A 71,246-nucleotide genomic window follows, 5' to 3' on the forward strand; every position below is an offset into this window, starting at 1 on the left:
CAGCGTGCGTAAACGAGAAGGGCAGGACGTGTACGTTTTTTCCGACCCGCTCACGTCAACCCTTCCGGCCTCTATATTACGTGACTTTTTTAAAAAAATTTTTTTAAATCTTTTTTTTATTTATTCTATTTATTTTATTCTTTATTTTTATTTTTTTATTCTGATTTACTTTATCCTAATTATTATCTTATTACATCAATACTACTACTTTATCTTTTTTTTTTTTTTTTACGTTACAATTTTTCTTTATCTCCTACTTAACCACATAACTATAATTAACTATGGTTCTATTTTTTTACATACACCGACCTCCTCCACATAACTATAAATAACTATGGTTCTATTTTTTTACATACACCGACCTCCTCCACATAGCTATGGTTCTATTTTGTTTAATTTACTCTACACAATTTATTATAGATAAAATGATTTTACTTGAAACGGCCTGTGAAACATAGTCTAACAAATGGAGACAAAGAGTCAAACTATAAAACAAAAGAACGGAATGCTTTCTATCATTTTTACCTTTTAGCACTTTTTATAACATACGTTTTTTAATTGTAAAACTATTTTAATGTCTTATACAAAAATATTATATATATACATATATATGTATATACATACATATACACATATACACACACACACATACACATATTACGTGACTTTATCCAAAGGGTTTATTATGGCGCGCGAGCATGGCCCTATGTGTAATATGATAATAAGAAATCCTCACTAATAGGTCTACTAGATTGTATAAAAAACATGTTTACTCTCTATTTCGGCAATAAATGACGTCAAACGAAGTTTTTACAATAACTTACAAATTTTTAGCGGTCTGATTTCCAATTTTTATCATCAACAAGGGCACAGATAGAGGAAACTGACGTCAACGAGCGTGCACTCTTTCCGTTGGTTGCTTTGATCACTAAAAACGAAAAGTTTTTATCGGTTTTGATTTTGTTTGTGTTATTGTAAAGCAAAAAACTTTTTCAGTTTTTTATGTGTGTCCTCTTATTAACACCTCGTGGATCCACATCCACAATGGGATGACACAATTTATCGTCAATAAGAGGACAGACACTAAAAAAAATTGATGTCTATTTGTTATGCGGACAGCAATGAATGAGGCTGCAGTAAGACAATTCCTTAATTACTGTGGCGAGTTTTCAAGTGCCTCTATGATCTCTGCCATGGAGGGATGTTCTTCTGGGTTCTGCTCTAAACATCTTCTTATCAGTTTCCTGAAAAAACTGTTGGTCACCATGTCAACTTGTTCGTTTCTGTGGTCCACGTCAGGCATTTCACGAACGTTCATCTCGCACAGCAGAACTCCAAAGCTGTACACATCAAGCTGTAGAAAATAAGAGAAATTATATATATCATTTACTTTAATGTGGTTCAAGTGTATATCGGCACAGCTCGACATGCAGGTTCTACCTTATGTGATTGTCTGGACGTCTGTGCCTCAGGAGCAGAGTAAATCACAGCACCAGGACTAACCGTCATGGACTGCTGCAGGAAGTTGGCCGTACCATAATCAGAGACTTTGGCTCGCCAAATTGTGACGTGTTTCCATAACAACACATTAGCACTGCTGATGTCTCGATGAATGATTGGAGCAGGGTGGCTGAGATGTAAGTAATTTAACCCTTTAGCAACATCCTGTGCAATCGTCGTGATCTCCGAAGGTTCCAGTGGGCGTTCATGTAAAACTGCTCTTAGACTCGTGTCCAGTAGTTCAGTCACAAATAGAGGACTTTGGTCATCGTTGGTTGCACCAATGAATTGAAGAAGACAAGGATGACGACATCTTGAAGCCACATTCATCTCCCGTTCAAACAGCCTTCTGTTGTGATCAGATAGAATAAGCTGATGAATGTTTTTCACAGCAACTTTACATCCACGAAATGTTCCTTCTTTCACCTCGCCCCATGCACCGATACCAATTACTTTATCAGACAGTATTACTTCATCCCGACGTAAGACCCAATCCCGTGTCGACTCTCTTGATCTGCGGTAGGCTTCATAGGTTTGTCGTAATGTGGTAAGCGTAGTTTCAAGTTCTTGTGATCTTTCCTCGCTGCTTTGGAGGTGACTTTCTGTTTCTTGGTGTGCTTGTGTTTCTTCAACTAAAAATGTCTCAAGTTCTTCTAATCTCTGCTGATTTAAACGAAGGCATCTCACAGTTTCCTCGTGTGCTTCTCTTTCTGTAGCCAAGGATGTCTCTAATTCATGTGATGTCTGCTCTAAGCTACAAAAGCGTCTCTCTGTTTCTTGATGTGCTTGTGTTTTTTGATCTAAAGATGTCTCAGATTCTTCTAATCTCTGCTCGCTGCTGCGAAGGCGTCTCTTTGTTTCCTCGTGTGCTTGTCTTTCCGTATCCAAGGACGTCTCCAATTCATGTAATGTCTGCTCGTTGCTGCGAAGGCGTTTCTTTGTTTCCTCGTGTGCTTGTCTCTCTGTAGCCAAGGATGTCTCCAATTCATGTGATCTCTGCTCTAAGCTACGAAGGCGTGTCTCTGTTTCTACTTTTTCTCGTCTTTCTGTAGCCAAAGACAACTCGAGTTCATGTGATCTTTGCTCGCTGCCATGAATGCGCCTCTCTGCTTCTTCGCGTATCTTTCTTTCTTCATCTAAAGTTTTCGCCGTTTCAGCAGACTTCCCATCGCTTTTCTGACCACTATATTCTTCTGCTTGGACAAAAAATAAAACTAGCTTAGTTAATACAATACAATACAATACGATACAGTGAAATTTATTTAAAGAGGGTGACGTGTAAACCCATTGATTTATCTAACTTTCGACCCTCACTGTAATCATCACACCACGAAGTTCCCATGAAGTTCAATGTCTCATTTGGCGACTAGCATTTCAACGACCATCAATCAAACAACTGTAGAAAAAACAATATCTTGAGGGAAATTTTGGACTGAATTCGTAAAGATTTTAGAGGAGGAGTGGAGGACTAAGATCTTTAATTCACTCTAAAATCTCCCTCAAGATATAGCTTTTTTTATTTCAGTTCTTGATTGACGGTCGTTGAAATGCTAGTCAACCCGCAATGAGACATTGAACTTCGTGGTTTGCACTTCAATACGATAATGTTAGTTATAGTTCTAAAACATCTTACTATATATATGATATAGACGCTATATATAAATGAAACAGTACTATTTAACAATTAGATTACGAGTTTTCTATGAGTCAATAGATAGTTGATGAAGCGCGTAGCTCCGAATCGACTATTTGACTCATAGAAAACGAGAACGAGTAGTATAATTGTTTTAGTATAAACCTACTAACTAATAATATAGTATTGAAAACAAAAAAATGACATTGAAAACTTTACTGTACAAAGCGATGGTCAACCGGCGGCACTGTTTTCATTCTTTTGCGAACTCGACTAGAAGTATTAACGTAAAGCTTAAACTTGCTCTATTTTATAGCTTTTTGTTTCGGCCCTCAGGCCGAAATGCTACTAAGATCAGTTTGGGTAACCCATAATATTCTGTGAAGCTGTCAATCAGCTGTCATTATTTTCTATCGTATCCAATCACATTCGGCATTCTTATCACTTCATAAATAACGAATGCGGATATGTTGACAATACTTAACAGTAATCTTTTCACCTATCGTCAGCAACAAGTGTTTTTATGACGTCCTGTATACCTTTTGTTTTATTTATAGGTCTATACATGATCCGTGATTCGCTAAGTTCATATGCTCTATATCTCAATTATTGTTTTCTTTAAATAACAATTTATTGTTTGACATCCTTGTCGAAGCGTATGTATTTAAAAAGACTCGTGTGTGTGTGTGTTTGCACTCCAACGAACAATGCGAGATATATATTTCATTTGCGACCAACAATGTAGAGTAAAGGATTTGGACATTGTCTTACTCAAGTACCTGCCATTTCTTCAAGTGAATAAAGAAAAAAATACAGATGCAGATAAAACTTGTGGTTTCACGAACGAGAGGTCCTTGAAACTTCTACTAGTAGAACTAGTAAAACTCAGGAACTCGACCACGTATAGTTCGAGGCTTAAATGACAAAAAACTTCCTCAACAATTCACTAATAATCACTCTATTTTTACTTCGAGGTTCTTTCTTATGGAGATTTTTTATATTTATACAATAAGCAATCTATATCATATTTTTAGGTGCCATCCATTTATGAGTTCATTATTTCCCATGAAGAAAGCTAAAAATAGAACTCCTAAACATTACTCACTGTATGGCTGTCGTGATTGGATTGCGCTAAAAGTAAAACAAAGCCACTTGACACAAAAAATGAAAACCGCACACACCTCAAACTAGGCTTAGCGGGCCGAAACATCATTGCTCTAAGAGCAATATAGTCTTGTTGTCTCTATTATTACTGTCAAAACATTCTTTCCAATATTTTTTATCTTATCAGTTCTTAGGATCCTTTTTTTAAGTTATAGTACACTCAACAAAATTACTAGACTCCGATTGGTCGAGAGGCGTACAATTATAGCATTAATTGTATTCCGTAGGAGAACCGAATTAAGTCGCTATGGCAACACGGCCAAAACAATGTCAAAACAATTATTTTCTATCATTTTGTACTAAAAAACATATAAATAAAATTTTAAAGCCGTAAGAACTAATCTTTTTTATGCATTTCAGTTGGGCGATGGACAGAAAATCGTCCGCCAAATAGACAAAGATGAACGGCGTCTCTTCGCATTTTTCACTGAAATTTTGTTGAATGAACTATAAACAAAAAATCGCACGATCTTCTCGTACAATTTGGAATTAATAGACACTTGTAATGTTTTGAAAGTTATTTAATTGCACTTGCCTAAAGGCTCGTGCAATTACAAGAACTTTCAAAACATTACTCGTGTCTATTAATTTCCAAATTGTACTCGAGATCGTGCGATTTCCTATACTAATAAGTGATAAAGAGAAATAATTTATTTACAAATACTTTGTTGTCAGATTATTCAAAGCCGTGCCATGTTTACGATATATAAGATCCTTGTCAGTTAACTTGCACTTCCTTTATTGCTTCGTCTGTTCTAGCCTCCTTCGCAGCCGTTCTTAAGATCGTTGCGTGACGACCCTAAGAGCGGCTGCGAAGGAGGCTACGTCTGTTCTTACCGTTTAAAATTCTTCTTTATAAAATAACTGTTATAAATGTCGCGCTCTGATTGGTTGAGAGCGCGTGCTTTGTGAGAGCACACAGCACGCTCGCGCACTTCCAGTTTCGTCGTTCCTGTAATTTGTATTTTATAAAAGAAATAAAAAACTTGTTTGCTGTGCTGTGTGGAGTTATAAAGCACTTGGGGATTGACAGAACCCTCGAAAAGTGTCAAGAAGCACTCCGATACGCGTCGTGCTTCTCCTAACACTTCTCTTGTGTTCTGCCAACCCCCGCGTGCTTTATAACTGCACACAGCACGCGCTTGCGTTTTCTGTTTCTTCACGAGTAAATGTGAATAAGTTGTCTTTTGAATTTTTTCGTTATTTGAGGGAATCCTTTTAAAATGCCTTCATTATCTCAGTAGTCAGTCGATTGTCCGTCACAAACACATGAAAATCTCTTACTTATATGTACCTTTAAAAACCTCAATTCGTTTCTTTGATACAATGTTGTCTCCTGTGATAGATAGTAAGTACGTTAGCCAATCAGATTGCAGAATTCGTGATAGTATGCTAGTAGGTTTGTGCCAAATGCAATTAGCACTGTGTTGAATATTAGTGAGCATTTTACCATATGAATATACTAGTATACATGAATATACTGGGTTTATCTTTCATTTTCCAATAGGCCACTTGCATAATAGTTCATTTACTACATTTTTGTTCAGTAATTAGCACCAATTGTCTTACTATTCTCATGAGGGAATACAAATCTAAATAAGAAAGAAAATTCGCGAAGCTCTTTGGTATTGGTAGTACTTGTAAAATGACGCCATCATGCAAAGGGCATATAAGCAATAATCTGTACTTCACTGAACATCGGATGAAACAATATATCAAACAATAAATATTGAGCTAATTTGTGCTATTTTGTGCAAAACAACCTTAGTACTATTGCACTGATTAAGTGAGAGCCCTCTAGTAAAATGATTTTAACCAGCGCAAACATTTTCGTTATTGAAAATGATTGAAAACAGGTTGCCTAAATCTCCCCCTCGCCCCCAGCTCCATTGCCCGGATTCGGTACTTTCAACATGTCAAGTAAGGGTATAACTTTTGATTTCACGAGTGTCAACGTTCTCTGTGACATAGGGACCGTATCTTCCAGATTTACTAGGCAAACAAGATGCTGTAAACGTTTGGTGAAAATGCACTATCGAGCTCATTAAACGCGCACATTAAACGCTAATAACTGCTAGTGATAGGACGTCGACGAACAGATTTGGACAGCGCAACCATCAAATGAGACAGAATGCATTAACTTCTAATCCTTTCACGGGTACTCAGAGTAAAAAGGATTGTTTCATTCGAAAACACTGACGATAGAAATCAATTAATTTCAAGGCCGGAACGTTTTATACTAGTTTACTGTGTTTGTGGCTGAAGTAAACGTACCGGTATTTCCTATAGATGAACGAAGGCCATCTGTTTCACTTGACGAGGTTTCTTGAGAACTCTCTGTTCTTGCACCATCAAAATCCTCCTCAGAGATGACAGAAGTCACCGGTATAAACAATGCATACCCTTCTTTACAAACAAATCGTTGTCTTCCTTTGAACACTCCAGTTCCCTTTCCTTTTTTACGATCCTTTATCAAAACAATAAAAACAATATCAAGCAAGGCCGGTGAAAGCTTTGAGTAGGATACGTATTATTTTATTATTGTTCAAATCAAACTAAAATGATCATGAGTAAAATCACACTTACGAGTTCTATTCCAACAGGACAATCACCATGGCTGTCTAGTCGTTCAGATATGTACCGCACTTTACCCCTCAGTGGCACTTTATCATCATCATTCTCTGGAAATACGACAACTCTCTGGTCAATTTTTAACTTATTTCCTTTTGCCAATTTTCTAATCGCAGAAGTATCTTTGTTTGAATATGATTGTATCATATCCTTTTTAGTAGATAATATTGTTGTTTCTTTCTGAGAAGACTTATCTTGTTTTTGCCGAGGACGTAGTGCATCTATTGCAACAAAAACACCACGGTCTGCCGGGCAAGCGAAATATCCTTGGTTTTCAAATATACCATCACATGTGCCCTGTCCTTCAGATTCCTAAGAGATACGAACAGTTAAAAGAAATTATTTAAGAGATATAGTTGATGTGGTTTGAAGAGGAGTAAACATACGATACATCTCTAAGATCTTTATTTGTTACAATGTGCGTTAGGGATTGAATTAAAAAAAAAACATCCAGAACTCTTTTGTTCTCGTTCCTTTGTGGAATAGAAGCGACAGTGCCTCAAAATTCGTGCGTTATGTGCAGGGTTTCGATCGTGCAAGCGCTAAATATAGTTGGAGACTTCAAAAAATTACACTGGGATTTTGTTATATAGAGTTTTTTAAATATTCTCCTTCAAATCCAGCGGCGTAAGACACTTAATTTATTGGGTAAGTTTTACAGCTCTGTCGTTTGAAGGACTGTTTAGGAACCTTTCTTTTTTTAATTGATAGCAGTTTTTTGTAGCCATAGGTTTCACCACTTTTAAAACTCTGTTGGCTTAGGGAAAATGTAGGGACTTCATCTAGCTTTTTGTAGTATATTTTCTCCTGATTTTTACTGTCATACGTCTTTTTAGAACACCATTCTAGTTGAAAATTGAAAGTTTTTATTCATAACAAAATGTTCACTTGTTTGTAAATATTGACCAAAACATTACACGGCATGATATGTAGCAGGTCCTGCTTTACTTCGGCCAAAATTTCTTTCAAAAGAAAGCCAAATTTCACTCATTATTTCAAACTGATTATTGAAAATTCCTCTTCAATAAAGGAAAGTGAATATTTCTTCTTTGTCATCTTTAATTATAGTTTGCTCTTTAAGAGTAAAGTTATATAGCACAAGTAAACTGCATGACACAACATCCTAAATGACCCTGTAAATCTTCTGTTCTTCGCGAACTACTGTACTAGCGTGTTTTCGAGGCTACGAAACCTAAGAAACCATAAGAGACGAATGTATAGGCCAACAGATAGTATGAGCTTATAAAATCAGCAAAAATACGGTTCTAAATTTTAACAAATGCCTATGAATTATATACCAAAATGTCCAGGAAAGCCCGGGGTTTTCAAATCCACTTCTGTTTTGTTTGACAGGTTGTGTTTTAATTTAAGGAGAGACGATTTTCTAGCTTGACCCCGGTTATGTCATGCATTTTCTCTTGTAAATACATCCAAAAGCGTACATTCAACTCAAAACAAGTACGGTGAGTTTTTTCAATAGAATTCAACCTAAACCATATAATACAGTCCGTGAATGGTTTCTAAATCGACATAACAGTGGAGATATCGGCTTCTAGATTTACCTCACATTCTAAACCTGTTTACAAAGGCTCATAATATCTATACATATGTGAGTCGTTTGATAAACGTTGAAATAATTCCCAGGTTTTACTATATATAAAGAAAAAGTATAAATCAGGGTTCATTTTGATACCAAGATCTTTTACAAACCATGAATAGTTTATTTTATTTCATTTTATTTTTTCTAGCGCCACCAAGTGCTTGAACGGTGTCGTAACCAGGTAACCACGGACCCAAAACATCCCCTTCCCCCCCCCCGGGCAAAATTGTATCCATTTCGTATTTAGGACTCCAAACCAAGTTTATATACCAAATTTGAGCAAAACCTGTGAGGTAGCTTGGCCAGACTATGTTTGACTCTTACAGAGTATGACTCTTAAAAACACTCCATACATTGCCTTATAAATATGTGAGATGCATAGCTTGGGCTACCTGTGGTCTTATTATTCACCATTTTCCATACATTGGTTCACTGGTCAAACACAAAGCATTCAGTCGAGGTTGCAAAGTACCCTGGCGCCTCGCTTGAGCGCTTTGTGTTTGACCAGTGAACCAATGTATGGAAAATGGTGAATCAGTGAACAGGAATGAGAATCTACGAGTAAAAATGAATTAAAACTCCGTTAAAGCCTGCTACGGGGAATTGAAGGTCCCCAACTTTATTATTTAAACACGGAAGAACCCCGAGTAAGCTGCACTGCGGGCGTCTAGTTGTAAATAATATTACGGCCGGTGTATTTTCGATCACATAATGTCTTACCTTTCCCAACAGCTCTACACCAAACCAAGTACCTTTATGTCCAGGTAAATATCCCTTGTACCAAATAATTCCAGGAAGTTCTGTAGTGCCTCTTCGGACAAAAACTTTACGACAAATATCTAATAACTTGGATTTCTGTAGACGATTCCTCTCTCGATAAACACGAAACCTTTCCTCTAATGAAGAGACAGAAAGAAGCAAGTCAGCTTCGCTGTCTGTTAGCTTTGAAACATCCAGCAAAGGGCATTCTAGTTCGATTTTAAAGGCTGTTATGCAACTTAGAGCGATCTTTTCAGGGTCTTTTGGTTGCTTTGATTTAGGTAAACACTCCAATATTTCACCTCGAAGAAGTTGAGTAGGTTTTGTTTCCTTCGAACCAAACCAGCCTTTTTCCACGTGCTCTCCAAATCTGTCATTCAATAATATATATTTCTGTAGGCCGGTCTCCATATTTCATATATAATGAGACTACTCACTAAATGGACTTGGTAGCCTGTGAGTACAAGTAATGGCAGAAGTAAACAAGCATCGATTCTGTTATTCACCACAGGAGGCCCAGTTTAACTTATAAACTTAGTCCAAAGTTTTAAAATAGTGATGAAATTAAATATAATTGCATGGTTATGAGCTCGAGAAAACAGGCTAGTGAAGGAATGGTTCACAGCTCCGACAAAGACTAGGAAACACAACGTATTGAAGAAACTGTTATGTATTTTCCAGTACTGCAAGCCTGGCGAGCAGGGATACTAACCTTGACAAGTTTCTGTGTGGGATCCCTATGTGGTAGATGCCAGAATATCTCGATATGTGTTTGTCTTTCACAATGATTTTGGGAACCTGCAGTGTGTGTATGTCCAGCGGGAATCACTTACGTTCAATCGACGTTTCTGTTCGATAGACTGTTTATATATCTCCTCAAGCAAGCAAGCAGAGTCTTCATTTTCACAATCATATCAAGCTTAATTTATCATTAGAAATATTCACAAATAACAACCACAAATAATCAAATGCTGTTAACTATGCCTTCTCGCATCACTTATTATGTAGCAACAACATATAGTATAATAATCCACATCTGATGATTACTCAGAAGATTTTTCAGCATTGACTTATATTGGGGAGGGGAGCATATTAGAAAATTCATTTTTTTTAGCAAGAAGTGTGTAGACTCAACTGAATGGGAACCATGTTTGATGTGCTATGTTGCCCATTTAAAGTTCCCAGAAATATGATCTTGTAAATACTGCTGAAGGACAAATGTTTTTAATGAGGTCTCTATTTTAGTTTTTACAATGTCATGATATAACTGATAAGAGTGATTTTGCTTAACGCATGAAGCAAAAGTTACTAGTCAATGTCTAATATAAAAATCGGCACAAAAGAAAACAATAACTATGGCACATTAACTAATTCACGGGTAAAGTAGCACTACCCCAACACAATTGAATGTTACAGAAACCCATTTGGGAATCAAATTTTAAGATGTCTATTAATATTGAATATGGAAAATTTCAATCTATTGGTGCAATAAACAAAAGTCAAGGTGTCTTGTTGTGCACTAGTCAATGGACTACTTCGATGATACGACGCCATCTTGCTAGGGGGCAAATCAAAATGAAAATGACGGAAAATATATAAAGTTTTGTATGTTTGTCTTTCTTTTATGGCTAGGGTGATTGATGTGCCGTCTTAAATTATCTTTTCTGTTAATATCAATCGACGCCATTACTGTAACAAGGCTTTAATTCCCCCGGACGCCCCATAATAATATGAGAACTAAGTTGGCCGCCTTATCGTCGAAGTAGTCCATTGAAACCCCCTCACCCAGACCCCCGGGACAGGGCTGGGAATTGAACATTCATGTAGTATTGGATTTTCAGCACTTTTCCCGGGTCCCCGGGGAAAGATTTACTGTTCAAATTATTGAAGTTGTTTTTCTGTTAAAATTGTTAGAGTGCTGAACGCTTATACCCTGTACACCCGTGCATTAACTTTATTAGTAAATGTGCGTTAAATCCCCGGTCTCGCCAAGTTAATTCCCCACCCTCTCCCGGGGATCGGGGTTTTTAATTGAATAGTGCATTGCACTATTAAAAATAAAAACAAAAAATTATAATTTAAAATCGAGCGCACGCAGTACTAACAAGGTACCCACATTTCTGATCACTTGCAAGGTCAATGATTAATAGTAAAGACTTCAAGCGTTTATTGGAACAGCGGTTTTCAAGGCAAACGCGCTACAAGGCTAATCTCGAGACACGAGGGAAACCATGGTGACGATGATGAAGGATTTACGTGAGCATCTATTATTTTGTCGAGCATGCGCAGTAAGAATCAGGATAGGGCTCTTGGGTCCAGAGTGCTTGTTACACTTGAAAATATTTCAGCATGGTCGAACATTGTCACTTGTTATGCTATTGTGGTCATGGTGTTTTGTCTCATTACTTCAAATGCAGTGGAATATATATACAATCACATGACTTGTTAGATCATATATTGCAGACCTATTTCTAGTGACAGTTCTGACACTTTGGGTGACATTTCTTGCCTCCTACTCTGCATTTACAGCCTCCAGAGATATCGCCAACACCCTGTAAGTCAATACCAACATGATAGTTTGATTGATTATGAATACCTTAATACTGATTACGATAAGTTGCTAATGATGACCAAGATAATAACGATTTAGATGCATTCTCACTAGGTTAACAAAATGTCTTTATTTATCCCTATCGATATTTCTAATACACCATAATTCGTCCCGACCATGCCTTATATTGTAAATCGCATTCGCACTTGAACGTAAACGTCAACCAATCGTTTTGTCTTTGGAGACACGAAAGATGCCAAACTTGTCAGTTTTAATGTTTGCCCCAGGTTTGACCGAGTACAATTTGGGATTTCATTGTATTCCTCTTGTCCAATCAGAATCGAGTAATTTCGTAGAGTGTATTATAATGATAAAAAATAACCGAGTGCGAATGCACCTTGTAGACATAATAGAACAAACTTTTAAAGATCTAATTTCAACATGAAGTTCCTAATCCATTACGTTTTATAGTTTTGCTTTACTAATTATTGTTCAATGAGAATAATAAGTTATGTGTTACCTGTGGACCCCATCGAGATCCCCGCGTCGCCCAACAAATCTCCAATCTACACATGCTACACCTCATCCAATCACAGCCATCCTTCTTCAGAAGAATAATCTCGCATTGCGGACATTTCATGGCATCACCTTTAGTAATCATGTTCTAGAATTAACAACAAGCAAAAGTTAGATACTAAGATGCTATTTCTTGAAGCATAAAAATACAGGAGGTGGGGGAGGGGGACGAGGGTTGCTGCTTGAGTGAAGAACAAAACAAGTTGGCGTTGTCAATGAAGATAACTAGTTGTTATAGCTTTACGTAGGTAAAATGTAAAGTGCGCTGAATTGAACATCATAAATGGCCATAATAGACCTTTTTCGAGATCCGAATTACCGCTGTGTTCATTGACTATAGACTCATTTACTCAGGGTTAGCCTCGTATTAGTGTCTAAATATTCATAAGTTCAACTGAGTAAAGTAAAGAATAATGGCTGATACGAGGAGTGATTCAATCAACCAAAAAAGAATCAAACATAAATGGCCATCGTTCATTCACCCTCATGTTCGTTATTGTTGATACAAACATACTTGGCCCAACGAAGTACCTCGTTTTCGAAGGGTGTCCATGCCAATACCTTATTGCTTAACATTACTCACTTCTAAAAACTGTTGTGTTTGTTGTGCTGCTTTGTCATTTTGTGCTCTTCTCTTCAAGTCATCTTGATATTCTTTACAGTTCATTTCAGGAAAATGTTGTGCTTTACAAGTCAGGCAGTTTTGTTTACCACAGACAGGACAGTGAAAGATGTTCAAGTTGTCTTCATAGATACACCATCCGGGACAATTAGGTGTTTTGCAGTGGAAGCTGTTTGCAGCTTGACTTTCTGCTGTTGCTAGGCTACGGTTGAGAAATTTATCGAAGTCTTCAGGAGATAAAAGCTAAGGGGAAAAAATATATTAAAAGTTTTGATTTAACAATGTGTAACTTAAGGAGATCAATAAATGGTACATGGATCTTTACAAGGTAAGGAAAAAAAAAAAAAAAAAAAAAAGAATCGGCTGAAGTGCATTATATTTGATTTTTTGGCAAAAGGCAAAAAAAAAAACTATATTTAATGGGCAGAAGATCTATGTTTGTTATGTTTTATAAAGAGTATTCAGTGCTGAATCTGCACTGATTAGACGCGGAAAACCTTATGAGCGAACCGTAGACCTCTAGTTCCGTAAACCGCGATAGCCAACAGAGCTTCGTCTGCTCTTAAATGCGCAATGGGTCGATTAGGTTGTAAAGGCCTTGAAATTAAGCAAGGTAAAATCACTCTAGCTAGCACCGCTTACAACAAATTCAATGGTTAAATAAAATCTCTCTAATACGATTGTCTATTACTTTATTTGATAGTTTAATACTTACAGATTTAATCTCCTGAGCTGTAATAAGAGAGTGGCAAGCAAATCTGTCATCTTGGTATGGACACTGGACCTCTGGATCGGTACAGTTACGTATGTGTTCCCTTAGACATTCCCTAGAGATAAACACAATTATATATTAGACAACCATAACAAATAAAATGAGATACTATTCATTTTCCTTTCCCTTGAAAGGTTTCGAAAGCTCGTCGGAAACGATGCGGCATCTCGATTGAGGGATTCCCGCGGGAAACTTAAAAAAGCAGATTAAAACATCCTGCTGTAAGGGTCTAATAATCTTCTTCAGTCTTTTAATTTGTCACCCTTTAGTTTTCGTGCCTATCTATTCTCACAGGCAAATTGTATTTGTTTATTCGGTCGGTCATTCAGTCCACTGTTCGTTTGTCGGTCGTCGGGTCAGAGACCTTTAGCGCGCAAGTACCGCAAACAGTTCGACATCAGTCGTTTTCCGTCAAATTTTTGGGGATTAGCAAGGCGTCACAACAAAGTTGTTGCTGGAAGAGCCGCCACTGATGGGTTGCAAGCATTCTCAAGAGAGTTAAAAGACAAGAACATGGCGGCCATTGTGGTACCGTTTACAATGGATGCTAATGAGAAATCTTTTGTTAAATGGTACCAACATGGTCGCGATGACGTAACGTGCAAACGAAGAATGAATTTTATTGATGATGAGTGTCTTCCGTGTTTGCGACCTGTTTCTGGGCCTGATCCCTAGCGGTTATCGGTAAACCCGATGATAAAGGTCTCCATTTTATTCTTTCACGGACCAATCACAATGCTCAAAAAGGCGGCCTCGTTTCCCGGTCTAACTAAGGGAAACGAGCCGCTCTGGGTACGAGATTAACAATGAGCCGTTTGAATGATGACGTCATTTTACCAAAAAGGTTCGCGAATTTTCTTTCTTCGAATTTGCATGTATTTCGCTTTTTCATTTAACATTGTAGTTTGTATTTATAGTAAGACAGTTGTTGCTAATTAACTGAACAAAAGAAAGTGTGCAAGGAATTCTGGAATTCGTGTAGTTCATGACACCATAATGCAAATAATCTGATAGAGCGACTTACCTACAAAAACAGTGTAAACATTCTCTAAGTACCACTCCCTCTCCCGGTAACACTGTCGTGAAGCAAATCGCGCAGTCAAACTCCTCGGTATTTTGTATAAGATTTTGTTGCGCTGTTTGTACTAACTGTTGGAAGTTCATCTCACGTGCGACAGCCTGCTCCTGTTCTTGCTGCTGTAAAGCCTATTTGATGCCAATTAGAAAGTTAGTGGCAAACACAGGGACCCCGAGACTGGAGTTTTTTCCAACTTGAGAATGTCCCCAAAATAGCCCAAAAAAGCACTGCAATACCATCTCGTCCCAGTTTTTTCCTTAACCTTGAATGGCTAATAGACAACATCAAGAGGTGATACTTCAAAAATCTTACTAATATCAATGTGCTCTTCTTATTTCAAATACGGTTTGGTCAAATACGCTCGTTTTAAGGAAGGTAGGGTCACGTGACATGTTGGTGCTTGTGCAAGTCCAGCGTCCATTGCAAGCACTAGAGTGTCAGATACCAAAGAAAACAATGGAAATGAGATCTATACTAACCTTTGTTTCACAGGTTAGAGTGCAGGCATTTCACCCGTGAAATAATAAAAGAATACTAGTTGACGTAATAGTCAAACAGGCACAAGAGAAGACTATAGAATTAGGGTTTGCTAATGTGTATAAGTCTAACATCGATATGTATCATGTGCTTAGTGACTTCACTCTCAGTTAAACCAATGTAAGATCTATACTAGAGTGATTTTACTTTAAAACAAAGTTGTATAATTAGTGACTAAAGCTCAGGTCAAACGTCGAATCTCACATGAACCGAACCTAATAGCCTCAAAGAAGACCGCCTTGTTATCCATTGTTTCAATGAGGCTCAGCTTATGAGAAGTTCGAGGTTCCATCTGTGCCTAACAGTCAAAGTCAGAAAACAAAAGAAAACACTCTAAAGTCTATACAATATTTCGACTACTAAACATGTCTTCAGTAGGGAAATAAAATCACTCTAAATAAAAGAATTATAACTCCGTCCAAAAGTATACAGATATTTTTGAATCCGCAACTTAGGGTCGCACCGTCCACACGATAGAGGCTGTTCAAAAAAAAAATCACCATACATGTGTGAATGGGGACTGATTGTAGCTGCAGACAAAACTTTCAACTTTGCTAGAGTTCGGCTTTTCTATTCTAGACTGTCTCGAAAAATAGATAGACGTCTCTAACTAAGGCGCAATGATTTCCCATTTCAGACCATATTTCATTTTCTAGAGTATCATTCATTTGTTTAACGGATATACAAGAGAAGGCACATGAATAGACTCTATAGTTAGTCTTATCATAATACTTCGATAAATAGTCTGTCACAGCAATGCAATAACACCGATCAAAAGAACAAGAAGCCATAAAGTCTTTTGGTTAGTATTATTTTATTTAACTGAATTAAATGTCCCATAACGCATGCTGCGACAGGCTAGCAATAAAATCTATGGAGGCCACTTTAACAAATAATCTTGTTATTTTATATTATATGAAATGGGAAATCTCAATGGCTAATCTAATTGTTTCTAGACAGAGCCCTTCCCTTACCCTGCAAGCAGAGGATTTTCTTCAAAAAAATCCTATGCTCGCAGGGTACCCTTCCCTTTAACGCCACATCAGGATACAATTAGTATTTGGCCAAGTATGATACCAAGGGATCGACTATAGAGCTTTCCCGATTCTCTAGAGTGATCCCGAAACATGGCTTCAAGAACGAGGTAAGACTTGATCTGTTCATATATTTACTGTGTTTTATCAACTGTAATCTCGAGCGAATTCGGGAAATATCTACATCCCGCTACTGTTATTCACAATACTTCTTTAGAAGTGCCAGACGACTGCGACCCGAACAATCGACTTCAAAAGAAACTATCATAAAACCTTTCAAAACGGTTGAGTCTCAACTTCACTTAGTGAATATTAGTGCAGTTTTCGTATGAGTGTGAAAAATTCACGGCACGAACACGGCCATGACACGGCAAGTGATACGCCAGACCAATCACATTGCACGAGAATTTACTCTCCATCCAATCAAAAACCCGGAACACGGCATAAACACGGCGCGGACACGGTCACGCCAAGGTCACGGCAATGCCAGACCAATCACATTGCGCGTGAAAAAATCAGCCAATTAAAATTCTAGAAAGGATTACGGTCACGGCAACTCACGCTTACGGCACTGAGCTTTTCACAGTCATACGAAAACTGCACTAACAGCATCAAAATGTGTAAACCCTGATTTTCAAAGACTGAAGTCATAGACAGGTTTGTTTTGCAGTATTTAGCTCAAATCAATATGCAAGCTAGTGGCAGTGGCAGCTATATTTACTCTTATCAATTTTTTTACGGTCAATGTCAATATTATATAGAGCGCTTCCACTTAATAAAATCTATGTAAAGTATAGTCAAAAACAAACATTTCTCAATTTCTCAAACGAAAATTTCTCAATCTAACAACTGCAGTAAGGTAAATTCAAGCAATGTAAAATTAACTAACGAAGTAATGGCTATTATTAATCAATTAATAATTTCTAATAAATATTAAGTCGGAGACAACCCTTAAAAACCCTGGTTGAAATTTATTGCTTAAAGTTAAATATTGAGTAAGCAATGTCGAATCGACTCAGTAATAGACCCCTTTCGAATTCCAAATTACCGCTGTGTTCCTTGATTACAGACTCACAGGGTTAGCCTCGAGTTTGTGCAGAATATTCACGTGTTCCAGTCAAGGTCCGTCGAGTTTCAAAGTGTTTGTATTGTTGAAGTTGTGTGTTCTTTACTTTACCGTTGGTATTTGTGAATATTTAAACACTGATTCGAAGCTAAGCCTGAGTAAATGAGTCTGTAATCAAGGAACACAGCGGTAATTTGGAATTCGAAAAGGGTCTATTCAAGCAATGTAAAATTAACTAACGAGGTAATGGCTATTATTAATCAATTAATAATTTCTAATAAACATTAAGTCGGAGACAACCCTTAAAAACCCTGGTTGAAATTTGTTGTTTAAAGGTAAATATGAGTAAGCAATGTCGAATTGAGTAGTGTCTTTTGCAGCCGTCATTAGTGTCGCTCCCGATACTAATGACAGATGAGAAGGTACTACTGATTGGGCCAGGCATATACTTTCTTTTTAGAAAGATTGTTAACCACACCCCTCCCTAAATGGTTTCTCCTTTGCTGTTTACTCGGGCTATACAGCTATTTCAAAGAAGGTCGGTGAAGCGGTTTTGTTGCATATTGCATACTGATTACCAAGTTTGCAATAAAATCATATTTTAGTATTTTTACACAAGTGAATATAATAATTCCGGCGCGCTCATTGGTCACAATTTAAGCTGTATGTTGTTTTATTAATCTGCAGGTGAATATACTGCAGTGAAAGCATTTTTGAATGATGGCGTTATCGATAAAACAAAGGTTTTTTTTTGGTAATTTATTAAACTTACTTGGGATAAAAACACTACAACAATTATTCAGTGAATATCAGGGTGAGGGGCGGTGTGGGGGTAGGGGGTGGGGAGGCATTTCGGGCTTGGTATGCAGCATGTAACAAAACCTTAAAACCTTCACCAACTTTTTTTTTGGAATAGCTGTAGTCAACTTCAGGACGGAAAGTTTGAAATAGGGAAAACATTATGGCTCTAGTAAAAATGTCTACTGATTTTGTATCACGCTATTGCAGCCTGCTACAAATAAGTTAAAATGGTTCAATACTGAACAACTACGACTTGATAAAGCAAGGACTGACTAATGTTGGCCAACGGTACAATCACTCCTGTACTTCACGTCCTATATCCCATAATGGAAGGTTTCGACCTTGCAGGATTCCCTAGAGTGAAGATGATTAAAAAACAATGGATCAGAAGGTGAAGAGTACTGCTGCCGGCGTGTTTTAAGCAAAAGTAGCTGCTTAGAGAAAAGAAGAAAATTCAAACAACTACCGGCATATTTGAGGTGCGTTGGTTCTGCAGAGTACAAACGTGTTAAATTGATGAAAAAGTGAAATCTTTGCGCAATAAAGGTAAGAGAAGATCGATGACTTTTTACGAACTCTAGTGCATGGATCGTTTGGCAGGACCTTGGACATGAAAAAAGTTTCTTAACTACGAAAACCAGGTCAAAGGAAACCTAAGGTAATGAAATGTCGTAACTATAACCGAGAGGTAAGTAAAATTAGTTTCCATGACAACTATGCTTTGTTGTCTTGAATACTTCGGGGTTGCACGTTACATAAAGCCAGTCAAGTATGTCCATGGCACAATAGTTGTGCATGGGCCTTCCTTATCGACCACCTGTTTTTACGGCAGCAATATCATTGTTTTTTTTTTGTTTGTTCTGTATTACCACGTGATTGCACTCTGCATAAGGCCCTATTAAGCACAAGGAGAGAGCTGCAGAAGCAAGTGTGGCCAAATACAAATCGAGGAAAGCGTCACATATTCACGGCAACATTAATATGATGGTTTCAGGCAAGAGATGACGACAAGTGATGAAATGCACGTTGCTTATACAGGTAAGTCCTTGCTCTATCAGTCTAATTTTGAGATGCCAAAAACAATAATTCGGCGAGGCCATGTGGGATCTAAAACAACACCGGACATGCTATTCCATACAGACCCCTTGCAGAACTTTGGAATGCAGCTCAATTTGGGGGACAAAACTTTAGGTTCTAATTCTCAGGAGATTGGGATTATTTCGTTTGGTCCCCCTGATGGAGCTTCTTTGACACGTGTCATATGCAAGGGGTCTATAAAACGATAACCTTGACTTTTTGCGAATTCCCTTGAGTGACCACGAAACATGAAACAATGTCTTCAAGTTGAGGTTGGACTTGTTGTGTTCTTACAATTACTGTGTTGTATCTTATCAAGTCCAGCCTCGAGTTGGAAGCATTGCTTCGTGTCTTGTTATCATTCAAGACAATATGGGAAAGGTCTATCTTTTTTATATTTAACATTTAAATGGTCTTTGAGTCAATATTATAGCGTAGGTTGTTAACTTGTAGACCATAATAATAATAATAATAATAATAATAATAATAATAATAATAATAAATAATAATAAATAAATAAAATAATAATAATAATAACAACCACGAAAACAACAAGAACAATAATAATGATAATAATAATAATAATATAATAATAATAATGGAATTAACAGTGGAGTCCACAGATTGGCTCTTCTTCCAATGGATTTCAATTGGAATTTAGAAGTATCACGAATCTCATTTACCAGCCTCAATAGGGCAAACACTGACCTTCATGATCAATCATCATTGTACATTTATTCCTATTGAAAACGTATTCTTATTGAGCTGGTAAAATTTGAATTCCACACGAATCGGAAATGACGTCTACGCATAAGATTTTATAGCCTCGCACTCAAGCGTTTAAGAATGAGTTTCCCGGGGTATGCAAAGCAAAGGTTTATATTATCATTGGATTAGACATGGCTGCTTCGTTGGAAACGTCCATGTGATACACTTTAAAGATAAATACTGTCAACTGCTTACCTGGTCAAAAAGCTCCCGTTGTCTGCGTTCCTCGGCGATTCTGATCCTCTCCTGTTCCATGATCACAATATTGTCCGGTACAACATAATCCTCTGGTCTGTCCCCTCCACAAACCTCACAGCCCGGCCGGGTTGGTGTATTGATGTAAGTACACGCTTTACACGTCCAGCCCGCCGGCGGTAGCTCTTCTGTATCTTCTACAGGAATACTGTGACCCTGGTTTAATACATCATCCTCCATCATAGAAGACATGGCTGCTGCTCTTCGAAGTTCTTCTTGAATTACAGATATATTTGAGGCACCTAGAATCCTTTGCTCTCTACTGTTTAGACTTTCCCCTTGGTTGATAGGATGGCTTTGGTTTAATGATCTCGTAGGCTGTTCAACAGTGACAGAATGAGACGCAAATGCTTCAGTTCTTGGTACTCCTGCGGTATGAAGCATCGGCATACTTGTTGTCCTTGACAACTGTGGTGTGACCGCCCGTAGAGACGTCACGCCAACATTGTCCACTGTGCCATTAGGACTCTGTTGCCCTAGCGCGGAAATAATGTTGTCTTCGTTTCTCTTTACGTACCGTTCAAGTTCTCCTCTTGTAAGGCCTGCACTTTTACCGGAAATTAAATAAAGAAACGCAGTGTGTCCTGCCTTTTTAACGTAGCAATCGGCCAACGTTTGCTTCGGTTGCGCCATCATTTTCCCAATAATCCATTTTTGTACGTTCGGAGGAAAGCCAAACCTCTCGGCGACCTACAAAACAAACAATCAATTCCATTCTTACTATCAACCCCTGACTTTTTGGAGTTGACTGGGGGGCAAACAAGCGGTTGACCGAGGGGCAACTAGCGGATGTTAAGTCAAAAGCTGTCAAAATAAGTCCTCAAACTATTAATTGTATTTGACTATTTCTACGACATCAAACCAGAAAACAAGAGATCAAAACAACCTCCAAAATTCTACAAGCCATTAAGAAGGCAGCTTTTACCGGAAGTGACGTCTATTGATAGCAACCTTTTACCTAACAGTCAGTAATAGATCCCAAGGGTCCGATCAGCCAATGAGCAACCTAACTTTAGCTGAACATAATTTCAGGTAATCAGGCGTTACGATAGTTTCGCCAAATTTGTCAGAAGTATTTGAAAATCAAGTTCAATGAAATTAAGCGACAGGAAAACTTTCTGGAATAAAACTCAAAACGCGCTAAATTTCCAAAGAATAAGGAAATATATCATTGAAGGTTTTGTTGTAACGATGCTGAGCGGTTACCTAGCTTTCAAGATTTTGTAAGCAATATATAAATTAGTCTCCCCCACAGCCGCTTTCAGTGTCGTCACGTAACGCTTTCTCCCCTGAGTCGCTACTCAGGGGAGAAAGCGTTGCGTGACGACACTGAAAGCGGCTGTGGGGGAGACTATATATAAATTTGACTGTGAAAAGCTCAGTGCATTAAGCTTGCCGTGTCGTTACCGTGTGTTTTCTAGAATTTTAATTGGCTGTTTTTATCCCTCGCGCAGTGTGATTAATCTGGCAGTGCCTTGACAATTGCGTGACCTTGTGCGTGCCGTGTTTATTCCGTGTTCCGTATTGGGTAGCATAGGTGGCATTCGCGGCTAACGCGTCGTCTTTCACCGCTGTGAGTCCAACGGGTTGGGTCGCTGGTTCGAGCCCCACACGGCCCTGGCACCCAGGGTAGAGCCCTGCGGTCGCCACATGTGAATTGAGTTTGTTTGATGTGTTGTTCTCTCCTATACTACGAGGGTTTTCTCCGGCTTCTCCGGCTTCTCCGGCTTCCTCCTTCCGAAGAAATCAACATGTGAGTCGAGCGTTGTGTGCATAGATTATTGAATGAAGTGGTAGTGCGTGTGAGCGAAAAAAGTCCCCAAATAGTGCGAAAGAGCACTAATTGGGGACTTTTTTCGCTCACACGCACTACCAATTAGTGCGAAAGCGCTAGAGCGACTAGACAATTAAATAAAAGTGATTTTTTCCGGGTATTTGATTGGATGCAGAGTAAATTCTCGAGCAATATGATTGGCCTAGCGAATATTTTGAGGTGTGAATACCGTGTTCGTGACGTGAGCTTTTCACAGTCATATGAAAATTGTTCTAACTGTCAATGCATGGCATGATCCACATATTTACATGTAGTATACTACATAGAGTGCTTCTCGAACTCCACAATCAAGACAACGTATATCCATTGGTTGTCATACGCTATTTTGCAGATGCAGAATGTCATTAGGATATAATATTTTACTAACCTCTTCTTGGAGTGTTTGTATTGTAGTGCTTGGGAATACTTTCATAACGAATACTCCTCCGGACGTTTCTCTGTCTTCCACTACGACTCTCAACCTACAAACAAAGTGAACAGTTTAGGTGACAAAAATATGACATCACTGACTGATTCAACAAAATCCTTTTCAGTCAATATTTGTCCCGCTGTACGCATACGACGTCATAGCGCCACACTGGTTATAAAGGGAAGCACGTGTGGCATGCGCTGCTAATGCGTCTCCTCTCACTAATGTGGCCCAAGGTGGAGTCCTGCCACCCTCTAATCTAGGAAGCCCTCAGCCCAGAATACTTTGTATGTTGAGTTGGGATATTTGTGTGTGTGTGTGTGGGAGGGGGGTGGGGGGAAAGGGGGGTAGGGGGGAAGTACATAGAAAAAAATCGAAGAGACACAGGAGAAAACCACTAAGGCCCTGGCTAAACGAGGAAACAAGTTTCCAGAAACATGTTTCCCGCTCGCATGTTCCCCGATGATTCCAAGTTTAGCCACATGCGAAACATTGCAACGTGCAACAAATTTTGCTTCCAAGACGCAAAAATGTTTCTGCTGTGCGGCAGAAACATTTCATGCTTCCAAGACGCAGGGAAACAATGCTTCCCAAAGTTTCCTCGTTTAGCCACGAAGGTCAACATTCTAAAAGTTCGTTACTTAGCAACGCTAGCTCTATCTTGAAAGTGCGCATGCGCTAACCGATATTGAATAAACATTTATCCCGATGTTCCCTGACAGTTTCGTCGCCTTTAGAAACATTTAAGAAAACATGTTTCCTCGTTTAGCCAGGACCTAAGGAACTCCGCTCACATATAACAGCAGGGCTTAAAATAAAGGCCTTTCAGTCGGCGGTCATGATGACAGACCCAATTTGCAAGCTTGGATTTAAATAGTGCACTTCCAGTTACGACGGCTTACTTTAGCGCCATTCGACTCGGAAAGCCTCGGACTATTTGGATCCGAGTTTGCAAGGGGGAAAAAATTAGCGAGCGACACTTGGAGCAAGTCTAAGATTCTACTGGACAAGTTCCATTTCTGGACAGACATCATAAAGACCAGCCATCATATCCAGCCCTGTAAAGGTTAGGATTCAACCAAACGACACCGAAGCCATAGACAGCATATGCAAGCAGATTTCGTATGAGCGTGTAAAACTATGGAGGTAGCGTGTAAAACTATGGAGGTACCGTGCCGTGACCGTGACTAAGCCGCGTTCTGTCGTTATTAATGACCTCTTTGATTGGATGAAAGGGTGTCGTCAATTACGCAAGGCGAAAGTGTCCGTGTACCATGCCGTGTCATAGTTATGCAACGACATCTAAACCTACCTTACGGATTCAAATCCCGTTCAAGACTCAGATTTTTTTTTCTGAGTCTTTCATTTTGCATCTGCATAAGTTGCATATATTGCGAGGATCAGCTCAATTTGATACACTACAACCGCAGAAGAAATATATACTTCATATATGTTCTCATACACATATATATATCTCTCCAATCGGGCCGATACACCCACCTAACGGGTTCAAATCCCGTTCAAGACTCAAATTTTTTTCTGAGTTTTTCAATTTGCAGCAGCATAAGTTGCTTTATATCCTGCGAGGATCAGCTCAATTTGATACAACGACATATATTACTAGCTGAGTTGACCTTCAGAATGAACTCAAGGTCAACCAGTCAGAATACTCCATTTTATAGTTCCGTTTAGTGACTGCGAATAATATCTTCAAGTCAAGGCTGGAGTTTCCGCGCATAGAAAAACTATAGTCTCTTGGGGAAGGTTATTTACTGCAGCTTTCAATATCACGTGGACTCAGTAATTGAAAATTATCAGTTGAAAAGTTACTATTTGATTAATTTTGGATGGTGGCAGAGAAAAAACAAATTTCATCATGAATTTTCCAGCTACAGAGTTAACGTAATATTAAAAAATATTCCTTGCAACACAATATTATCTTACTCAATGGTTTCATTTCCATGCTCAACAGCTATGACTTTAGGGTTTTTCATCTTGATGCTCAGCGGTACTCGTTCTTGAGCCATGATTGTAACAATTTCCGATGCTGCATTCACGTCACCCTCACCAATTACACGAGATAGCTGTTCACATAAAGCTTCTGAAATACAGGAAAGAAAAAGATTACAAATGCAACAAGAAATATATAATACCCTGTATGACTCGTGTATTGCACATCTTAAATGGGTTGACAGGATAAAAAAGTAAATGGCAAAGGATGGATGGATGGGTGGATGGATAGAAAAGGTGAAATGAATGGAATCAATCGATCAACCAATCAATGGAATAGGGTTGATGGGTTGATGTACTGAAGGAATGGAATATATGGATGAATGGACATATGAAGAAAATATACTGGATACTGTAGATAATGAATGGGATCAATAGATGATGAATGGGTTGGAAAGATGACTGGCTTGATCAAGATGGATGGTGGATGGATAATGGAACGGGAAGAAAAGTGCGAATATCAAATAATTGAATCAGAATCGACCAAAATACATACCAATTTGAGCTTCAAAATCTGATCTCCTTACAGCTGTAGCTGCCGTATATCTCTGATCTGGTGAATATGTTGGTCTAAGTGCTGATGTATTTAAAGTGCTTATTGTTTGCTGATTCTGTGCAGTTCTTTCCTCACTTAAATTTGGTGTACTTGTTGTTATTGGAGGATTTAGTGGATTTACTAAGTGCCTGCTACTCGCATGCATTGATGCCAAAGGAATTCTATTACCTAGATTACTACTTGTAAGAAGTTGTTCTGATATTGGCTGATGAGGTGAAGGTGGAGCTGCTTCTCCAACCCAAGCCTCTCGTGGTGATAAAGGAGCCTCCTCTGGTCTCATTTCTTGTTTCTCTAAAAGTGTGAGTTATTAATACCTTAAGAGTCTTGTATTGTCACATTGACCTGATTTCTTATTCATCCTTCTAACATTTAGATTACCACCAATCTCATAGTGCCCACTTTAGTAACAGCAAGAGACTGGGATTAGTTTTGAATTATTTATATAAATGTTGGCAAGAAATTTGAGAACGCATTTCATACGAGATTAGTACAAGTTTGAACATGTTCCGCTTAAAATCATCAGAATTACAGCTTAGGGGCAAGTCGCATTACAGTATTTTTTGATCAAACTGTGTCAATAATCCTCTCGACATCTGTCAACGACAGGCCCTTTGTAGTGCGACTCTAAATTTTCCGAATCTCCAAAATTTGGTATTCAGAATTTATAAAGAATGTATGGTATGTAGGGACACATTTTTTTCTTAATCAAATAAAAATTCAAAACTTGCCCCACTCTCTTTCTTGCTGCTAAAATGGCCTATTTTCTGTTTATTCCTAAGATAATGCTACTGTAACTACAACATTGTACTACTCTCCCCTCCCCAAAAATATGCATGTATTGTTGCAAGACCAAAGAAATAGGGCTTATTCACTTATTGGCCACTCTTAGTCCCAATGGGATTAACAAACAATTTGCTTTGAACTAACCCTTTTTTTTTTGTCTTTTGATTGTTTGTTTTTGTTTCCTTGCCTACCTTGTTCTCATTGGTTTCTTTTGTCTTATTCTATCATATAAACACTTCTTTCTACCACCTCTTTCTCTTTTACTCTGATGAAGGACTAGCGTCCGAAACATCAGTAAGTTTTTTCATCTTTTCACGGTGCATAATTTACCCTTTTATCATTACTATTAGTTAAAGTAAACAGCAGTCCTAAAGAACTTACCTCTCAATGTCCGTAAAACATTCTGCAGTAAAAATGAAAATGTTTTGCTGTCGCTATCTGCAGCAATTCTAAATATGTACAATTCTTGAGGACTGATGGTCAGTCTGTAACAATTAGGGTCATCATCTATCATGGAATATTCATTATTTTGTCCCAATGTTACCTTGATTGTCACCTGAAGATTAATTCAGAACAAAAACAAAATTACAGATATTGACGGGGGGATGGGGGGTAACTCCCATAGTGATAAAACAATGGACAAGAATGATTGTCATATCTTCTTTGAGGGTAATTCGATAGCCAACAAAGTTAACCTTACAAAGTTTTTTGTTTCAAAAATGATTAAAAACTAGATAATATACTCAAATTGCTATTTAGTAGTAACGTGTATGTACATATATTAATATGTACATACACATATTTTGATTTAAAAATGTGTTGTATTTACTTGCTATACTTATATGTGTTATTTTCTTGATCATTACCGATCCACACATATCTTTGTTTTTTCTGCTTGAGGTGCGCAAAGGTCTAATGGAAGTGATTATTTTACAGCAAACATGATTCGCAATCCGATTGGCTAATTGATTTCCGTCAGATCACCTGGATGTTTTGAAACGTGGGGATAGGATGGTAAAGTCTAATCATGTGAACGCCTAGTCTTTATAAAATATTTTTGAAGGTTTTAAATTAAGTTTTGCTCATCGCCACTTTTAGTAAGTGACTCCATGCTCAACTATGTCAGTACCTGTTAAATTGAAAGCCTAGCAAATTTTGAAACCTTGCATACTCTACAAACTAATGTCTTAAAAAAGCTCACATTACGTAGCTTTTTACAACTAAATAAAACCCGGAATAAATGTAAATTTAATCTTAGACTTCCTCATAAAAAAAGAGATCAAACCATAGTTCGGCATAGTTTAATTTCAATCGATTCTCGAGCAACATTCGGAGTGTAACTTGTATTTTTAAATTTAGTAAGTAAAACTCGATTCAATACTAGAGTGAATACATTAAACCCGTGAAAAATAGTTAAGATGTAATAGTCAAATAGTACACACAAAAGAAAATAAAGGAAATAAGCGACTACTAACGTGTATTGACTAACATCTATATTTTCACGGGTTAAATGACTTCATTCTATAATGATAATAAATAATATTATAAGGCAAATAGAAAAAAGAAAACTAGTTAAAGACAGTTAGATTTGAAGGTTGGTCTACTCGAAATTGAACAAACTCGTAAAATTACAGGAAAAATATAAGCTTAAAATCTCGCAATAATAAATTATATAATAAAATATGCATTAACAGATACAGAGGCGTACGCGGTTTGTTTATCACAAGCCAACTTCAAACTCACAATCAATTGTGCAACATAATAATTTGTTTCGATATATATAGTTTTTTGAGTTTGTATAAAGGCTTGCTTACCTGTCCCGTAGACTCTAAACGGCCTTCTATCTGATAAACAATAGGTGTCCTTAATAAACATATTTTAGATGTTCCTCCTGTTTCATGCCATTCTTTGGTCTGTCCGTCTAATCTAAACACCAGAGCACGACAAATAGAAAGAATGTCTCCTCCTGGTTGTAGTTCTTTGGAGTTTGCCATCTGATCTGCTAAAATGATGGGATTTTTCTCTTCATTTTTTTCCTTGATTCTCCTTCCGCCTTCGCTTCTAGCAGTGAGCCAATAGTGTATTATGGGATGCGGGGATTCCCCATCACGTGTCAACTTGCATTTTCTAACCTAAACGATTAGTAAACGAAAAAATATGATATATTTGCCGCTTCTATAGATTTACTAATTGTGCTTTACGCTTTACTAAATGAGTCGTGGAGTTAAGATGGTTCAAATTAGTGAAGATAGATGAACGAGGCCGCTCTGGTGGTCAACAACTTGCGGGCTTCCTGTGGAGTTTTCAAAGGACGCCTACTAGGAAAAGCCGAAAACGAAAATAGATCAGTTCTTGGAAATGCTGATGCTAGGGAAAAAACCCAGGAATCCTGAGCTCAGTTCGGCAGTCCATATTAGTACTCATGATAAAGATTGGCACATCATAAAATCACAGGTAGCCCAAGCTTGGTTTCTGTGGTGTCCTGCTTACATTTCCTTATAACAGGACACCACAGAAACCAAGCTTGGGCTACCTGTGATAAAATATGTTTAAAATATTTAAAAATCTGGGTTTCCTGTATCTTAATTGCGCATGGGCAGTTGGTTCTCTAATCCACGTGTGTTTTGATTCCAAGATGGCGGCTTCTTTGCCGTTTGTTGGAACCATCGACTCAGATGAAGAAATAGAACCTTTAGACGAAGACAACGACAGCGAGGAAGAAGAACTAGTAAGAACACTGATCCTTCATTTTATATCTGCCTGTATTTTTCGCAATTATTTTGTTCTAAAGTTTAATTTTGTTGGATTTGTTTTGCCTAACAGCCAAAGAAGAAGAAAAGTAAAAAGATTAAAGATAAGTCGTTGTTTGAGAAAGGGTTCTCGTTTACAGACCCGAACGATTTGGAAGATCAGTCATGGAATCTGGACATGGCAATTAAAGTTGCCAAAAAGAAAGATGAATTGGTAAATATTCGATTGAAAATGCATTCCCCTTCCATGTAGGATACTGAGTTTGATATTTTTGAAGCTGCAAGAGAAAGTTATCTTTATCTTTATATAAATACTTGAATTTTGAAACCCATTTTTATCACTTCAGGCAACCCCAACCACTTCACTGCAAGACAAGATATCCAAGAAAAGAGAATCTAAAAAGGTATGCACAGTATGAGGTCAATATTCAAGTTTATCTGTAGCAAACCAGCTAAACAAAAAATAACAAAAAAATATTAGTTTTTATATTTCCATGTGCAGCTTTTACAGTGCAAATCAAAAAACTTCGGAGACCTAGAAATATTTGAAGAATGTTTATTTTTGACCAATCACGAACAAGTTAAAGTAGCATTGTTTTATATCTTTCTCCAGAAGCAGAAAGCAAAAAGTAGGGAGGAGGAAAACACTGAACAAGAGGAAGAGGAGGAAGTCACTCAATCAAAGGCAACAGAAGGCAGTAAGTACTGTACAAGCTCTGGTAGTTGATACAACAACACTGTATCCCTTGACTTTTTGGGATGTGAGCAAAGTTCTGTTACAACTGTAAAATGGTATGGCTGTGCAGTGCTTTGCCATTACTATTGCCATTCTCATTTTCTCATGTCATTCCACTGTTCATGTGAAAATTGCTTTTTGATTTTTGGAGTCTCACTGTATCATAATAGAAAAAAATAATGTTCTGTAAAATTTGCTTATTTGAAGTAAATAACCATAATATGCTTTAATTTTATAGCCAAATCAAGCACAGAAGACTTGCAGGACAGCTCAGAAGATGAAGATGAGCTTGAAGATAAGGTAATCCTGAGTATTTGAGCAGTCCATTTGTACTTCCACTTCACATGCTCATCAAAATACATAGTAGACCTTTATACTATGAATTAAATTGTAGGAGCTGTTATCATAGGATTGGAAAAAATGGTTCCACACCACTTTCTTGCAATATGCACATTGGTTTAAAATGCTGCAACAATTACTGTAAAATGGTTTTTGTAAAAGTACAGAGTTACGTTTACAGTACTTTTAATTACTTTCATTCTACTCCAACCATCAACACTCAAGTTTATTTTATTTTATTTTTCATTGGTGTAAATATACTTTTATTCTTTCTTTCTCTTTCATCATTTCATCTCCTTGAATACAGTTAGACTTTCAATATATGTACTGTAAAGTCTTTAAAGTGCTTATGAAGCGAAAATGAGCCCCCCTTTTTAAATCATATAATTAATCTTTAGCACTTCCTTAGTAATTCTGTGCAGTTTGAAAGGAATTTGACCAAAGGAACATGTTTTTTTTGCGCTTTGAAATCCGGTAATATGGCTAAAATTGTGCGACAAATTTCGCGCGGCCTAATTAGTATGCGTGACGTCAAGGGGTTTGATGTCTCTACTAACTATACTAAACATGGCGGACGACACTACGAAACTGGTTCGTCGTGGAGGTAAATATTGTGTGGCTGGAGGCCCTGGCAGTGTCAGTTGTACCAATACAACTTACACACCAGGTATCTCGATGCATCGTTTTCCTGTTAGTGAATCTCAAAAAGCGAAGTGGGTGAGATTTGTTCGTAAACATAGGCCCAAGTTCTACCCAACATCGACGTCTGCTTTGTGCTCTGCTCACTTTGAGCCTACTTGTTATGTGAGACGCTTAGACATTTCAGTCGAAGCAAAATCGGATATACCAACATTGAAAAGGCTGGAGAAGGATGCAATACCAACCGTGGATTCTGTTGCTCCTCAAACAACAAAGTTACAAACGCCTCGAGAACGAAGACAAGTAAGTCGACCATATGAAAGCTCGTTGTTATGAACTATGAACACTGCGTTTCGGTGTTTTGGTTTTACTAAAATAAAAAGACTTAAAAAATTATTGATGACTTATTTGTCGAAAGCTTTTTTCTTACCATATCCATTTTTTTCTTCCAATGCTAGGTTCTTCGAAATGCCCATCAACCGCCTGCTCAATCGCCGGAGGTCGATCTCGAAACTGATTCCGAAGCCGCCATTGTGAACACAGATGATGATACGTCAAATTTTGTAACCCCTACCACTTGTACTTCTTCCTACTTACCTCAGACAGCTACCGTTAATGTTGACCCTAACCCTCGAGAGTCATGTGGAAAGTGTATTGAGACGAAAAAGAAATTACACAGAGTTCAAAAGGAGAACAGTCGACTTCGGGGGAAAATCTCTCGTCTACAAACAGAAATTATAACGGTGAGAAAGGCTTCTATGGGCGATCTATTTATTCGTTCAATATTCTCCATTAAAGTTTACTGCCCCTTTCTTATTGATAAAGGTGATTAAAATAATAGAAAATTGATTTTGGCTTATTTGGGCTTTTACAGATGAGAGAGAACCCACGGTTCGATGTTGAGGGAGAGGGTGACACGAATGAAATAGACGAAGGAAAGGAAAGTGATGGCGAGCACCTGCGACAAGAACTAGAAGATCTAGACGATGCCGAGAGCGAAATTGAACCTATGGACACAGAAGATGTTGACTGGGCTGCTATGGAAGAAGATATCAATAATTTAGAGGAAGAAAGCCACAAGACAACCACACAATCAATTGAGTAAGTTCTGTGATGATCATAATAATGATAAAGAGTGGGCATGACAATATTATATTAAGCTTCCTATAATGCTAGTAATATTATATTATTAATAATATTTTATTATTTTTGATATCTTTCAGAGTTGAACCCAACACCAAAAGCCAAAATGAGCCAAAGTTTATAGTCTTCCACTGTATGCTTTTGAAGTTGTTCTCTATGTTTTGCTTCAAGTGTCGAGGTGGGAAACCTTCTGTAGAAATGAGAACAAATGGAACAATGGTAACAGTGAAGCAAGGTTGCAGTGAGTGTAAAGGGTCCTTTCAGTGGGACAGTCAGCCAACATGCTCATTAGGAAAATATCCTATGGGAAATGTATTGCTGAGTTTTTCCATCCTTATGGCTGGTGCTTCTGTCAGTAGGGTTCTACTGGTGCTGAGACATTTTGGTCTTACTGCGTATTCTATTAGGACATATTTTGCGCATCAGAAGAACCTACTATTCCCAACAATTCTTAAACACTGGGAAAATCAAACAACGGGAATTGTCAATCAAGTGAAAAATGTGAAGGACAACTTTTGGAGTGGTGATGGAAGATTTGACTCCATGGGCCATTCTGCAAAGTTTGGGATATATACAATGTTCAACTGTAGTATTTCCGAAGTAGTTCATTTCCAGCTGTTACAGGTAAGTACTTTTATGCATGTTATTGAATTTTGAAGCTATATTCTTTGTTGTCACTTGACATTATTAAAATATCATTAGTGCTGTTGGCTAAAAATGCAAATGAGAAATGCTGATTACATTTAGATTATCTCAAGCGTCAGAGTTTTGAAGTCTCAAATATTTTACAGATGGAAATATTTGAAATTTTTTCTGAATGGTAGAAAGCTTTTTCTTCATTTATAAAATATGTAGTATATTTTATATAAAATGTAAAGTAGTTAATCTGACAAAATTGCTAACTTCTTATTATACTAGTCAAATGAAGTTGGCAGCAGCCAAGCTATGGAGTTGGAGGGAGCTAAGAGATGCTTTGCTTTCATGGATGGCCTTGGACTTACCATTACAAATTTCATATCTGATCGACATCGAGGTATTGCAAAGTGGATCAGGGAATGTCAGCCAAGTACTCAACACTATTATGACATTTGGCATATTGCTCGATCCCTAACAAAGAAAATGCTCAAAGCCAGCAAAGAACATGACTTTGAGAGTATAAAATATTGGATGAAAGCAGTAAGAAACCATTTGTACTGGTGTGCTACGACTACCAAACTCAACTTCCAGGAGTTAATTCTTGCCAAGTGGGAATCCTTTATGAGGCATGTGAGCAACAGACACACTGATCATCCATCTAAATTATTTACAAAGTGTGCACATGAAACATTGCAACCAAGGAAATGGCTGAAAGTTGGTAAGACATGAACAGAGTTTTCGTGTCACTGACACCATTATCTAGTGCATTTGAAGAAAAGTATCTGCATAAACGAAGTACAAAATTGGACCCAAAACAATATTGGATTTTTTTATACGCCCCATACCTGGTTCTTTTTAATATGTGAACCTGGTAGTGATGTTAGTGTCAAAGAAATTTTGTTTGCTTATGCACTTATATTTTTCATGAATTGTAATTTGTTCTTTTTAGCAGGGATTGTGTAAACCTTTTGCCTGATTGCAAAACATGTATTTCTTCTGACAGGTTCAAAGGCCTATGACAAGCTGGAGAGTATTCTCATGAAAAAACAAGTTCTAGCTGATGTCAAAAAAATGTCACCTGAGGCCCAAACAAGCTGCCTAGAGGGGTTCCATTCTACTCTAAATTACTGGCATCCTAAAATGATTTGTTTTTCCTGGCTTGGGACATATTGCAGGTATTTTATGAAACCAATGATAATATTTTATTACATACTGAAGGGCACACTATACAGCCAAGTGATGGTTGTAAAAAAGTAAAGTAAATCTTTTCTGACTAGTTAGGTCCAATGTTTTTTCAGGGCCAAATAAGTGGAAATGAATTGGTTGCTAATGATAATAATGATATAAATATTATTGTCACTATATATTCTTATTACTGTCATTTTACTATCATCTTTGTAGAACAATTTTGGCTAGTCTTCATTTTAATGAAAACCTCCAGCGAACAACCAAGACAACAAAAGATGGCAGACCATATGTCAGAGTTGTGTACCCAAAGTTTAAGCTTGGTGAAGAGATTGTACGTGAAGTTGGAATCCCTCCTACATATGGTAAGAAAGCTACTATAATGATGCTACCCATTGAGCTATTGTAGATTATTTTATTTTATTTTTTATTTTACAGTATATGTTGATGAAATTAGAGAACTTCTTTTCTCCTTGGAATCTGAAAAGCGAATGGAAATGCTCAGAAAATACCAGCCGCAAGCACCAGAAACCCTTACTGAGTCCTTTGCTGATAGAGTAGGAAGAGAAGCAGCAATCCATGTACACCATCAACGTAAAGCATTAAGGATTGAACTTTTTCCTTCAGGTTAGTCATGAGTAAGCTACATAATACTGCCTACATTTTTTTTCAGATAAACTTGAAGTAATCCAATCAACACAAGGAATGATTGAAAATGAAAAAGCGATTGGCCCCCAATAAAAGGCTCCCTTTCAAATGCAATCAGTGAGTAATTTTTTGCCGAAATACATTTACTTTACCATTTTTGTAATTTTTGTTTGTTTGCAGCCCAAGAACAACAAGTTCTAGAAAGTGAACATGCCACAGTCCCTTCTAGTTCTAACCCCAACAGAAAGACTAGAACATGCAAGAAATGTTCTCAGCCAATGAAAGGTCACTCACGCTCCAGATGTCCTATAGCCACAAGTACTAATGAAACACCGGTCACTGCATCTAATTTATGATATTTTTTTAATGATAATAAATAGCAAGCAATACATAATAATAATAAGTAATTAATAAATTTTTCTAGGAAACTCCATGTATGTTGTCAAAGACAATGTCACATGGTTACATTTGCTATTTTACACCATAGTGCTGTGACATTTTTTGTAGTTATGGTTTGTAAACCTTGTATCTCGTTGGCTTTGAAAGTTATGAGTCTTATAGCAAACACGAACAATCTAACAGCTTCTTGAGGCATATTACTAGTCACTCCTTTCTCGTGATCCTGCATATCCATGGCAGTTGGTGCTTGGAAATGTTGTCCTAATATAATGATACAAACATGCTGACAATGGTCTGCTGTTGTCCCATCCAAGGTGGCCACACAACCATCGTATCAGCCACCTGTATGCCACTGCTCTGAGGTATCTACAATGTGAAATAAACATATTGATTCATATGGGATTGTAAGAAACCTGACCATTGTGGAATATTATCATTACTATTTGATGAAAGAAGATTTATTTTCCACTCCTGAAGTCAAACAATTTTTAGTGTAAAGGATTTATGTAAACACAGCACATTGCAGTTCATTTGTCACTGACTTCCATATGAAAAGACATTCCCCATGATATGTCATGCACAAGAATAAAAAAGTTATAATTATAAACTTTTTGTCTTACTCGTTTTCTGATTGATTTCCTTTACGTCGATACATTCTGCCATTTTTTTCTCGAAATAAAGGGCCAGCCTGTTTCAGTACAGTCCTGTTCACAAGTGAAGCAAAGTCTTCATGCTGCGTGATACACGAATGACGCTCGATCGACGCGTCAAATAACATGAGACCAATTGCTGGCCTTACTTTGTGGCAGCATCGAAATTCTCGCGAAACGAGAACATTTTCCACATTGCAATGTCCACATTTGCACCTACAAAAGACAATCCAAGTCAATTGAAAACAAGACACTCGAGTAAGTTTATAGTTTTGATACAGCTGCATGCATAGCAAAGTATGGTGCGACAATCTGCATTGACAGCTGATAACCTGTCTCGCGATTATTTACAATCAAAATCTAAGTTACAACCGATAACATACAATTAAATATTACTAATCTTGCGTGAAAATAAATTGTGATTCAGAAAGTTTAAAGTTTTATTAAACTAAGAAAGGCAAGAAAACGTTAGGTGTGATCTTTGCGTCTTCGAATGCAGACGACGCAACGATGAATGAATGAATGAATCGAACTTGATTTTCAAATTATAAAAAGCAATGTTTACATGCATACTAACATTAAACCAAAACGTGACTATAAAACCTACCAATTGCTTACTGGATCTCTGTTCTCAACTCTGGCTTCTAACGTAGCATAAGGAATCCCATCTTCGTCGTGTTCATCGTTTTCGTCATTTTCGTACTCATCTTGGGACGCCAGAGGTTCGTGTTGGTACGGTTGAAATATATTATCAACAAAGTTTTCGGCTTCACTTTCCACCTCCGATTCCCCACTGGCTCGTGATGAAGCAGAATCATCAGTATCAGACATTGCAAGCGTTGGAACCGGATCAAACCAAACAGCAACAAACCCAACTTGCTAGTGTTTTCAAGTATTTTCACATATGTCACTTGTGCCCTGGTCGCGTTTGTCAACCCCTTGACGTCACTCGACCCAGTCCCTTGTCACACAATTTTAGCCATATTACCGGATTTCAAAGCGCAAAAAAAATATGTTCCCGTGGTCAAATTCCTTTCAAACTGCACAAACTTACTAAGGAAGTGCTAAAGATTGATTAGAGAATTTAAAAAAAGATGCTTCACTTTCACTTCATAAGCACTTTAATGCCTATTGGTAATCTGATCGTTGACAAACTCGAGTGTTCATGATTATAGACTAGAATGACAGAACTGTAAAATACAGTTCAGTACAGCTGCAGACTGCATCAATGAAACTATACTGTATCATTTCCCACTATCTATGTTATTTATAATGCTTATAGCTTATCTATCTCTCTCTTGTTTTTATTTTAGTTGAAGATAAAAAACAGCTTTTTCTTAGAACCACCTCCACAAGTTCAACACCAGAGTTTCACAACAATGAACCTGTCAAGGCCTCTACTCAAGGTAATTCGTCAGAATGATTCATTCTTTTATGGCTTGAGCATATGATACAATTGTTACATGCATTGTTGTTGGGGGTGATATAGTTTTTAACTGATGTGGGAAAACTCAAGAAAATCATGTCCTACAAAAAACCCATTTACAGTCAACTCTCATCTTTCAGACACCTTGCTATTGTGGATAGGAGCAAAATACCTGGCACGAAATAATGACTCTCACTATTGTGGATGCTCCTTATTATATTAATAGACACTTAATACTCTTCCTGGTAGACAGAGGCAGTTGGGATTTTTAATCGCCTTAGTAGCATCTGTTACAGTATGTTAACTGCAAGTATATTTCAAATCAACAAAGGCGATAAAAAATCACAACTGTCTTAGTCTACTTGGAAGAGTACAATGTACAGTAGTAGTGGCATATGGTCCCAATTGTGCCTGCTGTAATGAAAGTTGACTGTATACCCAATGCTGGCCAAAAGTGCAGTCATGGAAATGTTGCATTTTCATTGCCTGAAAACATCAATAATGTAATGCTGCAGAGGTTCACTTAAAGATTCTCTTTAGACTTCACATACATGTAGAGTAGTAGTCACATGCAACATTGGCAGAGACTGTGCATGGGTATACGTACCTGGTTCTTTGTTTATTTATTATTTATTTATTTATTAAACTTTCACTGAGTAAACTGAATAACAATAATCGAAAAAACAACAACAACAAAAAAAGAAAAACTAATTAATAAATAGCAATAATGATAAACAAAAAAATCTCAGCAAGGGACAAACACAACAGAGCAAGCTCCAACAAGATGAAAGCCCATGCCACATGCATACCAGCTACCGCTTAAAAAAGGGCAGCCACACACAGGTCATGATCATTGGCTAACTTTGGTTTAGTTTATCCATACACCATTTCCGGCTTAACATCACTGGTCAAAATGACCAGCAAGGTAAAGATTTGACTGGACAAGTTCCAGTTCTGGCTCGACATTGTCTGGTGGCTGCTGACATTTTAGCCCTTCATACCAAAATATACACATTCTGTCTGATCCACTTTTAACTGGTTGTTTGTCTGTAGGCTGTTACTGAGCTTGGTTTTCTCCACCCAACACCAATTCAAGCATCTACTATCCCTATGGCTTTGATGGGTAAAGATTTGTGTGCCTGTGCTGCTACAGGAACAGGTACGTGTAATACAGTGGAACCCCGTTAATAGGGACACTGTTGGGACTGACAAAACTGTCCTTATTAACAGGGAGTCCCTATTAACCGAGGTGTCAGAAAAACAGCTGAAAACACATTTTTAAACCATTTATTTTTACTGTGCTGTAAACCTTGAAATACAATGTTCAATATGACAGCCTAAACTGAAACAAAACTGCATATCACGGTACAAGCACTACATCATTTCTGTATTATACTGTACTGTGCTGTATAAGTTCATTTAAAGAAATCTGTAAAAAGGCCAAGGCATTGAAACCGAGACTAAATCATGTGAGGTGGCCAGATATAATTATGATTATTGAAACAATGAGTGATAAAATTGTTAACTTGTAGTTGAGTTCTGGGACATAACAGTGCAGTGGTATTGCGGCGGTATTTCATTATGCTGTAATAGCAAACTCTACTGCAATGATCAGTGTGTGGTCCGTTGATATGCAAAAACTGAAAATACAATCCGTATTAAGCTCATTATATCAATAAACAAATACAGTAAAGACGTCTTCAAATTTCAAGTGTCCTTAATGCGGGGTTCATTATGCATGGGAACTGTCATTCAGGTCCTAGAAATGTGTCCTTTGTACTTATTAACGGCTGTCCTTATAAAGCGGGATAATTTAACAGAAAATGTATGGAGCTTTCGTTGGGACTTTGAAACCTGTCCTTAATAACGAGGTGTCCTTATTAAGCGGGTGTCCTTAGAGCGGGGTTCCACTGTATTAAAAATTTATTATCAAAATTCAAATTCGCTTTTGGCTGTTACATGTATTAAAAATTTAATATATATATATACATATACAATTATAATAGATAAACTGAAATACATGTAGCAGTCATTAGCTGCCAGCTACTTGCAAACTGCTATGACACGATGTTTTCAAATTGACCTGGCGTCACATTGATGAGAGGTGAGTGCTCTTTCACCCACAAATATATTTTCCAGTTAATCTGATATAGGGTTATTATCAAAATTCAAATTTGCTTTTGGCTGTTTCATGTATTAAACACCAAAAAAAAAACTTCCTGATTCAACCGTTTTGAAAATATCAGGACGAATGGCATGTTGTGCAGCACTTGGGAATGGGCAGAAGGACTGAGATTCCTGAGAATGTGTGCTTTATAAGGTTTACTGTCATAACACTACCTTGTCATGACGCCCCCAGCCATGACGCCCCCACGTATACAGTGGGAAGCACGGGTGGCGTAGCGGTGTGAGCGCTCGCCTCTCATCAATGCGACCCGAGTTCGAGTCCTGCCGGGTTCGGTGTTGTATATGAGTAGAGTTGTTTGTTGGTTCTCTTCTGTGCTTCGAGGGTTTTCCGGGTTCTCCAGTTTTCCTCCCTCCGCAAAAATCAACTCCTAAATTCCAATTCGATCATGGAATGAGGGCCACAGGTTTGTTAGCCACTGGCTATTAAGTGCTACCCTCGTGAAAAAAGGACGATTTTTTTTTTATACAGTACCATTATTGCACACAGCACATGCATGTATTTCTATTGTTTGTCATTCCCCTTACATGAGTATGGAATCCTTTTTTCCTCCAGGTAAAACTGCAGCATTTATGTTACCTATATTGGAGCGACTGATCTATCGTCCACAGCAAACCCCTGTAACAAGGGTTCTTGTTATCACACCCACAAGAGAACTAGCAATACAGGTGTGTAAGCAATTTAGGAAAGAAATATTTTATTTGTGACATTGTGCCCAATGACCATTAATTTCATTAAACCTTAAATTAACCTCAAGGCTGATCTACATTAGCTAAGCCAGGGCATAGAAATTGAAATTTACTGTTTAATGTATTGTCAGGAAATGGAGAAAACTATCAGATCAAGGGAGATACCAATTAACTCTACTCACATGTAATGTCCATTACAGGAATCAAACTTGAGTTATTAGGGGTTTGACATAATTGGACAAGTGCTACACCATACAAAAAATATCGATTGGTATTACTGACACTAAAATTTTTTTGTTTAATTCCATTCAGCTTGCACATAATTATTTCCCACTTAAAACTATATGTCTTTTCATTACATTGTTGTCTGTCTGTACAGTGTGTGTCTGTCTGTCTATTTATCTGTCTGTTAATATTACTGTTTGACTTGATGAATTACTTTTTAAATTGTTCATTTAGTATATATCATTTCATTCCACAGATCCATTCTGTTTCATCCAAACTAGCCAAACATACAAACATCCACATCTGTCTAGCTGCAGGTAATGATCAACATTGTTATCTAATTAGTCATTTTCATTGAGGGACCTCCGATCCAGTGAGATTAATAATGTAATACAATACATGGTTCCAAAACCTCACAATAGACCCCTTTCAAATTCCAAATTACCGCTGTGTTTCGTGATTACAGACTCAAAACTTTTTGTATGTTGAAGTTGTGCATTCTTTACTTTTCTCTTGGTATTTGTGAATATTTAAAAACTGATACGAGGCTAACCCTGTGCAAATGAGTCTGTAATCAAGGAACACAGCGGTAATTTGGAATTCAAAACTGGTCTTCTATTCAATTTCAATTTATAATAAACTTCTGATGGAGGAAAACTATGTTTTTAGTCCCGATATGGTGAGTCATTGCCAATTCTCCCTAGCCAGAGACTATAGTAATGTTGCAGCACAATGTGCCAAAGTATGGCCATGTTTAATGTACTTACTTCTATGCACAGGCTTTTGTAGTATGATATAAACTGGGTGTCTGGTTTTACCAAATAACGATGTGTAAATGCCCGCTCCTTTGACAGCAAAAAGCCAGTGCACAGAAGTACAGTATGTGGATAAATTAAATATGGTCATACTTTTGGGCATTGCACTGTAATGTATAAGACACACTCTACTCTGTTGCTCCCTACCCCCCTTGAGTGAACTTGACATGATAAATGTACCAGTTATCTGCATAAAATCGTACAGATAATACATTTAAAAATCTTAAGCTCACACACTATCACGATTGGCTGGCAATTATTGCCAATCAGAGGCGAGATAGTGAGTAAAATATAACATAATAACACTATATGTTTATCAGTCTATTAATATGTATTTCTATCTGAAACATGCAGTCATTTTTAGTTTTATCCAATTTTTTTTAAACAGGTGGACTTGATTTGAAAAGCCAAGAGGCTGAGCTGCGCAACAGACCAGACATAATCATTGCAACCCCAGGCCGACTGGTAGACCATCTTCACAACACGCCAAGCTTTGACCTACAGGCCATTGAGATTCTTGTGCTGGACGAAGCGGACCGTATGTTAGATGAACACTTCAAAGACCAGATGGATGAGATTATTCGCCTGAGTAACAGGGGAAGACAAACTATGCTTTTCTCTGCTACAATGACAGAAGAGGTAAGCTATTTAATAAATGTATTCATTTTTATCTTGAAATGCATTTTTACTGTTAGATGTGTGATGATGGTGAAAGGATAACCGGTTTCTTATAGCCATAGGGTGCCACCCTCTTGTGTCCTTTGGTTTTTAATGTCTTTTTCTTCTTTGCTTTCTTAAAGGTGGAGGAGTTGGTTTCGCTCTCATTGAACCAACCAGTCAGACTGTTTGTTGACAGTAACACTGACGTTGCTTACAACCTTACTCAAGAGTTCATTAGGATCAGGCCCAACAGAGAAGAAGATCGGCTGGCCATTGTAACAGGTAAGGTTCCTACCACTAACAGATAAGAGTTCGTATGCAGTCAGTTGTTGACTGTAAAGTCTGGGCGTGCTCTAAGTCTGTATGCAAATTAGTCGACACATCTTTATGCTATTGTAAAAATATGTAAATTTGAATTCACAAAATGGACTTCACAAAATGCCTAAACTTATTGTCCATACTTAAAACTTTTCTTGTCAAAAAATAATATGTACTGTAGCTTGTAAAATGGAAACCTGAATTTTATACATCTGAGGGGAATTATTTTACAGCTGTTAAATATAGAGGCTTTGCACTTTTTGTGTGATTGCAGCCATGATTAATGATTTACGCAATAAATATTTCAGAAAAAAGAATGTTGTTTTTCCTGTTGTCATGGTTGCCATCACGTGATGGTGCAAGCCTCTATTGAGTACTATAAACATTTGTTTACAGCATTGTGTTGCAGAACATTCACTGACCATTGTCTAGTCTTCCTGCAAACAAAATGGATGGCTCACAAGCTGAGAATTATTCTGGGCTTAATGGGGCTTAATGTTGAGGAACTCCATGGCAACCTAACTCAACTCCAGGTAAGGACAAGTTCCTTGTTTGACATTGAACACCAAACATTTCACACACTTTAAATATTTACATTTTATCAGATTAGTTAGTCTTGGGTCAGTTCACAAAAGCTGACTGCACCTATTATTGGGAATCTTCACGCACTAGTACTGCAAACCCAATTCTTTCATATACTGCATCCCTTTTAATGTTTATTCTATGCAAGGCTACATGTAACAAGGCAATACGAAAGAAATCACATTATTTTTCCATAGATCGAAATACTTCAATCCTTTTTAATTTTATATTAGCGTCACAATTTTTCAATGGGTCATACATGTATATTTAGCAAGCCTATAATGAAGGTGTATTTTTGATACAAACTAGAGACTGGAGGCTCTGCGCAAGTTCAAGGAAGGCAAGGTGGATTTCCTTATAGCGACTGATCTTGCTGCTAGAGGACTTGATATTACTGGAGTAAAAACGGTAAGAAAAAAAATTTATTCTACAGTATTTGGGTGTACAGTATATGCATCCAAAGTACAATCTTTGGGGATGGCATTTGTAGAGATTTTAGTTAGCCAGTGAAACAAAGTTGTATAAGCGAAGATATATTGTATAAGCGATGTAAGTGAATAGATCTGGTTGTGAACTAATCGAAATCTAACAAAACTTGGCAAGTCATGAAGCTAGGGGACTTCACTTGAAATGAAAACCAGCAAAGAGGGATATAGTGATTGGAAAAATTTCGCAAACATACAGTTATGATCATTAGATACCATAAATTCGTATATTATGCTCATTTATTATGTATAGTTAGGATAGCGCGCACGCTGATTGGTCGAAAACAGTGTTTTATTAGTGAACGGAGCACACATGCTCACGCCATCCCCGCGTGCAAAATTCTGCTAGATCCTGCGACCAACTTTTTTTGCGTAAATAAATTCAATACCGAAAAAAATTAGTAACTATATAATAAAGCGCATAAAACAGCTTTTTCCCTGTGCCTTTCAGCAATAAAGCACTTAAAAAGCGTCGTAAGCTGCTCATGAAGGGACATAAGCACTAGCCTACAGCTCGTCCTTCTCCTTATACTTGTTTCGTGTTTACGCCACTTCCTGCGTGTTTTATTACTGAACGAAGTCAGTCACCGAACGGCAATATGTGGATTTAGATAACATAACAGATTATAGTACAATTATAACACTAGATTCCTTGTTTTCCTAGGTTATCAATTATACTATGCCTACCAATGTTAAACAATATGTCCATCGTGTTGGTAGGACAGCTAGAGCAGGCAAGAGTGGAAGGTAATGAACATTACTCACATAATATGCGGGGTTTCTTACTCTTACGACAACAACAGCAACAACAGAAAAAGCAAAGAAGACAACATCAGCAACGTTATTTTAATGAAGCTTAATTTTGGTAAATGTTTTCTTATAGGTCTGTTTCTCTTGTTGGAGAAAAAGAAAGAAAATCTCTGAAGGAAGTGGTGAAAAACTCGAGGACACAAGTTAAAAGTCGAATTGTTCCCCCAGAGATAATAGAAAAATATGCCTCAAAAGTGGAAGCGCTGGAAGCTGACATTAAAGATATTTTAAAGCAGGAAGAAGAAGAAAAGGAGGTGATTATTATACATGAAATGCAAGAAAGATAAAGATCAACTCGTGGTGGTTTTGAACTGATTCGTTATCAGTAATTCAAGATACCATTCTTTTAGACACCATTGAAGGAAGGAAGGGTGACGTAGTGATAGTACACTCACATCTCTTCTCTGGGGTCTCGGGCTCTTCATTACATGAGAGAAGAGTTCGTGAGGTCTCTCCCTTGATTCAAGGGATTTTCTAAGGGTTCTCCAGTTTTCCACACCCTGCAAAACCTAGCCATCTAAATTCTAATTTGATGATATGTAAGCTTTTCGTGCCCTGGCTGATCATCCCAGAGGCTGTTTCGTGTTATTTTTTCCATTTATTATCATGATTCTCACTTCATGTTTTTTCAACGGGTCGACAATGGACTACAGGTACCTCCACGATGCGGCGGCCATCTTGAATCACAAGGCATTATTGGTCGTCCTGGGGGTCAAACATGCATAGCTTTGTTACAAAAATGGATTAGAGTTGACATTTACGGTTCACAGCAAGACAATTTGACAAGAGACGAATTAAAACAAGTGAACAGTTCCACAACTTAGGAAACATCTCAAATATCGAGGGGTCGTCATTCCAGCATTTTTTGTTTTATTTTGACCCCCTCAACGACCCATAATGCCTTATGCTACAAGATGGCCGACGCATCGTCGAAGTAGTCCAATCCTCCTCTCGCTCCAAATTTAGTGTTCACACATTCTAGTTAGATGAGCTTTTATATAGGAAAATAAGGTCCTCCTTTGATGTTGTTACGTTTCCATCTTGTTGTTTAGATGCGTGTGTCAGAGATGGAGATGAACAAAGCCAGGAACCTGCTGGACCACGAGAAAGAAATATTTGCACGACCAGCGAGAGTATGGTTCCAGGATGGTTCAGGAAAACGAAAAGGTACAATCTTGTACACCAAATTGAAATATGGCGACCAATTTGAATAACTATTGTTCTGCACTGACTAGCGACTGACTATCCTCGTGTTCACGTGGAAACATAAATCCTTTTCAGATGTATGAGAGGCTAGTCAGAGCATGATTATAGTTATTCAAATTTTTCGCCATATTTCGATTCGATTGCTGGTTTTCAATCATTCCCAAAAGAATTCGAATGAATAACAAAAACATGGCGGCCATGTTGGATGATATAACAAAAGAGACTATTGACGAATCTTTTGTTAAAGGCATCCAACATGACGGCTGTGAAGACCATCAGTACAGTTCACTTTTATTACTTTGTGCAGCTTATTGTGCGCAGTGGTTAAAGCATTTGTTATTTCTCCCCTTGAAACTCGTGTTTGTAACAAAGCTATAGTAGAAAGCTAGAAAAAAGAGTACGTCCATCCAACCCTACTCGCCCTCCCGCTTTCCATTCATCCCTCTTTCCTTCCTTCCTTCCTTCCATCCATTCATTTTTATTCATTCATTTATATTTTTAGATATATAATCATACAGCTTCTCATTAATCCCATATAGGTAACTGTCCAATTATTTTCTTAATTGGACAGGTCTTGTTGATATGGGATTACTTAGGCATCTATATAATTAATAGGTAATGGGATTTCATGCTCCCCAATCAAGAAATAATTAGCCAAGAAAAATTCCTCTGACTGCCAAATTGGACTCGGCCTACGCCCTCATCCAATTTTGTCAGTCCTCTGAATTTTCCTCATCCAATTATTTCTTAATTGGACAGCATGGAGTCCTATTACATATACTAATGAGTCTGCTCTCAGACCATTCATTTATATTCTTTTTTCCAGAATCTAAGGCGAACTTTGACATTCTCCCAATGCTCTAATCATATATAGTAAGTTCAACTGATTATTTGTTATTCATTTTTAGATAAAAATGACGATAAGAATCAACCAAAGAAAAGACTGAAAAAAGAAACCAGAGAAGTCGTTAAAAAGACGGTGAGTACTGAAGCAAAAGATTACTTGTATCTCTCAATTTGTGTCGATTGCGATGGATGATACCCTGCGAGCAAGAGAAGTTAAAAGGAGACTCTGCTCGCAGGGTAGATGGATAATTGTAGCTTTCACTGAATATTTCCCCGCTTCTGAGCTACGAAAGCATAGGATATTGTTAGCTCATTTCTTAATCATCTTTTGGATGGAAGAAAATAGTTATACAATGCTTGCTCGTGACATAACATATTTTCGCTTAGTATTCCGTATTTTTTTATTTTGTTTTTATTTATTTATTTATTTTTTACGTATTTTAAGCTTAGAGGACTTTTATTCCGTAGGAAGAAGAAAAATCAAGACACAAAGAAATGGAATTCATTAAAAGAGAAGCAAAGCGAGCCCGAAAAAAGAAAAAGCTTTACGCCTTTCCTCCTGATGACCCTCAAGGTTTGTCCAGAATGTTATTAGCGGGTTACCTGTGGTAAACCGCTCATAAAATACCTTCTTTTTTATATCACTGAAACCGAACTAAACCAAGATTGTAAAACACTTTGAATCATTATGATCACCTATGGTTTTCTCAACTAAAAGCGCATGCACGTCTTACGTAAGCGCGGGAAATGCTCAAGGTGGAAGAAGAATAGTTAAGATAAATAGAATCCTTCTCGAGTAATAACCCAACCCGTTAAAGAATAAAAACGAACATTTTAAATATTCAAATATCACACAAAAACACTTTATTTATCCTTCTTTGTCCGAATTGTACCCTACCTTAAATCAACTCATTAGAAACGTTTTTTAAGGCCTACGATCACCTAGCGATTGATTCGTTAACCGAAATCGCGCTCGCGTCTTCGTTAAGCGCCGGAAAATCCTCTATGCTGATTGGGCAAGGTAAAATAAAATTTTCATTTGCACAGTTGCATTGTTGTTTTTCCCCACAACTTGAATTATTGGTATACGTCGGTATCAGTTTAATAATGTCATCAGGCAGTATTCAAAAGACTGAGTCTAATTACTGATAAATGAAAGGGCGCTAGGGCAAAAATTGGTGGTTTTTTAGCCGTTAGACTCCGTTATATTGGTGTTTTTAGCCGCTAGAAACTGCTTAAACTGTTACTAATCTGTTCTGTTATGTGCTGGCTTGATTTGTTCAGTTTTTCCGTCTATATACGCCAAAAATATTGCTGTGACCAACGGTTCAATCGTACGTAACGAACTCAGTACTGTATCCTATACCTGCCTCGTGACCGCTTACGTAAGCGTACGCGTCGGTTAATAAGTTAATAAGTTAATCCAAATCCCCTAGAATAACCAAAAATGAACATGTTCATAAGTTAATCCAAATCCCCTAGAATAACCAAAAATTAACATGTTTTTTGCCCTAGCGCCCTTGGTCAAAACAATCATATTGGGATATGTTGTGTGTTTTCAGGTCAATCTAAAAATCCAGGAGTAAAAACTAAAAACAAGAAAACCAAGTCATTTGATCAAGAACTGACAGATACCAGCAAAAAAGCCCTCAGGCGGTTTAGGACGAGGTGAGTTGAGATGTACACCCTTAAAATAGCTGTAGCTTCTTTGTGAACTTGTTTTCATGAAAACTATATTTCGGGTATATTATGTATTCATTATTCGCTGTCTCGTTTCTTATTGGTTTAGTACGTTGAAAACAAAATTCACATTATCTGCAGAATCATGTTAGGATAATAGACCATTTTCAAGTTCCAAATTACCGCTGTGTTCCTTGATTACAGACTCATTTACACAGGATTAGCCTCGAATCAGTGTTTAAATATTCACAAATACCAACGGGTAAAGTAAAGAATGCACAACTTCAACAATACAAACACTTTGAAACTTGGCGGACCTTGACTGGAACACGTGAATATTCTTTACTAAATCGAGGCTGAGCCCGAGTAAATGAGTCTGTAATCAAGAAACACAGCGGTAATTTGGAATTCGAAAAGGGCCTTTCCACGGAGGGCTGTGGGGGATAAGGGGGGGGGGGGGGGGGGCTCTCAAATATATGTTACTTTTACATTCAAAATCTACTTAGCTTCCCATAAATTGTTAACAGTCCTCAAGGTTTCCACATCTTATTCCAGTCATATCCAATACAAATTGTTTTATGAGTTATTGTTCATTATTTGTGTTTTAGCGATGCTACCGCTCCACAACCAAAGAAAAGTGTTAAAAGTTCCAAAGTTAACAACTCACAAGAAAATAGAAACCCTAAAGGAAAACCAGGGAAATTTAAGTCTAAAAAAAGGTAAGAAATGATTGGGTTAGTTGTCATAGTTGTTTTGGAATCACTTAAGTGCTGGATACACTGGTGGTTAAAAAAGGTGGGGGAGGCTGTTTTCGAAGGTCTATGAACTCTCAATGTCTCAGCTCAGGCCCAACATTGAACTTAACATGAGGCAAACCTAATTGAAACAATTGATAACAAGGTGGTATTGTTTGATGTCATTAGGTTCGGTTCATGTGAAGTTCGACGTTTCACCTTGGTCCAACTTTCATTTCTTAGTTGGTATTCTTTTCTTATGTGACTATGATTTTAATAGAAAAATCTTTGATTTAGGTTTAAAAGAAGATGATGTGACGATCAGGGGGAAAAGTCTACAGGGTAAAATATAGGAATCTACAGAGTAAAATATATTAGACCTACTTCTTGTTCTCAGTTTGCAGCCATGGATGGACAGACCCCCGTGGACTCGCACTATTGTATGAAATGTCTATAAATTTACATACTTATTTCAATAAAAAGTATCTCCCATAATTCCGGTCTTCTTCTTGTATTGTAACAGACTTATGCATGCATTTTTATATTGTCAAAGTAAATCCTGAAACATCTTGAAGCATTTCTATTTTTTTATTTTTTTCGTATTCTTTTTTTTATTTTTTATTTATTTATTTATTTATTTATTTATTATTTTTTGGCGTGCAACCACGTGACCGAAAAATCTATTTAGATATCAATAACGATGAAACAGCCGCCATGTTGGTTGATCTAACAAGGTAAGCTTAATGCGTATAGTCAATCAACATGGAGGCTATGAGATAACATGCACCCTTAAAATAAAGATCCTATAAGAAAAGAAAGCGGAAAACATTCAAATGTTGGCCCAACGTGAATCCAAGCTCGAGGAAAATCCCTTGGTATCACATTCAGCCAATGAGAATGCAGCATGTAACATGACCCGTTCACGCTTCTCAACGGCCGTTTGCATCGATCACACGCTGTATGAGAAATCAAATATTCGACTTCAAGCAAGAATTTCTCTGGATATTTTTGGCGTAATGGCATTCTGAATAGATGTAACGATAGATTATAATTCCTTTGATATGTTGAATTGTTATTGCGGGCCAAGGGGAAGGATTGAGATTTTTTTGGGAGCCTACCGTGATGTGTTCGATATCGGGTGGCCAGCCTTCCCATTATTTAGAGAGAAAAGTGCGTAATTTTAAAAAAAGCACTAAACGGCCCCAAATCGCGCTGAAACCTCGCCAGAACACTTAACAAGCAACTACTACAGCAGGATTTGAAGCAAATTGTTGGGTGAAACATTTTATATTGTTGTATCTTCATCATAACTCCCACACAGGAACCTTGTTTTGGGCTGCCTGTGGATAGACTACCACAGGAAACCCATACAACATAAGATGCGTACTTCCCCTGTTAAAAAAGGGAGAAAAAGCTATATTATAAATAGTCAATATAAACTGATCTTCCGAAAAAATTGACGAAAGTAGTTTTTTTTAATTTTCATTTTATTTCAATAGAATTCTTAAAGGAAAAAATCATGACAATTGTCACGCTCCAACCATATATGGAAGCAACTCATTTACATATTTTTTCAAACCTGCAGTATTTATAGTGACACGCTTGGTGGAGTTTGGTGGATATAAGCTACAAAAAGGAGAGTTGTGAAAAATACTTTCTTTCAAAGCTAATTTGCTGTAGTTGGCTTGAAAAAAAATCAAAATAGAGGTAAACAAGAAATACATTTTTCAAACTAAAGTTTAATGCAACTATTATGAGTCGTTGCACAAGCCGTCAGGGATCAGACCTTTTGCTTTAGATATCTTTTTAATAGTTTTGAAATACCTCCTGTAGTTTGAAGAACTTCACAGCTATCTCGGTGAATGCATGGTGAACAAATTGGAGATTTCAATTTCTAAAGATTGGACACACTACAGGTTAGTATTTGACAAAGCAGTCGAGAAAAATAGCTGAATCCGATCGACTTTTTACACGAGCAAATACAGTCGGTGCAAAGGCGGGAAAAATCGTGGCTTAACCATGTCAAATATATTAAAAATGCCACTTTGAACTGCATATTTTTCCATTTTGCCTTTATAGGTCGATAAACTCTGCTCTCAAAAGTAAATAAATGTTAAATAAAGTCTATATTTATTGGATTTTATTAACGGTTCTTACTTTTATCTAAGTTGGACTCCCTGTGGTATCAGCGGTTCAGCAAACAAATCAACGAGGGCTCATGAGCGCGAGCTCGGCTAATTATACGTCACGACTGACGTCATTAATTCTAATGATAGAATAAAATGACGTTGCAGCGCTAAATTGATTCATTTGAACAATCGACATGGAGCCGGAAAACGAAGAGCAGTATTGTAAGTCTTTTTTAACAAGTTCGCCGAGTTGCATCTGACGTCAAAGTTTAGTAATGCATCATTTGAACTGCCTCTGTCAGATTTTTGAATGCTTTTTTATTATAATTTCAGATTTGAGCAAAAAACGATTGATCAGTAAAGTTAAGGTAAGGTGTGAGTTTAAACGATGAATGATATTGAGGTGGCACAAAAAGACGGACATGCACGAATAAGGACACTTGTAAACAGATAGGATGGTCAAACATCTATTGAAAAAAGTAGTTATGGACAAACATGCACCGATGGTAGACGAAGAAAAAAAATTAAAAAATTAATAAGAATTAAGATGACAGAGAGACACTGATAAAACAAGAAAGAGAGAGAGAGAAAGGGAAAAAGACGATCAGTTTATACGAAGGCGTATTGTAAAAAAAAAAAGAACGACAAAAGAACCAATCTACCAATCGAGAAAGAGAATCAATTCACTTCTTGATTGAGATAAACAAACACAACAATTGTTCGTATAGAATAAAGTTCATCACGATATCGTGGTAATATTAAACTGTTTTCTTATAGACATTAAAGAACGCTGTCAAAGAAGGCTTGACAGAATTAAAACTTAAAAAGGTATGTCAAACCATTTCTACTAGTGTCTGTTAGTTGGCTATTTAACTTTTTAGATATAGTAGTATGTTTTTAAACTTAATTGATTCATTTATATATTATTTACATTAATTTAATTTATATATATATATATATATATATTCATAATATATACACCTAATTGCAACAACATTGTCACATAAAAATAAAAACAAAAAACAAATAGGAAGTTTAATATTTTTTTAACAAAACAGAAAGAATTATTTCACTGTTTCCAGACCTTTTGAAGGTATAAACTATTTTTTTGATAATAATAATTAAGCAATAAAAATAAAAATGATAGTAATAATAATGATAATAGTAATAATAATAATTATTATAATAATAATAACGATAATTTTTTTATTAATAAACTTTATTGACAATAATAATTCTTCAATAATAATAATAATAACAATAATAATAATAATAACAATAATAATAATAATAACAATAATAATAATAATAACAATAATAATAATAATAACAATAATAATAATAATAACAATAATAATAATAATAAAAACCGCGAAAAATTATTTTTTTTGATATTACCTTGTTGGTATATACTATAACAAGGGAAAAAAGGGAAAAAAAGTTTATATTAATTCCTATTTGTTATGTATTTATAAAATGATTAATTCATTCTGGTTTATTTGTTAATTCGATTTTATTTTCAATTTTTATTCTGTTATACTGAATACTTGAACTGAATATTTTCTGATTAGTAATATAAGAAACGATACATACAGTAATTCACGACGTTTCCAGGTCATGCTGACCTCATTATCAAGTGTGTTTAATGGAACTAAATCTTGACTATTCATAAACTAGAAGAAAATTTGCATTTTACAAAAAGAGCTTTGCCTTGAGGGAATTAGACTGAACATTAAGTGTGATGGCCTGTTTGATTGAATAAAAAGAATTTCATCAAAAAGGCATTTGAACTTGCTCATGCATTTTTTAATCACATTAACGTTCAATTACAAGTCCCCAGGAGTGGTACCACGATCGTTTTTGTAATGTTAATAAAATGAATTATTTGCAGGATGAAATTGATAGTTTGAGACAAGAAAACGAGGTAAATATGGTTATTATTATATGATTTTTTATTGCCTGCCTGCCTGCCTGCCTGCCTGCCTGCCTGCCTGCCTGCCTGACTGACTTTTTTAATGATTTTTGTCGTTCTCTAGAGAATTAATGGAGTGTTAACTCAAAAAAAAGACATTTGCAAAGAGTAAGTCAGATAAATACATGTTTGTTTGTCCTTCCCCTCCATTGTTGCCTCGCCTCTCTCTTCTATCGCCACGCATCTACTTTCTTCTACTGATCGATATAAATGGCATCTGAAAACTCGTTATAACTTCGACTGCATAAAAAGTTATTATAAACATTTATTTACTATGAGACTTTGCTTTGACCTTTTCAGGTTGGAAGCTGAGAACGAAGATTTAAAGGTAATACACTGTAGAAATATTGAAGTGTTGAACTCCTCCTTAAACACTAAAATATTCAAACAATTAATAGAGTTATAGTGTGCAAGGGCGGATCCAGGATGTTTTTTGAGGGAGTGGGGAGGGTTGGGGTCCATAAACTTCGCTCAATAAGTGTCGTCATCTTTGACGTCATACATACATTTTACCAGTCATAACTTTTCAAAACACGACACCATTATTTGGCTTTCAATTTATAAACCTACATAAGAGACACGACATTCAATGGAAAAGGTTTACGATGGAGGGAAACAACGAGCTGTAAAAAGGTGGGGGTTAGACTTTCAAGCCCTCTGCCCTGGATTGACCCTTGCATACCATATGTACATGAAAACCTTTGTAAGACTGAAATTAATTGCATAAATTGAATACTAAGTTCAGAAAACCGTATAGAGTTGGAAAAACTGCAACAACGACACACGCGGGAAAACGAATGGAATCGAGTGATTTTACTTTTACACAACTAAGTGAAAACGTTTCTAATACAAAACTTTGCATCAATTTGTACAATTTTGTTAGTTAACGTTCTCATAGATATATGGTATGCACTCTAATAGTATTAACAATGATGTTTTATTCATCATCAGGAGATGGTTAACACAAAAAACAACACAATCAAGTCGTGAGTATTAGTCATGTATTTATATAATTCATGTAGAGATCAATTTAATATTAGTTAATTTTATTACTTTGAAATGGGTTGTGATCAGTAGATGATTCCAATTGATAGACCAACATCTACTCTAGCTACAGAAACATCCCCCTCCCCCTCCACTTTAGAATGACTTGAATAGTAGGGGAAGAGGTTCTCAAGCCACACGAACACGAAGAGATGTCAACTGACATAAGGATCATCATTTCGACCCAGGATGCTTAGCATGCTCTTCCTGGTGTAAAGATCCAACAAGGCTCTTATAAATGGAATAATTATCAAGAAATATTTATTTATTATTTCTGTAAACAATAGGATACCTCAGGATACTTCACATTACATTTACCAAAACAAGCAAGGGACTGATATAAAGTTAATAAAACCAACAAAGTTAACTGATTCCAGTAAAAGTAACTCCATCACATGAAAAAACAACATACAAAATACAGCAAACTGGCTTTTTGACCAAGTTTCAAGATGTTTTGTTGCAATTTAATGATAATTCAAACACTGACCAATGTTACAGTGAAACGATGGTGTTCTGTCAAACCGTCCAGCCACACATACATCATTCTCTTTAGTTTAGGAAATTCTTTATGTGCCCAATTTACTTTTTTATTTTATTTATTTATTTATTTTTTCCCCTAACTGATTGTTATATGATCTTTCTTGTCGTGGGGTTTCGTTTTTCAATAAAGTTTGAGAAACTTGGTACCAGTTCCTTGCTCGTTTAGTTATATGTTCGTTGTGTTGTTAATTATATCCTTTCTATTTACTGTGATGTTTCAGCCTTGGATGGAAGCAGTATCTTAACAAGGTAATAAAACAGTATTCACTGAGCATAAGAAAACTAGCGTTAAACGCTGCAGACGACATAAAAGCACCGCCATGTCACTTAAATGTTACTTAAGAGAACTAATTTAGTTGATTTGACTTGGTTTGACTGATTCTTGATTCTTGATATTTTGGTTGCAGGTTTTATTGAGAAATCTCACTGATGACATCACGATGTAAGTATGGAAACTGTATGATGGTGGTTCATCAAGATAATAGGCGTTTTGGGGGGTACTGGGATGGGGGAATAGTTGGTTGTCTTCCTGCCTGTCGTCTTGCACAAAATCAAAACTAGATGATAACGATTTTTTATGCGGTTTCAGGTTCAAGAAGCAAATTGACATTATTAAGGTAAAATGATTCTTGTTTTAAATTTTCGTATCATAATGCTGCAATCTTTGCGGGGTACTCTTTGCGGGGGAATAAAAACATGGATTATCATATCTTCTCGATTAAAAGCTCCAAAACTATATATAAGAAACGATGGGGGATCTTTGAATTTCGGAATCTTGATTTCTTTCACGATTAGAACTTTCGATTACATTTTAAGATATCATATAATAATTGTATGTAATTGTATTTGCAGAGAAACAACTTTAAGAAGCTGCAAGCGTGAGTATTCTTAGTGTTCTAGTCTGTCAGACAAGCGTGGGATGGTTAATTAGGGGACAAACATTCCTATCACTTTTTGCTTGATTTATTGGTTAATTATCAGTACAAGTGGATCTTGATAGATCTTAGACTTAACTATTTCTGTCATTGCTTTTCTTTATTTCATATTTTCAGATTTGCTACTCTCAACGAGAAACGAAAGGTAGGTGTTGAAAACCTCAAAATAGCTTTAGAATATGATCACTTGATAAAATGATGGGATGTGTAACAGAAATATAAAGAGCATTCTACAAAGCATGCAATAAGCTAACAATTAACAATTATTCGGGCTCAGTAAATATTAGGAAATATTTACCTCGCCGCTCAACTAGTATTTTAAACACAAGTTAATTAGATTAATATTGGAGAGTTTTTTGTCTTTAAAAGTTTTATTCGTTTTATTCAATTGGCATAAACTCCACAAACGAGAATGAGCATGCGCGCCATATATTCACCTATAGGTGAGTATAGCAGCATAAGACGTGAATTGTAACCAATAAGGGCTCCGGATCCAACATATTTAGTTGAGTAAACTAATAATGTCTATTTTATTGTTTCTTATATTATTATATTTAGATTTGTAAAAATACTAATAACGTTTATTTTATTGTTTCTTCAGAGCGAGTTAGAAGCAGTTAAGAACGAGCTGCAGGCGTAAGTATATATCTCACTGTACATGTCACAGGGGTCCTCTGGTTCGAGAGGTCTTTATTAGTGAATACCACGTAGAGGAAGGGATCTGGGGGCGGTAATCTATTGTCACTTTTCATACTTGATACACCAAAGAATTATTTGAACCCATTTTTTGGGTTGCTTTACAATTCCAGAGTGAAGAAAGAGAAAGAACAAGATAAGGTGAGAAGAAATATGTCGTCGTATAAACAACGGGAAATAAGACAGATTAATTTTCTTATTTGAAAAACCCTCAAATCAAGTCAACATGGTATCGTAAACACTAATAACGATATTTGCGTCTACAGACACAGATGGCAGAAAAGATCAAGGAGCTTGAAGCGTAAGTAAATATTACCATCGCACTGTGATGAATAACAGGTTCAGAGAGGGTGGTATAATGTGGGTCATTAAGAGCAAGGGGTGAAGGGGAAGTAATATCAGTTATTATCACGGAATCTTGTAATCATTTTATTATGTCATCTTCAATTCTAGCATGAAGAAGGAATTGAACGAAGAAAAGGTAATTCGCTTTTATCAAGTTTTAAGCAATAATAATAGTAATAATAATAATAAATATAATAATAATAATAATAATAATAACAATAATAACAATAATAATGATTTCATATATAGTCACATTTTATATTTGATATAAGATTTGATTTAGGATTTATCAATCCCATTTTATCACTAATTTAGTAAATATTCTAAATGTACTCAGAATTTAGGATAATAGTTTTTAAGTTTCATAAGTTTTCCTCCTTTTTTCTTTTTTCTTTTTTTTTTTTTGGAATATTAGTAACTCTAAACTTAGACACAACATATGATATTGTCATTTATCAACAATATTGTAATTAGAATTTAATTTGGGTTAATTTGGCCTTTAGGTTGCGTTTAGCGCCCTATTGTGTCACTTGTATGGAGCATACAAACGTTTTACACTGCTGTCATCATCATCATCATCATAATAATAATAATAATAATAATAATAATAATACATAGTTAAATCCATTCTTGATAATTATCAATGGTAAATGATATCTAATGAGCTAACAACAATGGTGTTTCTTTAATCAGACCAAGACAGAAGATGTGAAGAAGGAGCATGAGGCGTAAGTTGATCTTAAAAAAAGGAATGTGATAATTCAAAGGTTAAGACGGGTTTGATACATAGTCCAATTTGAGTTATCTAGAGAAAGGGATTTATTAGTTGGTGCACGCTGCGCATCATCTATAGCAAGGGTTAGATGCTTGGTCCAATGTGGGTTATCTAGAGAAAGAGATTTATTAGTTGGTGCACGCTGCGCATCATCTATAGCAAGGGGTTAGATGCTTGGTCCAATGTGGGTTATCTAGAGAAAGGGATTTATTAGTTGGTACACGCTTTGCATCATCTATAGCAAGGGTTAGATGCTTGGTCCAATGTGGGTTATCTAGAGAAAGAGATTTATTAGTTGGTGCACGCTGCGCATCATCTATAGCAAGGTGTTAGATGCTTGGTCCAATGTGGGTTATCTAGAGAAAGAGATTTATTAGTTGGTGCACGCTTTGCATCATCTATAGCAAGGGTTAGATGCTTGGTCCAATGTGGGTTATCTAGAGAAAGAGATTTATTAGTTGGTGCACGCTTTGCATCATCTATAGCAAGGGTTAGATGCTTGGCCCAATGTGGGTTATCTAGAGAAAGAGATTTATTAGTTGGTGCACGCTGCGCATCATCTATAGCAAGGGTTAGATGCTTGGTCCAATGTGGGTTATCTAGAGAAAGAGATTTATTAGTTGGTGCACGCTGCGCATCATCTATAGCAAGGGTTAGATGCTTGGTCCAATGTGGGTTATCTAGAGAAAGAGATTTATTAGTTGGTGCACGCTGCGCATCATCTATAGCAAGGGGTTAGATGCTTGGTCCAATGTGGGTTATCTAGAGAAAGAGATTTATTAGTTGGTGCACGCTGCGCATCATCTATAGCGAGGGGTTAGATGCATGGTCCAATGTGGGTTATCTAGAGAAAGAGATTTATTAGTTGGTGCACGCTGCGCATCATCTATAGCAAGGTGTTAGATGCTTGGTCCAATGTGGGTTATCTAGAGAAAGGGATTTATTAGTTGGTGCACGCTTTGCATCATCTATAGTAAGGGGTTAGATGCTTGGTCCAATGTGGGTTATCTAGAGAAAGGGATTTATTAGTTGGTGCACGCTGCGCATCATCTATAGCAAGGGTTAGATGCTTGGTCCAATGTGGGTTATCTAGAGAAAGGGATTTATTAGTTGGTGCACGCTGCGCATCATCTATAGCAAGGGTTAGATGCTTGGTCCAATGTGGGTTATCTAGAGAAAGGGATTTATTAGTTGGTGCATACTTTGCATCATCTATAGCAAGGGTTAGATGCTTGGTCCAATGTGGGTTATCTAGAGAAAGAGATTTATTAGTTGGTGCACGCTATACGTCATCTATAGTAAGGGACTAGATACTTGGTCCAATGTGGGTCATCTAGAGAAAGGGATTTATTAGTTGGTGCACGCTATACGTCATCTATAGTAAGGGACTAGATACTTGGTCCAATGTGGGTCATCTAGAGAAAGGGATTTATTAGTTGGTGCACGCTATACGTCATCTATAGTAAGGGACTAGATACTTGGTCCAATGTGGGTCATCTAGAGAAAGGGATTTATTAGTTGGTGCACGCTGCGCATCATCTATAGCAAGGGGTTAGATACTTGGTCCAATGTGGGTTATCTAGAGAAAGGGATTTATTAGTTGGTGCACGCTATACGTCATCTATAGTAAGGGACTAGATGCTTGGTCCAATGTGGGCTATCTAGAGAAAGGGATGTATTAGTTGGTGCACGCTATACGTCATCTATAGTAAGGGACTAGATGCTTGGTCCAATGTGGGCTATCTAGAGAAAGGGATTTATTAGTTGGTGCACGCTTCGCATCATCTATAGCAAGGGGTTAGATGCTTGGTCCAATGTGGGCTATCTAGAGAAAGGGATTTATTAGTTGGTGCACGCTGCCCATCATCTATAGCAAGGGTTACGATACTTGATCCACTGTGTGTCATCTAGAGCAAGTGTCCCAAAAGAGGCCATCTTTTATTACTTGTGAACATTGTTTTCAGTTATTAACCTTTGAGCTATCTTTCCATTTTTATTTCCATGCACAGCGAAAAGAACAGGAACGATGAAATGAAGGTAAGAAGAAATCTGTTATCAGCAAAAGAAAAAGGACTCCAGCAAAACATTCTAAAGTGTTTGTTAATTCTCAAAACAAACGTCAAGAATTCTTAGAAAAGCTAACAATAACATTTTCATTTCCTACAGAAAAAGATGGAGGAAATGAAAATGGAGATGGATGCGTAAGTATTTTCTAATACTGTAGTTTGCTGAATCACTTGTTTAGATAGCGTGGTTCACCATGATCGATAACAGGAAGGAATAAAGTACTTGGTCCACTGAGTACACTGAGTACACTGCGATACACAAGTTTTCCCGTTTTTGACGATGACAGACAAAATGAATAATAGAGCAAAAAAAAACAATATCACAACTAAATGAGAAGAAAAAATATAATAAAGAAGCCCAAAATTAGTTATAAAAAATACGTCGTAAAAACTGAAAGAGAATAAATGTTTGAACCAAATAATCATGCTGACAAAGCTACACACACAGAACAACTACGTTCCCAAAAAAAAGTCCCAAAATCTCGTTGTTTTTACCTTGAAAATGGACAAACTCCGATTTCAATTCAGTATGTCTTTTCGTAATTGGTGTTTATGATATTTTCATCTCTTAAATCACTAAATCTGTCAATAACTCAGAATTGTAATGTGTTAATTATTGTCAATAACACAATTTCCATATATGTTTTAAATGCCAGACGCAGGTTGATTACCGGTTACTTTTTAATCACACTACTTTTATTATTTAATTTGCAATTCTAGAATGAAGAAAGAGCTGGACAAAGAAAAGGTGAGAAGAAATATGTTATCAAGGAAAATGAAGAATAAACTATTTTGTCGAACATAATGTGCCAATAATAATACTGGATTAACTATGTTAAATAGTATTATTTTTGTGTCTACAGATAAAGAACATGAAAATGCAAGATGAAGAAATGTGAGTATAGCATCCTACATAGATTGTTTGTAAATCGCCAGTGTTTTGGTGTAAGACCATTATTTGTAATTTGTAAATAATTTATAATTAATTAATATAACTTATAATTAGTTACATTAATGCTAATCGTGTAACGATTGATTTCTTAAAGGATTTTAAAAGACGCAAAGAACGAACTGGATGCAATTAAGAACATCGAAAAAGTGTGTATAATTTTATCTTCTTCTGTTTTTACTTATAGTGCAAAGCTTGTGCGAGAAGGACGAAGGGTAGGAGTACGGGTATTTGTCGAGTGACGCGCTTCGAATTATGCGCTTTTCGAGTTACGCGCTCGACCACACCCATATTTGACGTTGTCATGCAGTGCGCGTAACTAGATGTCATTAAAAAAGTTGTGTGGGTTCGTGTTACCTGATAGGCGCGCAACTTGACTGCAGGAAGAGATCTTTCGTAGTTCGAGTTAATTACCCCACTAATGAATAAATACTCAAACTTTGGAAATTTGTCTAACTGGATGAATACCCGATCCCGGAGGGTAGGGGGGTTGTGTTTTACTAGTTTAAAGTCTAAGCTTTTAACAACCCAATTCAAGTCTATTTTTACGTCTTTATTTTTAATAGAGCCAGCTCATCTTAAATACGTAAAGTCGTTATAAGAATAACGAAAACTAAGGCAATAAAAGGAAACAATTTTTTAAAATTCATTTCAGCTTAAAGCGAAAGTGACCACCTGACCCGTGATGGTATATCTGACTTTTTGTAATCATTCGTTTTGTGTTGTAGGTCTCCGTGGAAGTACAGACCCTGCCTAAGAAGAAGTCTGTCATCCGGAGACTTGGGAGGAGAGTAAGGCAGGTGTTTCGCAGGGAGTAACTTGTTTTACTTTTACACCACTTTTTTACCCATTCCCCCCTTTGTTTTCAATGTTTGGTCTAATCTTAAGCGACAAAGCCACCTTTAGCTCCGATTCGTCCAGGAATCGATAACAACACGTTTATAGGCTGATAATCAGGGGATTAAACGACTCTTACAAGGTAAACGAAACATGAGCACTCCAGTGGTTGTGTCTAGAAGGCTTGACCATCACTTAACAATTGGCCTCTCTTTACGTGCCAACATCAAACCAACATCACTATAACATGTTTTATTGAGAGAAAAAGAGGTTGCGAGAAATGGGAATTCCGTTCACGGTATTGCAGTATTTTCATTCAATGATTTACTGATCAGTGCACCAATTTGATCCCAATTCAACCAGTAATCAAAAGCAAAGACTCTGAATTCACAGATTGTTGGAATAAGAATCGCGTGATCAACACTTCTTTATGGAGCAGCATACTCGTGCTTCTTCAATTCATAAAACAACATTGTACCTTTAGGGATGATATTTAGATCTTTTTAGATTCTCGCCAGAAGGATAAAGAAATTTTTAGCTAATTTATCATTTCTTTACAACTCTTTTTTTGCTGTCTTTTGTTATGGGCTTATTTCTGACATTGTTTATAAACACACCTGTTCATCTATTATGTGAAGCTGTGCTTGTTTTGAGAAAAGACAGAGAAAGAAATGAAGGTCTCAAAATTTCGCTTTGTTTAATTTTGTTTCGGTTTTCTTTTATTCGAATTTCATTCAAAATCGCTTTTTTTTTTTTTCTTTTTTCTTTTTTCTTTTTTTCCCTCTCTTTTCTTTCTTTCTTTCATTTTTTCCCTTCATTCCTTTTTTTTCATTTACAAATTCATACATCACATTGTGCTTCATTACAAATTAACAAATATTATTAATTTCAAGCAGATTTTAAATCTATATTGTTAAGTTAACGCATTTTTATGATGAATGTTTCCAGATATTTTTAACTTACTCCAATTTAATAAACGCCAAAATGGCGCCATTAAACAAAAAAAAAACCCTTTGTTTTTCCAAAACTTTAAAATATAAGTATATTATTATATATTTTATATAATATTATGAATGACAATTGATGTTTCCTTACTGAAAAAAACATTGCGTACTTGAACCCGTTAAAAAGACTAGGTACTAAAGGGGAGAGACCCATATAATATAACCATGTGCGCATGCGTCATTTTAGTCAGGCAACTGCAAAACCGGAAAAAATGACGAGAGCTGGCCCTTGGGTGTCTTGGAGCTGTGGGATAGAGTGTCGATAGTGTGTCTAGAAAAATACGAGGCATTCGCTTTAAAGCCAAGTTTTTGAAATATATCTTAATCTTCAAGTTCTCTGATTTTCTGATCTGTTAGTGAAGGCATATATCCCTCTTTGACTTTTACCAAGCCGTTGAATACAGTTGCTCTTATCTGCAATGTTTTTCGCATGCAACTAGAAAAGGTTGTGTGTAGCAGTGCCTTGTGAGAGGCACACGTCACCTATTCCATTAAACATTGCTGTTCAGGAGGAATTCGTGATGTGTGACTAGTTGATGTAGTTTCACGATTGTTTTGATGATTTAGATATAACTGACAGAGCTAGGAGTATATTCAGAGAGTTAACAAAAATAACTCTTTCAAGTTTTATTGTAACGAACATACCAACATACATAGAAAGACCTTTTCTAAAAATAGAAATGCGCGCAGGACGTTGGACACCAAATTTTTCATTCAACTCACTTTTCTAATCAGGCTGATATCTTTCTCACGAAGTGTTATTCAACAAATAATCGATGTTGATCAACTGACATAGTAAAGTGGCTCTCTATATGATTTTTAAAATAAAGTCATTGAGATCTTATTGTTGTTCATATTGCTCTTTTTATAATTATCAAATCAATGATAATATTGATTGTTAGATTCTACTCTTGCATAACAGAACATGCATAGCATACATATATAGGACGGTAAATATGCATTCAGGGCCAATGCTTTTCTCTAGAACCGATTTTATAAACAACAGATAAGATAGATCATGTCTCATTAGCCGAATTTACCGAAGAATGTCGACCAATGTGGGTTTCGACTAATTTTGCGAAAACAAGGTCTGATAAACAAGTCAAACCACATGTCATAAATGTTTGAATGTACTTGGCCGGTTGAATATTCGACACTAGTTGTTGGTCTGTCATAAGACATGATAAAGTCTTGATGTTAAAGAGTAAAATGACCAAACAAGTCATTTGTCAGACCAGGTTTGATTTGATGAACTTCTGAAGAAAATAGAAATGATACAACAAATTGCCTTTTATCAACGAACATTATCAGCCACGTACAGAATATATGTTTAATTCTTATTAGCAGTAGGTATATAGTATTATAGTAGTATCTATTAGTGTTTATTTGGAAATTATTTATTAGTTAGCCACAGTTTGTATAACAGTAGAATATGATTGAGCTCAAATTAATCTTGAATTTGCATCATGAAATCTTTGCGTTAATATTGAGTTCATTCGTAGAATAACAGGTCAGTACAGTACTTCATGGATGCAGAACAACGATTCCTCAAGACATGAAGTATTTGCAAGGTGTCTCACATGACGTACCACTGCACGAGCGAGAATTACGGTTAGTACTTCATGTAGTCACAAGGTGAGTTACCAGGAAAGAACGGTAATCCCATCAAGTATCCCATGACGTTTCATCCCATAGCACAATCCACAACTGTAGACGTGTTCTTAGTACATTTCATACTTGGTTTCGCATGGTTTTTCCCGGGGATTGTAAGCAAAAACTAAAGGAAATCACTTGATAAGTTACTTTGGTAGTCATTGTCAGATAACAGTAGGACACTGAAAGTGAATGAAATAGTGTCAAGATACTGTAGACTAGAAATGGAGAAGGAAATCTGCTGACATTCAAAAACTCTTTTAATGATGACGAAATTTAAGTTCCTAAAGGTTTTGTTTTGAAGCCTTTTAAGATAACATAATTTATTAGGATTAGCTTTCTCGACGTTTCGACACTCACCAATGTCATTATCAAGTTAGAGTGATAAAGTAGCTACATATTTATTTTTAATCTTTCAAACTGGTAATAGTCTGATGATAGTCAAGTATATTTGTCTTATTGATAAGGTTTATATAATAATATATTTTCTAAGTTGACTTTACTTAGTGAGACATGTCAGTCTTGTAATTTGTACCTGACAACTTTCCCTCATCAGTTTGCAGAGATCAAATCTGGAACTGAAGGAGATATTGTTGGAATTGTTTACAAGACTATATTATATGATGTGTCACTTTGATGATCTGAGACAGAAACAAGTTGGAATCAAACCAACTCATCTGAAAGCATTTCAAGACATGATTTTGTGAAAAAGAACGAAGATGGTGGTTCATCACTTTTACAGAGATCAAATCTACAGGTGAAGGTGGTTCTGTAAGACTATATTGGGTTATTTTACTTTGGCTTGCAGTTGTGTTGAATCTTGGATAAAAAAACTCATGTCAAAGGTCTTGAAGACAGTGTGTTTATGAAATTCTAGAATATAACAAAGATGGCGGTTTATCTTTTCTACAGAGATCAAATCTGCGTATGAGGACTTGATTGCTCTTGTTGTCCTCGACAACCTCACATTTACAACAGGTCTATCCTTCTTACTTTTTCTAGACATTACCATGTTTCAGTTACTTGGAAAAAAGTCAGTTCAAAGTTTTACGCGAGTACTATTACGAGATATAGAGAATATTCACAATAGTCTTAAAGACGTTCTTATTACTATACATTAGATATTCCAAATATCATACTGTTAAAACAGACCATACTGGCTTTTTATTGGTACACAATATACACCCAACAACCAATTCAATGGTTGGTAATTTTCAGGCGAGGTATTAAATCCGGGGAACCTGGAGATAAACCTTGTCGAAAAAATAAATATTAAGCTCAGCTCACATGTGGTGCATGCAGGAATCGAACCAGGGACCCGATCCATGAGTACCAAAGCAGTGAGAGACAAACATTTTACTGATGCGTCACCCATTACACATTCGTGGGTTCTCTTGTTTCTGCGCGAGGTGATGACGTCATGTGCTTATGTCAACCACTCATATGACAGCTCAGTCTTTACAGATAAGTTTTATTGAGGACACTGAAAAGTAGAGATTAAAGTTGTTAATTTTTGGGAAACACGGAATTTTTTTAGAAACGTTCCTTCGATGCACAGAAGAGAACAAATATACAATCTTGGTCATCCGTCGGAAAAGCGAGCAAACTTCCCGACTGATAAATACACATAGATTCTTCGTTCAACAGTGAATCGAATAAAAAAAAGAGAGTATTCTTTGCGTGTAAATCGTATTTTATTTTCTGGATAGCCAGGTTAATTCTATAAAATATGTATTTACTTTTGAGTTTCGCAGTTTAATATATGTTTAATGCAAGAGACACCGAATAGGATTCTAAGTTGAGGTTTGGAATGTTTCCAGTTCAGCAGAATTCCCCTCCTCATGTCTACTTACTTGAACACCGTTTTCATTGTCCTTTTGTTGTCTTTCAATGGCTTCTAAAGTCGTTCTCAAGTGGTTTTCTATGGTTTTTGGTTACAACCCTCGGTAGCCATGGAAACCAAGCATGAAAATGCACTGGAATTACAAGTTCTAAAATACAGGAATTGTTTACTTAAGTTTTTACGTTTTTTTCCTTCCTTCCTTACATTTATCAACTTCACATTCACTTTCATCCACACATACCTTTACTCTTATGCATCTTTCCTATCATGCTCTTTCACTTTCTTCCCTTTTCTCTCATTCTCTTTTACTTGCACAAAGACATCTACACTCCAACACATATTTCTTTCCATTAAATCTTGCATTTTTTGTTTCTCATAAATTACTCCTTTCCAACTACATTTTATTCTCTCCCATTTCCATTCTTCCATCTTTACTCCTCTTTCCTTATTTTCATTCTTTCCACGACTGAAATCACCAGAGTACAATTCCTGTGTTCGGGATCTTGTTATTGAGAACACTGCTACAGTTTGGGGTTGTGCCATGGGACAAGACGTCATGGGATACTTGGTGGGATTACTGTTTCATTTCTGGTAGCTCACTTTATGAAAACATGAAGTATTAACCGAAGTTCCCTCTTGGGCAGCAGCACGTCATGTCAGACATCATGTGATTACTCTATGTATTTGGTGACTCAGTGTTTGTAGGCATGAAGTAATGACCTGTGATTTTGCATGTGGAGGTACTACATAACGAAAAGATTTCACGATGGAATTAAAGATTAATTTGCCCTCAATCATATTCTTATTATGCTCATTTCATTTATTATGCCTTTTGAATTATTATATAGTTTTATTTCAGTAGCTTAAGGACATTTAAAAAAATTGATATATGAAAAAAAGCAAAACAAAATAGAAAATCAGAAATTGATAACCAGCAAAAAGTTAATTGGAGTGAAAATTGGAATATAAAAGAAAAAGAAATAATAATTAAAAAAAAAAATCAAGGAAATGAATTGGAGAAAGTTGAGAAGAAAAATGATAAATACGAACAGAAAAGAGTGAGAAAAAATATTGGTGAGAAAGAAAAAAGAAACAACTAAACGGTAAGTAAGATTAATAAGAAAACAACGAATCATTTGAGTACGATACATATCTATAACATCCTATACTGATGGCTTCAAGTTAAGGTAAAAATGAAAAATAAAGAAAAATAAACAAGAATAAACAAGAAAGGAAAAGCGTGAATTAAGACTTTTACAATTCATAGTGAGAAAAATTGACCTGGACAAATACTCAAATATAATTCCACTCATGATCCAAGTGGGCAGATAGTTCTATAGTTTTAGAGAGTTTTTTTTTAAAATCCATTAATTAAAAACAAGAAATCATTACAAACACTCCAAAGAGCATACTGCAGGCCTTTTTTTGACACTTTTTTTGATTTCAATTTATGTTTTTCTCCATTCAATCTTTAATTGAAAGTAAAATAGTGTCCGAACGTCGAAGCATTTGTTTTAGAAAAGATGTTCATATGGTTGTGTTTATATGATAAATTATTGATATAAATGAGTTATTTCTGCTACCTCTCCGATTTCGTTTATATTTCTAGCTCTGTCAATTTGATCTTTATTTTCAAATGATGCGATACAGCAAGCAAATAGCTACACATCACTTGTTCCTCCTGATGATCAATGTGCCCTGGAATAGAAAAGGATAGAACAAAACAAAACATATATACCTCGCACTAGTTCTCGAGCTCATTGCACGCCCAGCATCTATCTGCAATATGATATTTATTTTTCCACAAATTAATTTGCTTGAAATATCATTGCAGCTAAGAGCACCTGTTGTCAACTGGTTTAATGTGTGAAAGTCAAAGTAGAATCTAGATAAATGGTACTGTATTTACACGTCCCTCCCCTTTCGAGCATTGTTTTACACTTTCTCGACTTATCAGTTAGCAGTTCTACCAGCACATTCCCAAGGGTCCATTCCTTCTTTGGGAATCCTAGAAATCCAAGGGGATGATAGTCGTGAATAATCAAGACACCGTGGTTTTTCTGCACGCTGACTGCACCAACTGATCTCGCGTGATCACGTGATGCTAAGATATACATACACGTGTCTAGTTGTTGCAGTTGGTGTAAAGACCAACCATTGTGCCGTGATGTACCATTCATATTTAGAGGAAGAAATGTGACGCATAAAATAAAGCAAAATATACGTCAGTTGGGAGCCCTGTGGTAGTTAATGGGAACGTCATCTGTAAAGCGCTTTTTCCAAATGTCGACTATTAGCATTACTCCTTATTGGGTGACGTAAAGTATACTCACCCAATCAGCGTGTCTTATAAGGATATTTTACCAGAGGCAGTTTTACTTCAAGCAAGATTCCAAAGACATAATTCACATCCCAGTTCGGTGTCCTTCACATACAGTATATTCACATATTACTTTGTTTTACCTTTAATATTGTTTTACAGTGACCTTCATTTTCTTTTTCTTTCTTTTCTCATAAACAGCTACACGTTTTTCACATTTTAATGTCTGTATTGAAAAAGTTATCATTTTGGATTTCATGACTACTAATAAATCGTACTTTTTTTCTATTATTTTAAAATTCAACGATGCCGAATTTTTGTCTGTATTCTTCAAATCTTCCTTCTAAATTTCACTCGATTAATTGCGTTTTCCCCCATTTCAATTATTTATGATGTCAGAGTAAGTCCTGTTACATGCATTTATGTTTTTTGTTTACATCACCATATTAATTCTAATTTTATTTTCATCCAATTAAGTTCATATATGAAGCATTTTCTCTCCTGTTTTCTTTTTTGACGTTCTTGAAGATATCTTACTGTTTCGACTTTTTTTATTCCCTGAAGTACTCATTGGATCTAAATGGTCTGCTTCCCTCAAGGCAACATGAACATGAATTGCAGTTTTAAACACGAATATTCTGTATCTCCATGAATAACGGGAACACTTATATATTATATTCTCAAAACAGTTTGTAAGTTATTCTCAGCATTTCGTTTTGATTTCTGGTACGTTGACTGTGGAATTCAATGTGGTGTATAGAAAAACAAGAAGATCCATGGTGAAAAATGCTCATATTTAGTGCAAATAGGATTTCCATCAATCCTCGATCTCTTTAAATATCTCAGTAATGTTTAGAAATAGTGATGTCGGTTTTCCATTCAAACAAGAGCCCAGTTGTTGAAAGTGAGACTGAAGCCTATCACAGATCACAATAACTGGTCTGCTGTGTTTGGTTGGCCTTGTAGCAGTCATTTAATCCCATGGTTGTCAGCTGGTGAGCTTGTTGTCCTTGATTCCTGCTCAAATTGTAACTGAACTTGGTTCTGTAACTCAAAATTGGGCCAAAAGTTGGAAACAACATCATATTTTTGACTATTATTTTGATTCTCAATATCTTGTTAAAAATATTCCAAAAGTCTGAAACCCAATTTTGACCCTTTTTTTCCTTTTCATCCCTCTCCCTGCTCCACCTGCCTCCCCTCCCACCACCAACACCACCATGCATCATAACACTTCAATTTCTTTTAAATATCTATATGAATGGCTCGATATTACATATAAAAAATCTACAGCTCATACATAAGAACTTTCTTATGTGTGAATATCCCTCACTTGTAAACATACTCATGAAATGAAATTTGATATATATTTATTGTTACTTCTTACTGTAAACATATATTTAATATAATCTAGTTTTGTCTATACGTCTACAAATCGTGTAGATATTCGTGTAATTTGTTCAAACAAATAGGAATGCTACGTCATTCAGATGGTCATGTCATGAATGCGTTACATGACAATACGTTTTTCAAGAAACGTAACAGCTCACTAAAGATAAGAGACTGGCCATCATTTATCGAGGGGGGGACTGGAGCAATATTAAATATGCTATGCTTAATTTTTGCTGAGAACCCCCACCTCCCCCCTCTTTTAAGCATGATTTTTGCTGATTTTTGCTTAAACCCATGCATAAACAATGCTGATTGAATTAATAACATAACATTATATTGAGTAAAATTGTATTTTTAAATAAATATATTTGTATTTGAACTAGTGTATATTTTTTGTATATTTCACATTGAAACTAGTTTTTCTTTTATTTCACTTAATTATGTATCAGGGGTGCGATCAATGAATGCTACAGACAGATAATGTATAGAGTCCCTATTTTGGTGGAGTTGAACCCTTCAACTTCTGGTTCAAATAAACGACCATCTCACCCAGGTGATTGCTCGCAATGCGTGATTACCGTTATTAGAAACGAATTAATCCCATCAACTACCGCATGTTCGAATAAGTTGAGTTTCGGGACGTAGGGAAAGAAGGGGGGGGGGGGAGGGGGTCATTTTTGAAAAGAATGATACATCGATGCGACTCTGTTGCACAAAAGGTTATTTTGTTTGTTTGTTTGTTGTTTTTTTTACACGCCATAGGACGTTTGCATGTTGGCGTCATTTTACTCCCACTACCAAGACACTTAGCAAATTTTCTTTCTTATTCAAATTTGTATTCCCTCATGAGAATAGTAAGACAATTGGTGCTAATTAACTGAACAAAAGAAAGTGTGCAAGGGAGTCTGGAAGTAGAGGTCAATGACGGCATCGTGCAAACGTCCTATTTATACACCGTTTTATACTATTCAAAGTCATGTGAATGTTGTGTTATGGTCCCCTGGGATTAACATTGAATATATATAAAGGGAATATTTTATCATCTCATTGCACTTGGTTCTACCCGTAAGAGACGCTCTGCTTGTTAGTTTAAACTCCGTCTTCATCAATGGCGACAAATCAAGACCCTCAGGATCGATGCTGTCGATGCACTAGTCAACCAAGCTGTTGAAGCTTAAAGACGAAGCCGGAAGAGCAACCCCCAAGCGAACGGGTACGAAGTTTTGGAGGTAAATTGTGGATATGATGGTTTTCTCTTCGGAGCGTGTCTTTAACTCGTTGTTTAACCACTCGTTCTGGACATTAAAGGTTTATGTGCCTATATATTATAAACTTGATTTTAGCGTCTGTGTGACTTATATATATTATCGTATATTTGAGTTTTGATTGGCCTAGTGTGGCTGGGGAAAAAATGCCTATGGGGCTAATGTAGTTTCATTCCAAGTGTACCCTAGTTTGACGCTTTACAAGACAACGCCTATCTTTTAATACATAAGATGAAATGTTGTATAGTTAGGAACTCTTTTCGTTTACGCCTGTGCGGCTTAGTATGGAGTAAATGTCTCCACATGACGGCCTGAGCGGTTCAAAGAATGGTCTGTCAGTATTGGCTCTGTTATTGCCTGTGTGGTTTTTTACATTGTGAACATGTGACTTACCGTGCATGAGGCCGAATACCTGTGTAGTTTTGTTGAGCTAGTTTTGCCTGGGCGGCTTGCAATGGAGTAGAATGCCTGTGCGGCGTGTGTTATTAATTTGGAATACCTGAGTGATTCAAGGAAGGGACTCCAATGCTTGGGGAATGCCCACGTGGTTTATTTCGAAATTTTAGAATTACTTGGAATTCAAATTTATAAAGACTTCAGCAGATTGAATCGATTTAGAGGGAATTCACTTGAGTTGAAGAAGAAGAGACCCGTGGGTTAAATGCTGGCTTAATTGCCCTGTTTGTTTTTTCTGGTGTCAGGGCCGTGTCATTTGCTTTTCTTAAACTTTTGTAAGCGTTTTTGTACATAAATACTAATTTGTCTCTACTATTGTTTGTCATTTTCTCTTGGGTATACAGTCAATTCAAAAAATGTTGTCGTCGACGAACTCAAGCCTACGCGACTGGACCAAAAGGAACTCTGGGTAGTAGTCATTGAAGCCGAGTTGACTACATAATCTTATCTGACTAGTTATGCCTGGCTTACAGCACGAACCTTCGTAGGCGAGCGGAAAGTGTTGAAGGAGACGGTTTTTTTTAATGCCTTCATATTTTCGGAATTGTGAACTGAATAGTAACTACTTTGTTTTTCTTTCCCTAACCCCAAAGACATGCATTTTATGGATTGTTTCTCGCCATTATTATCTTATTACTAGCAGGAACAATTAATTCAGAACAAATATTTAACCGCTTCATTGATTTTAACCCATATTCCTTTCGGTCCAGCGCGTAGGCTTGAGCCGGTCGACGACAACGTTTTTTGAATTGACTGTATCAAAAATGTAGAGTGCGCTTTTTCAAGTGGGCTTCATGCTATGTATTCGGTCAGGGTTATTGTTTAAATGTCCATATCTATTTGTTTGAATACTTTTGGAATACAAGCGTTTGTGTGGTTTGACCATGAAGTTATTGTCTTAGATCGCCGAATTGTCCTGAATAAACTATGAATAATTTGTAGGGTGTCACTGTTTTATGGTATTGTAACGGTTATTTTATTCTAGTTTTGAACTGGGGCATTTGGCAATAAGGTGTGAATATTTTCAAGCCCGAACAATAGTCCATAGTTTTTGGTTTCTTTTCAATCAGATTGCCGAAATAGATTGAGCAGTATGTGTTGTTCTTGGGCTTCGTGTGACAAACCCTTAAAATAATTAAATAGTGGGATCCCTGTTCCAGACCTTTGTAGTCTATTTGGGTCTAATTTCAATTGCTGTCTTGTTTTTTCATGTTAATTGTTCC

General features: G+C 36.6%; 5 protein-coding genes across 8 annotated transcripts; 2 read left to right on the forward strand and 3 right to left on the reverse strand.

Annotated features, from left to right (window-relative positions):
• Positions 1–225: 225 nt before the first annotated feature.
• LOC116286908 (uncharacterized) lies at positions 226–9,748 on the reverse strand. Of its 3 annotated transcripts, XM_089034373.1 has the most exons (7): positions 9,590–9,748; positions 9,249–9,424; positions 6,884–7,240; positions 6,572–6,764; positions 5,592–5,633; positions 1,441–2,693; positions 226–1,354 (listed from the first exon to the last, which is right to left on the reverse strand). In XM_089034373.1, the coding sequence occupies exons 1-7, from the start codon at positions 9,696–9,698 to the stop codon at positions 1,154–1,156; spliced, it is 2,331 nt and encodes a 776-aa protein (XP_088890499.1). In that variant the 5' UTR covers positions 9,699–9,748; the 3' UTR covers positions 226–1,153. The 3 variants fall into 3 exon arrangements, with proteins under 3 accessions (XP_088890499.1, XP_088890496.1, XP_088890498.1); XM_089034370.1 differs by having other exon boundaries at positions 9,249–9,748; XM_089034372.1 differs by lacking the exon at positions 5,592–5,633 and having other exon boundaries at positions 9,249–9,748.
• Positions 9,749–10,495: 747 nt separating this feature from the next.
• LOC116286907 (ranBP-type and C3HC4-type zinc finger-containing protein 1) lies at positions 10,496–28,141 on the reverse strand. 2 transcript variants are annotated; one of them, XM_089034368.1, is made up of 11 exons: positions 27,831–28,141; positions 26,398–26,572; positions 25,174–25,524; positions 24,612–24,768; positions 22,626–22,719; positions 20,365–21,114; positions 14,833–15,014; positions 13,752–13,863; positions 12,998–13,279; positions 12,359–12,502; positions 10,496–11,839 (listed from the first exon to the last, which is right to left on the reverse strand). In XM_089034368.1, the coding sequence occupies exons 1-11, from the start codon at positions 28,008–28,010 to the stop codon at positions 11,759–11,761; spliced, it is 2,508 nt and encodes an 835-aa protein (XP_088890494.1). In that variant the 5' UTR covers positions 28,011–28,141; the 3' UTR covers positions 10,496–11,758. The 2 variants fall into 2 exon arrangements, with proteins under 2 accessions (XP_088890494.1, XP_088890495.1); XM_089034369.1 differs by having other exon boundaries at positions 25,402–25,524; positions 27,831–28,136.
• A 462-nt stretch (positions 28,142–28,603) lies between these two features.
• On the forward strand, positions 28,604–48,297 carry LOC116286851 (putative ATP-dependent RNA helicase DDX27). The gene is made up of 21 exons (XM_089034375.1): positions 28,604–28,744; positions 28,840–28,980; positions 29,114–29,170; positions 29,380–29,464; positions 29,741–29,802; positions 36,455–36,547; positions 37,621–37,726; positions 39,308–39,420; positions 39,923–39,983; positions 40,870–41,120; positions 41,282–41,423; positions 41,856–41,992; positions 42,351–42,449; positions 43,191–43,273; positions 43,410–43,590; positions 44,389–44,503; positions 45,451–45,521; positions 45,857–45,962; positions 46,951–47,056; positions 47,677–47,787; positions 48,100–48,297. The coding sequence occupies exons 1-21, from the start codon at positions 28,652–28,654 to the stop codon at positions 48,113–48,115; spliced, it is 2,229 nt and encodes a 742-aa protein (XP_088890501.1). The 5' UTR covers positions 28,604–28,651; the 3' UTR covers positions 48,116–48,297.
• Positions 30,199–35,098, forward strand: LOC116286909 (uncharacterized). The gene is made up of 9 exons (XM_031693502.2): positions 30,199–30,783; positions 30,939–31,223; positions 31,355–31,581; positions 31,704–32,247; positions 32,542–32,977; positions 33,263–33,434; positions 33,661–33,809; positions 33,883–34,071; positions 34,273–35,098. Exons 1-9 carry the CDS (start codon positions 30,385–30,387, stop codon positions 34,446–34,448), a joined length of 2,577 nt encoding a protein of 858 aa, XP_031549362.2. The 5' UTR covers positions 30,199–30,384; the 3' UTR covers positions 34,449–35,098.
• Positions 34,439–36,095, reverse strand: LOC148909012 (uncharacterized). The gene is made up of 3 exons (XM_089034381.1): positions 35,749–36,095; positions 35,112–35,357; positions 34,439–34,857 (listed from the first exon to the last, which is right to left on the reverse strand). Exons 1-3 carry the CDS (start codon positions 35,970–35,972, stop codon positions 34,692–34,694), a joined length of 636 nt encoding a protein of 211 aa, XP_088890507.1. The 5' UTR covers positions 35,973–36,095; the 3' UTR covers positions 34,439–34,691.
• Positions 48,298–71,246: the final 22,949 nt, after the last annotated feature.

This window comes from Actinia tenebrosa, unplaced genomic scaffold (assembly GCF_029948245.1).
Source record: "Actinia tenebrosa isolate PJP-AT-01 unplaced genomic scaffold, QUT_ActTen_1.0 PGA_scaffold2__45_contigs__length_23673736, whole genome shotgun sequence".
Classification (NCBI taxonomy): domain Eukaryota; kingdom Metazoa; phylum Cnidaria; class Anthozoa; order Actiniaria; family Actiniidae; genus Actinia; species Actinia tenebrosa.

Excerpts from the sequence above, each read along its gene's own strand:
- LOC148909012 (XM_089034381.1), bottom strand. The coding sequence starts at position 35,972 with ATGTCTGATACTGATGATTCTGCTTCATCACGAGCCAGTGGGGAATCG. Across the intron at positions 35,358-35,748 it reads AGAGATCCAGTAAGCAATTG|GTGCAAATGTGGACATTGCA; the intron begins GTAGGTTTTATA and ends TGTCTTTTGTAG. Across the intron at positions 34,858-35,111 it reads GGAAATCAATCAGAAAACGA|ATACCTCAGAGCAGTGGCAT; the intron begins GTAAGACAAAAA and ends TTCACATTGTAG.
- LOC116286908 (XM_089034370.1), bottom strand. The coding sequence starts at position 9,698 with ATGGAGACCGGCCTACAGAAATATATATTATTGAATGACAGATTTGGA. Across the intron at positions 6,765-6,883 it reads GTCCTGTTGGAATAGAACTC|GATCGTAAAAAAGGAAAGGG; the intron begins GTAAGTGTGATT and ends GTTTTGATAAAG. Across the intron at positions 5,634-6,571 it reads TTCATCTATAGGAAATACCG|GAGACAACATTGTATCAAAG; the intron begins GTACGTTTACTT and ends TATCTATCACAG.
- LOC116286907 (XM_089034368.1), bottom strand. The coding sequence starts at position 28,010 with ATGGCAAACTCCAAAGAACTACAACCAGGAGGAGACATTCTTTCTATT. Across the intron at positions 25,525-26,397 it reads TGTTTTACGGACATTGAGAG|AGAAACAAGAAATGAGACCA; the intron begins GTAAGTTCTTTA and ends TCACACTTTTAG. Across the intron at positions 24,769-25,173 it reads AGATTTTGAAGCTCAAATTG|AAGCTTTATGTGAACAGCTA; the intron begins GTATGTATTTTG and ends CCTGTATTTCAG.
- LOC116286851 (XM_089034375.1), top strand. The coding sequence starts at position 28,652 with ATGGCGGCTTCTTTGCCGTTTGTTGGAACCATCGACTCAGATGAAGAA. Across the intron at positions 29,803-36,454 it reads AAGATGAGCTTGAAGATAAG|TTGAAGATAAAAAACAGCTT; the intron begins GTAATCCTGAGT and ends TTTTTATTTTAG. Across the intron at positions 45,963-46,950 it reads TCCTCCTGATGACCCTCAAG|GTCAATCTAAAAATCCAGGA; the intron begins GTTTGTCCAGAA and ends GTGTGTTTTCAG.
- LOC116286909 (XM_031693502.2), top strand. The coding sequence starts at position 30,385 with ATGTCTCTACTAACTATACTAAACATGGCGGACGACACTACGAAACTG. Across the intron at positions 33,810-33,882 it reads TGGAATCCCTCCTACATATG|TATATGTTGATGAAATTAGA; the intron begins GTAAGAAAGCTA and ends TTTATTTTACAG. Across the intron at positions 34,072-34,272 it reads GATTGAACTTTTTCCTTCAG|CCCAAGAACAACAAGTTCTA; the intron begins GTTAGTCATGAG and ends GTTTGTTTGCAG.